This window comes from Leguminivora glycinivorella, chromosome 8 (assembly GCF_023078275.1).
Source record: "Leguminivora glycinivorella isolate SPB_JAAS2020 chromosome 8, LegGlyc_1.1, whole genome shotgun sequence".
Taxonomy (NCBI): domain Eukaryota; kingdom Metazoa; phylum Arthropoda; class Insecta; order Lepidoptera; family Tortricidae; genus Leguminivora; species Leguminivora glycinivorella.
This window is the reverse complement of record NC_062978.1, coordinates 5,410,671-5,482,759: the sequence shown is the minus strand read 5'-3', so window position 1 is coordinate 5,482,759 and position 72,089 is coordinate 5,410,671. Positions and strand designations below refer to the sequence as shown.

The 72,089-nt window shown below is 39.6% G+C and overlaps 4 protein-coding genes across 8 annotated transcripts; 2 read left to right on the top strand and 2 right to left on the bottom strand.

The window, feature by feature from the left end:
• Nucleotides 1-18,783: 18,783 nt before the first annotated feature.
• Nucleotides 18,784-30,925, bottom strand: LOC125228670 (DNA repair protein complementing XP-C cells homolog). Its single transcript, XM_048133324.1, has 11 exons — nt 30,505-30,925; nt 29,592-29,704; nt 29,206-29,470; nt 28,630-28,813; nt 26,231-26,391; nt 25,736-25,983; nt 25,373-25,614; nt 24,458-24,683; nt 23,022-23,193; nt 22,322-22,476; nt 18,784-20,348 (listed from the first exon to the last, which is right to left on the bottom strand). The coding sequence occupies exons 1-11, from the start codon at nt 30,866-30,868 to the stop codon at nt 20,157-20,159; spliced, it is 2,322 nt and encodes a 773-aa protein (XP_047989281.1). The 5' UTR covers nt 30,869-30,925; the 3' UTR covers nt 18,784-20,156.
• Nucleotides 30,926-33,093: 2,168 nt separating this feature from the next.
• On the top strand, nt 33,094-48,453 carry LOC125229050 (DNA repair protein complementing XP-C cells homolog). Its single transcript, XM_048133824.1, has 10 exons — nt 33,094-33,590; nt 36,326-36,438; nt 37,336-37,603; nt 39,614-41,182; nt 41,736-41,983; nt 42,519-42,760; nt 43,539-43,764; nt 43,934-44,102; nt 46,180-46,334; nt 46,901-48,453. Exons 1-10 carry the CDS (start codon nt 33,221-33,223, stop codon nt 47,090-47,092), a joined length of 3,552 nt encoding a protein of 1,183 aa, XP_047989781.1. The 5' UTR covers nt 33,094-33,220; the 3' UTR covers nt 47,093-48,453.
• An 806-nt stretch (nt 48,454-49,259) lies between these two features.
• On the bottom strand, nt 49,260-61,215 carry LOC125228595 (muscle LIM protein 1). Of its 5 annotated transcripts, XM_048133227.1 has the most exons (12): nt 61,059-61,215; nt 60,346-60,479; nt 59,920-60,079; nt 58,792-58,921; nt 58,072-58,168; nt 57,715-57,799; nt 57,492-57,560; nt 56,089-56,385; nt 53,465-53,597; nt 52,547-52,734; nt 51,327-51,480; nt 49,260-50,211 (listed from the first exon to the last, which is right to left on the bottom strand). In XM_048133227.1, the coding sequence occupies exons 2-12, from the start codon at nt 60,458-60,460 to the stop codon at nt 50,089-50,091; spliced, it is 1,551 nt and encodes a 516-aa protein (XP_047989184.1). In that variant the 5' UTR covers nt 60,461-60,479; nt 61,059-61,215; the 3' UTR covers nt 49,260-50,088. The 5 variants fall into 5 exon arrangements, with proteins under 5 accessions (XP_047989184.1, XP_047989180.1, XP_047989182.1 ...); XM_048133223.1 differs by lacking the exons at nt 57,715-57,799; nt 58,072-58,168 and adding an exon at nt 58,289-58,385 and having other exon boundaries at nt 57,492-57,588; XM_048133225.1 differs by lacking the exon at nt 57,492-57,560.
• On the top strand, nt 50,224-51,009 carry LOC125228596 (selenoprotein F). Its single transcript, XM_048133228.1, has one exon. It carries the CDS (start codon nt 50,475-50,477, stop codon nt 50,979-50,981), a length of 507 nt encoding a protein of 168 aa, XP_047989185.1. The 5' UTR covers nt 50,224-50,474; the 3' UTR covers nt 50,982-51,009.
• Nucleotides 61,216-72,089: the final 10,874 nt, after the last annotated feature.

The following is a 72,089-nucleotide window of genomic DNA, read 5'->3' as shown; positions in this document are numbered from 1 at the left end:
AGCTATGCTGTTTTGGAAATGTTTTATGTACAGAACTGCATGAATAATTATAGTGCGTAAGACTAGTATACATCTTGTATATAGTTAGTTAAGTTTTGTTAGTTCATAAGTAAACAATATTTGTACGCCTGTCGGGGCAAAACAAGAATCGTGCTGTGGATATTTTTCTGAACACCTATGTATATACGCTTGTTTTATGCAAATAAAATAATCATTCATTCATTCATTCATTCATTCATTCATTCATTCATTCATTGTGTTATTAAAGTGGCTGGTTAAGTGCCTATCGCCTACATAGTCGACTTACCTACTACACCACAGTTGACGTAGTATCAAAGACATATGTAACTCCGTACAGACGGAAGAAAATACCTCAAAGCCCTAGAGAAAAAGGTAAGGTGGCCTAGATGGCGTTATACGTTTGGGGATCGCTCGGCTAGATGGCGCTAATATTAATATTTGATTAAGACCCCTTACTCCTTAGAGCGCTCATCAATTTCACGAAACGGCCATCGATAGATGGCGTTGGCGCTCGGTACGCGAGCACCGGCAACTCAACGCGCGTTTCAACGCAGACACGAATAATCTTGATAGTTTTGAATTAAATTGCTAATAACATAATTTTCAATTTTATATGGGGACTCTTTATTTAATTTCATATTCATGGTATGGTAGTAGTAAATAAGGTATATGAATGTAGTAAAAGTATAGTATTAGTCTACATGTACATATATAAATTCAGGTTTCCTAATTGATTGATTCAACAACCAACACCGCTGAGCCGAAACTACGAAAGCTAGAAAGTCGAAATTTGTATAGATTGCATTAACAAAATTTCGAAGAGATAAGAATCGATTATGAAAATTTACACCCCTAGTAGAGGGAAAAAGGGGGTGAAAGTTTGTAGCGGGATCAATTTGTTTTTTTTTTTATTAGGAAAATTTTAGTTAGGAACTTGAAATTAGAGAATAGTTTAATAGTGATTTCTGTTTTTTAGGGTTCCGTAGTCAACTAGGAACTCTTATAGTTTCGCCATGTCTGTCTGTCCATCCGTCCGTCCGTCCGTCCGTCCGTCCGTCCGTCCGTCCGCGGATAATCTCAGTAACCGTAAGCACTAGAAAGCTGAAATTTAGTAACAATATGTATATCAATCACGTCAACAAAGTGCAAAAATGAAAAATGGAAAAAAATGTTTTATTAGTGTAAAGTGTAAAGTGGGGGCTGATTTTTTTTTTCATTCCAACCCCAACGTGTGATATATTTTTGGATAGGTATTTAAAAATGAATAAGGGTTTACTAAGATCGTTTTTTGATAATATTAATATTTTCGGAAATTATCACAGTTATACTGACTTTCATATTTTTATAAGAACAGCATGCACTTACGTCCAGAACAGTGACATTTGGTGCATTGGAACTGCTCATGATGTGTCACTTTTTAACCGTCGCCTCAAATCTGAGAGATTTGAGGCGAGGTTCTCAATTCGTCTGTATGTTTATTTATTTTTTTCATTTTTTTATGTTTGTTCCTCGATATCTCCGTTGTTACTGGACCGATTAAAAAAAAATATTGAATGTATATGAATACAGATTGGTCCCATTTTTCTCAGAACCCAGTTCTGATGATGGGATCCTGGAGTAATCGAGGGAACTCCTCGAATCTGAAAGGCATACGTATGGTGATTTTTGTGTTTTTAAAGGAACAGCATGCATTTAGGTACGGAACAGTGACATTTGGTGCAGTGGAACTGCTGATGATGGCCAGAACGGAACTTCTCAAATCTGAACGGCACGCTTATAGTGACTTTGGTATTTTTATAAGAACAGCATGCACTTTCGTCCAGAACAGTGACATTTGGTGCAGTGGAACTGCTGATGATGGTCAGATCAGAACCGATCTTCTCAAATCTGAACGGAACACTTATAGTGACTTTGGTATTCTTATAAGAACATCATGCACTTACGTCCAGTCCAGAACAGTGATATTTGGTGCAGTGGAACTGCTGATGATGGTCAGAACACTCAGAACCAAACTCTTCAAATCTGAACGGCACGCTTATAGTGACTTTGGTATTTTTATAAGAACAGCATGCACTTACGTCCGGAACAGTGACATTTGGTGCAGTGGAACTGCTGATGATGGTCAGAACCGAACTCCTCAAATCTGAACGGCACACTCATAGTGACTTTGGTATTTTTGTAAGAAAAGCATGCATTTAAGTTCAGAACAGTGACATTTATTTAGTTATGTTTGTTAAGCATAATTATTGAGTTTTCAAGTCAAAGTTTGTCAAGCTTCGATTTCTTATAATCGGATTCATGAGGAATTGAGAAACTCCTCAAACCTTAGCGTTATACGTATATTGATTTGTGTTGCCATCAAATAATTAAAGCATTAAAAGCAGTTTTAAAAAATACCTACACATTTCTACATAATCCAACATTCGCAAGTAGCTTTCACCACAACCCGAAAGGCGGCGGTTTTTTTTTCTTAAAAAATATTAAACGTTTTTTTATGGGATAGGAGGCAAACGAGCAGATAGGCTGCCTGATGGTAAGCGATCACTGCCGCCCATGGACACCAGAAGCACCAGAAGTGTTGGAGGTGCGTTGCCGGCCTTTAAGATGGATGTACGCTCTTTTCTTGAAGGTTTGATGGTCGCATTGGTCCGGAAATACCGCTGGCGACAATTCATTCCACAGTTTAACTGTGCATGACGTGACCAAATTTGCAAAACGTTGCGTCTTAGAAACATTTTAAAGGGTGAAAATCAAAATATGTACACCGTGTCCAATAAGTTTGAATACAGCACAAATAGCCAATAAAACAAAATGAACAAATAGTTACTACATTATTATTATATTTTATGAATGGCACTCTTATTTACTACATTCACAACAAATGTTTTGGAATAACTCCAGCATTAACTTGTTTACCAGCCTCAAACGCTTCTCAAACGGATCACACGCGGCACGCACCGTTTTCTTCACATTTCATCCCAAATACTCTCAATAATCTTTTTGAAATGATCTAGGTTTATGATTTTATAAAAATTTAGTCTTCAAAGCATGTATGACCATACAAAGTAGTCTAATACGCCTAAACCTGGAGGCCTGGGTGGCCACTCATGTTTCGGATAAAAAACTGCCAAATTAGTCTGAAACTACGCTAGAATACCATTTGCCGAATGTGCTGGAGGTGCGTCTTGTTGGGACACATGATACTCATTCCCAAGCATCCTTTTTAACTTTAAGGCATTTTTTTCTCCAAAACCTTGGTTTTAAAGAAAAAAACGTTGATTTTAACGCTTTTATCTGTAAGTACTGAAGGTAGTTTACCTCGCTTACATACTGCATCCCACACCTGGGCCGATGGTGAGCTCTGGAACCTAGGCACATTTTTCTAGTTGCCCGGAACGTTATCTATCCTCGGTACCCATAATAGTTTATTTTGGACACGTGGCGTCTGTTTTATCACATACAGATTCTGCTTATAAAAAATAACTCGTCACCTGCGTGCCGAGCAAGTATTTTGTTGGCACTTTACCTCTTTGTTTTTCTTAGACACTTCGGAAATTTCATGAACTTTGTGCTTGTATTTTATTAAAAGGAATATACTCTTCAGTTTAAATAAGAATTTGATGGCCTGTGATCCCTATATCTTTAGAACTGAGGTAAAATGTGAGTATTCGGACTTATTGGACACGGTGTACATGTTCGTTCTAAAAGTAGCTGATCAAGCATCGTCGGTTTGGAAAGCCTGCGGTAAAATTTTTGCTCATTACTATACATATTCGATTTAAAGGGTTTTGAGATTTAGGAAATAAAACAACGCTTCATTAGATTTAATTTAATAGCATTATGTAATTATAATCTCAATGTAAGTGCAAGCAGTCTTATTTACAATAAACTTAAAAGCGGAAACAAATATATGCAGAAAGAAAAAAAGAAGCTGTCAATACTGAATCCCCTAGGGTGGCTATGTATGAATAGCACAGAAAAGTATTAAAATAAAATAAAAACCGGCCAAAAGCGTGTCGGGCCACGCTCAGTGTAGGGTTCCGTAGTTTTCCGTATTTTTCTCAAAAACTAACCTATAAAGTTCAAAACAAATTTTCAAAGAAAGTCTTTGTAAAGTTCTACTTTTGTGATTTTTTTCATATTTTTAAACATATGGTTCAAAAGTTATAGCGATTATTTCCGAAAATATGAAAATTATCAAAAATCGATCTTAGTAAAACCTAATTCATTTTTAAATACCTATCTAACAATATATCACACGTTGGGGTTGAAATAAAAAAAATATCTGCCCCCTCTTTACATGTAGGGGTACCCTAATAAAACATTTATTATTATTAACGACCTTCCACATATTTATAATGAGCCCAAACATGATGGGGTTATGATGAGGAGAATAGCAGTTCTGTTGACCACCTCCTGACTCCATCATGAGAACTTGGACCTCGTCTAGTTCGATGGTGCTCGTCAGCCCAAATCTAATGAGCCCGAACATGATGATGGGATTATGATGAGGAGAATAGCAGTTCTGTTGGCCACCTCCTGACTCCATCATGAGACCCTGGACCTAATCTAGTTCGATGGTGCTCGTCAGCCCAAATCTAATGAGCCCAAACATGATGGGGTTATGATGAGGAGAATAGCAGTTCTGTTGACCACCTCCTGACTCCATCATGAGACCTTGGACCTCATCTAGTTCGATGGTGCTCGTCAGCCCAAATCTAATGAGCCCGAACATGATGGGGTTATGATGAGGAGAATAGCAGTTCTGTTGGCCACCTCCTGACCCCGTCATAAGACCTTGGACCTCATCTAGTTCGGTGGTGCTCGTCAGCCCAAATCTAATGAGCCCAAACATGATGGGGTTATGATGAGGAGAATAGCAGTTCTGTTGGCCACCTCCTGACCCATCATGAGACCTTGGACCTCATCTAGTTCGATGGTGCTCGTCAGCCCAAATCTAATGAGCCCAAACATGATGGGGTTATGATGAGGAGAATAGCAGTTCTGTTGACCACCTCCTGACTCCATCATGAGACCCTGGACCTCATCTAGTTCGATGGTGCTCGTCAGCCCAAATCTAATGAGCCCAAACATGATGGGGTTATGATGAGGAGAATAGCAGTTCTGTTGACCACCTCCTGACTCCATCATGAGACCTTGGACCTCATCTAGTTCGATGGTGCTCGTCAGCCCAAATCTAATGAGCCCGAACATGATGGGGTTATGATGAGGAGAATAGCAGTTCTGTTGGCCACCTCCTGACCCCGTCATGAGACCTTGGACCTCATCTAGTTCGATGGTGCTCGTCAGCCCAAATCTAATGAGCCCAAACATGATGGGGTTATGATGAGGAGAATAGCAGTTCTGTTGACCACCTCCTGACTCCATCATGAGACCTTGGACCTCATCTAGATCGATGGTGCTCATCAGCCCAAATCTAATGAGCCCAAACATGGTGGAGTTATGATAAGTAGAATAGCAGTTCTGTTGACATCTCCTGCCTGACTCCATCATCATGAGAACCAGAACCTCATCCTGGTCCCAAAATATAATAATAATTCAAACTCTCAACAAACTTCACGTATAACTTAAAATCCAAAATCATATGAAAAGCATGTCGAATGCTAAAATTGCATAAGGTGTAAAAAGGATCAAGATTTGTTTAGTCGCAGTTTACGGCACTTCTCGGAACTATCGAGCTGCTTACGAAAGCTAGGTGCGCCGGACGATCAAACGCAGGTCCGTTGTCTTCGAGCGCTCGGCGCAGACTGAGCGGGCTCGCGTTAGCACAGTGTCTTTTATTCGAATTTTAGGTGTTTTAAAAACATATCTATCGACAGAAAGGTATGTCTTATATGTATGATTTTTTTCTTATAGGTCAATAAGAAGTTCTAGTTTAGGATAATATTATTTAAGAGTTACAAAAAATGCAGGAATCGCAGGAAAAATACATAATGTAAACCTCTTTTTATCGAAAAAATGGGGAGGATACGGAAGGTTATTTATCCACCATTTCAAGTAAATCTTAAAATGTCAAAGTATTAGCTAACTCGTACAGGATATAACAAATAGGATTGTGATCATTTATTACCCCAAATAACATTTTTAACAGCACAATCACGATTCTAAACGAGCTATCCCACTATGAAAATTGAAAACGTCTTCCGAAAAAACTGATTTTTCGGAAGTATAAAAAGACATATTTTAAAGTAGTACCAATTGACTTTCTAGCTTAAGATATGTACTTTTAGGAACATTATCATTTTTTTAATAATCATTTATAGTTTCTTTATAATTTTGAATGAAAAAGGTTCTATTTTGCAAAAAACGCTCGTCTTTAGGAATAAGGCCTCTTAATTTGGCAAAGTATAGTTATCACTTTATCATAAAATCCATCTACCTATTCAATCGAGACTTTGTGCTGAGAAGTATTAGCATAGATTTTCTCTGGTATTAGGTAGGTACTCTAGGTACCTACTTACGTAGATTTTCATGAATTAGCTATTAACTTTCCGTGTTCGTCTTAAATGACCAAAAGTATGAGAATAATCACTTCATAGCTGGGCATTAACTCGTTAATCCGTTAATCGTTAATTAACGAAGTTGACATTTCGATTAACGGATTAACTTTTAAGTTAACTTTAAAAAATGTTAACGGACTTGTTAACTTCCGTTAAATTCCTCAGAGTCCGTTAATCGTTAATCCAACACGCCACGCTCCAATTGCGCCGCAAAAAAAATACGTCATGAACGCTATTATAAAAGCCCGAAGTACGGCAAATTCTAAGATTTACCGGTAAATCCTAGATATTAGCGATTCCGATCGCTAAAAGCGCGAAATATTACTCAAATAAATATTGTTAACGACGCTTCGCTTTCACCAACGTCGATTCGGTGAGTCCTAGGTTTTATCATGGCGACTGTACTACTGTCAGAGCAGCAAATTAGAGCCCAATTTACGGCCACATTCACTTCCCTAGAACTTCCTCACCGCCCCGGTACCACCAACATCGCGCTTTCGCCTGCTGTGATCTTTCAGCTCTCCTGACACAGATCTCGGCAGTAGCTCAGGTCACAGCACAGCCTTCCATATATGCAGCCAAGAATTCTCTCTAGACACGCAGGAGCTGTGTATGATGATCGGGTAGCTTTTTGGCAACCCCAACAGGAAGTGACCATAACAGGGAATACCCTACAGTAAAATTCTTTTTACGCGTTAACGGATTATCGATTAACTTTAACTTACGTTAAATTTGTTGAAATGTATCGCTTTAACGATTAACGAAGTTAACTTTTTTAGTAACGGATTAACGATTATCGAAGTTAACTATTTGATTAACGGTGCCCAGCTGTGACAGAGTGTAACAAAAATGGTGGTGATCCGTTTAAGGGCGTACTCAGTATCGTATTCTTATCAGGAAAAAGTAAAGAAAATTTTTATTTTGCTAAAAAAATTTTCACTTTTGTATGAGCCGGGCCGCGCGAATCGGTCGAATCTCCATACAAAGATAAAAAAATTGTTTGCGAAAAAAAATTTTCATCCTACTTTTTCCTGATGAGAATACGATACTGAATACGCCCTTAAACGGATCACCACCATTTTTGTTACACCCTGTAGATACTTACCTAACAATAGTGTTTAGGAAACGGATGAGCTATAAATAGGTACCAACTTATATGATATTCTTATGATCATATTATTTGATACCGTCAACCTGGTATGGGTGATTTAAGGAAATTTTGGGGTTACTTTGTACTGGTCTTTGAACGGCTTTAAAATTAACATTATTCATTATTTACTGAAACTGTTCATATAACTAGTTAGATCAATAAATATTCTTGTAAATGTACCATAGAAAATCCCGAATTTACTTACAGTATGACTTTAAAACTAAATTTTCAAAGTAGCCCCTGCGTTTAAAGTCACCCCAGTTAACCGTACTTTACTTATATTATTGATGAATTACTTACGTAATTTCATGTGTGTATTAGGTATGTATGCTGTTTATGGGTTCATTATCTTTATATATTATCTTAATATAATAATCATGTTTCTATAAAAAAATGTTAAGTATCATGTAAATGTTAATAGAGTATTCTTCAAAATACATACAATCTGAATTTCAACTCAAACCACAATCACATTATAGGTCCTAGACTAGAAGAACATCTAGGAAAAGAAAAATGATATTACGTAAGAATAGTGTTTTCAGTACATTAGAAAGCTTTCTCGTTCTATCTATTATTCTTTATTTAATGTTTTGAGCGGAAATCTTCTGAGTGGGCCTTAAGCGAATGTAAAAGCCGACAACAGATTTAAAACTGCACTTCGGAAACTTTTACAGGGGCACTTTCGCGAAAAAAGATTCTTAACTCTTTTTTTCAAAATAAGCAGATTTAATGGTTTTCCTACTCATAATCACGAGCCCTTTCGAACCGGTCTAACGCCGTGGCTTGCGTGGGCGACGGTCGCGCGATGGTCGCGCGACGGCGATGCGACGCATACGAAATCAAACCTTATCGATATGGAAGCATGAGACGCGACGGCGACGGTCGCGCGACCGTCACCCACGCAAGACATGGCGTAATAGGTAAAAAGAGTGTCCTAATTTTAATTTTTACACTTCGTTACCATTTTGAAAATACTTTGTACAGCGGTTATAAAGTGAAAAGTATGCAAAACAATAGAACATTTTGGGACCACTTTATTGTCGTCGACGCCGCGAACGCGAGTGTGTAAGTATTCGATATCTACGCAGAGAGTTCCACACTCGCGTTCGCGGAGTCGCGCCGCCGCAATACGCGCGCGAGTGTGAAGGGCGCTATAGGCAATGTTACAAGGGTTACAAGGTCGACTCCAGTCGACTCACAGGAGTTGACACGAATGGAACGAATGAATGAATGGAAATATGAATGTGTGTTACAGATTAACCAACAATAACCTAGAACCTAACCACAAAATTAAAATTTTGAAAAAACCCCCGACCGCGACCTAGTGGACCGATTTTCATGAAACATGGCTAAGAACACTCCCGACTAACTCAGCTTTCAGACAAAAAAAACTAAATCAAAATCGGTTCATCCGTTCGAGAGCTACGATGCCACAGACAGACACACACACAGACAGACAGACAGATAGACAGACACGTCATACTTATAACACCGTCGTTTTTGAGTCGGTAGGTACTGTAGGTAGGTTATATTACTTAATATTATACCGGGTGTCTCATATAATCAAAGTTTTGTTCATTCCATTCATTCCAGCTTTCGTGATTCGACCTTTACAGAAGGCAAAAAGCGATAAACCGACTTTCACTTTGCCAAATTCACTTCGGGAAATGAGGCATGTCACGTTTTCAAAACTGTAAATAATGTGTTAACACCAGTCGTAATTTTTAAGAACCTGACCCACTTTAAAATGGAATAACAGATTACATACATTTATTACCCGTTTTATCCTTTTCAATCTTTATTTTTATTACATTGTCGAGTCAGTGAATAAAGTTATTTTCTCAGGCCAATAGTAGTTTATCCACAAAAGCCTTTGGCTGGATTTCTACTATTTCAGTACGTATTTCTAACGGCACTATACGAAATTGGATTGGATGAATATAGTGTCGCTGTGTAATAACTCGGGGTAGGTCAGCTATGTGCAGTAAATGCGAGCTTGCGTGATTGACAGTTTTGTTTTTAACTACAGGAGCGAAAATGCTAAAATGGTATGTAGCCCCTTTCAATTTGGCAATTTTAGTTAAATATACTACTTAGTGTTATTAACTAGATTTATCGAAAAAAAATTGTCCATTAAGAACAACTCGGTTAAAAGCAAATCTTAAAATCGAGGTTCCGCTTCGACTGTTTCCTCCTTCAAAAATTTGTGTCGGACTGATTAATTTTTTTTTTGCTAATTGTTACCAATCTTTGAGTATCACACCTTTTTTTGCACCATAATGAAAAAGGCCGTATTTGGAAATTTTTGATGGGCTCTAGCGTCTTTAAAAATAAGAATATCAAAAAATTTAAACGGTCCGACACAGATAAAAATAATAATAATCTGTGTTGAAAAAAATCATTGCTCTATCATTAAAAACCAGGGAGGAAATAGTCGAGAGCATTTGTAAGCAGAATTGACCCCTCCTGTATCGTCTTAAAGCTAATTTTCTAATGATTTTAATGAGCTCTTAACGTTAGCTTAAACGTTAGGTATATGTAGCGAGAGATACCGCAAATGGGGGTGAATAGGCCTGACAGAGGTGGATAGGATCGTAACTTAAAATAAGATTTAGGTAGGTACTTGACAATTTTATTTCTTACAGATATTGTATTATTCTATTAAATGTAATGATACATTTTGTACGATACTTTTGGAGTATCGGTGACTATGGGCATTAAAGGCACCTGCGCTTTGCTGACGGCATATAGTCATCTTCTCCCATACGTCATCACATTTGCAACAAATGCTGCAAGATCTTAGCACGGCAAGCCTTGAGGTAGGACTTTCAATTTTTGATGACCAATCAAGCTGAGGATAGAATAGTGGTAGATGGGCAGGATATACAATACGTCAAGGAGTATGTTTACTTGGGCCAGATAGCATCCGTCAAACAGGCAGCAGTCGAAATCGATACACGTATCAAGAATGCCTGAAAGAGCTTCTGGTCCATGAAAGCGCTAATGAAGGGTGACCTTCCTCTGTGTCTTAAAGCGCAAACTCCTTGACATGTGCATCCATCGTGACTTACGGTGCACAAACTTGGTCATTAACTGAGGCTCTAAAGTTGAAATTCAAGGTTTGCCAGCGAGCGATGGAGCGTAGTATATTAGGTGTTCGTAGAACTGTCCGCATCAGAAACACGGAAATACGCTCCAGATCTGGAGTTGTAGATTTGAGCGTCAAGACCGCTAAGCTAAAGTGGGACTGTAGGCCTAGCACATGATGGCCGCGAGAGTATGTCGCCGCGAGATAGATGACACGTCTTCTTCTAACTGTATAAATGACATAAGGACGGGTAGTCTATCTCGCGGCGACATACTCTTGCGGCAATCATGTGCTAACCCTGCAGGGCTGGACATGTCTATCGCATGCACCCGGAAAGGTGGGCCAAAATGATTGGGACCCGCAAAACACCATAGACGGGGCGGGGCAGGCCGGGGTTCAGGCAGACCAAAAAGGAGATGGCGGGACGACCTGGACGCATTCTAAGTACCCAAATTAAATGGTGGGAAAATACCGACAACAGGGTCGAGTGGAGAAAGCGAGGGGAGGCCTTTGCCCAGCAGTGGGACACAAAAGAGGCTAATTAAAAAACAACTTTTCAAGTACGTAGGCAGGGCCGGATTAAGGGTAGAGCGAGTGGAGCGGCCGCTCTAGGCGCCACATGGTAAGGGGGCGCCAAAATAGAGAATGTGGAAAAATCCATACAAAAAAATTATACATTGCGTGGGCGCGCACATATCACAAAATGGCGAGAGGAGTCGGGAATTAATCCAACTATTGAAAATCTAGATTTGTAATTTAGATTAAGTGTAAGGTTGCACCATATTGCCAACATATATACCAACAATCATAAGGGCGCTGTTGCTAGGGCGCCGTAAAAGGAGGATTCTAGCCCTTGACGAACTACATTGTTGTGCGGCCCAACGACAAAGTTTACGTCGTTATCCAAATGCAAAAATATGAGTATATCCGATAGTCCAAAGCGGAGTTCCTCATATTAAAGCCAAAGGCGCAAAACGTTTCAGAGGAGGCGCAATTTTGTAAGTCACAGGAGATGATGAGCGAACTTCAAAGGACTAAGATCCCGAAGGGCACTTAGTGGCAAAATACCGAAATAGGCATCCCGACGGTGACGATCGAGTTCGCAGTTAATATCTTAATTATAACGCTTAGTATTATAAAAATAATAGTGATGGCGAAATATAAGGCCTAAAAGTCTGGAACATAGGCGCCCTATGAAGTCAAAATACCCCTCTGCGGTTGATCAACGCTAGCGGGTTGAGTCTTAATAAATTGCGTCAAAAGGAAAAAAAATCGCGCTCGCTTCGCTCGCGCTTACTATTTATGTCAGTTCTCTTTTAGAACGTTACTTAGGAAAAATTCCACACTCGCAGCGCTCGCGTTTTCATTTAAAATCTGCTTTCCTGACTTGGCCACTATAGTACGATAGTACTCTTTATTATATGTACTGTGCTATAGTACTCCATTTTGTTAGGGTTCCGTAGTCAACTAGGAACCCTTATAGTTTCGCCATGTCTGTCTGTCCGTCTGTCCGTCCGTCCGTCCGTCCGTCCGTCCGTCCGTCCGTCCGTCCGTCCGTCCGTCCGTCCGTCCGTCCGCGGATAATCTCAGTAACCGTAAGCACTAGAAAGCTGAAATTTGGTACCGATATGTATATCAATCACGCCAACAAAGTGCAAAAATAAAAAATAGAAAAAAATGTTTTATTAGGGTACCCCCCCTACATGCAAAGTGGGGGCTGATATTTTTTTTCATTCCAACCCCAACGTGTGATATATTGTTGGATAGGTATTTCAAAATTAATAAGGGTTTACTAAGATCGTTTTTTAATAATATTAATATTTTCGGAAATAATCGCTCCTAAAGGAAAAAAAAGTGCGTCCCCCCCCTCTAACTTTTGAACCATATGTTTAAAAAATATGAAAAAAATCACGAAAGTAGAACTTTATAAAGACTTTCTAGGAAAATTGTTTTGAACTTGATAGGTTCAGTAGTTGACACTGAGCGTGGCCCGACACGCTCTTGGCCGGTTTTTTGTTATTTTGATATCCACGTTCAGCCCCACGTAACTATACTAGGGTGCGACTGAGAAAGTTCAACCCTTGTCCCTTTCGTACTCTGTGTGATGAAATCTATAAATTCTGCATGTATAGCGTTCATCTTCAAATTACTACATTACTATGAAAAAAATTTCGCGCTCGCTGCGCTCGCGGTTTTTTATTCCACGTCGTGAAACTTCTTCTCAAGGGCGCCAAATCTCAAACTCGCTCTACCCAGATCGAGTGCACGGGCCGGCGCTGTACGTAAGTAATTACTTAGAAACTGCCTGGTAAAACACACTATCAACTTTGTTTCTATTCACCCCAGCCATTCCTATTCACCACATCCAACCTAGATATTTAATTACCTATTCAGTGTCAGTGACGTCAGTCCCCTTCTTAAAGATCGACAACGGACATGCAACCCCTATAAAGCTCATCACTAGGGATGTACCGACTATTGATTTGGCCGACTAGGCCGACTACCGACTAGTCGGCGCTGGGGTGGCCGATTAGTCGGCTAGTCGGCCAAAACAGTTTTTTTCAACTAAGTTCACATTTTAAATGTCGTTTTTGGTCCTTTGTTTGCGCCTTTCAATGTCTATGAGAATTATTTAGATAAATTTTCCATTTTTAACAACCGGTTTGGCATAGTAGATAGTGAATTAGTAATCCAGCCTATGAAATTATTAATCTTAAGTAGGACATTTATTTTTGTGATATCTGATATTTGTTGTTTTGACTAAGAAAGGCATAACCAATAGGTACATAATACAACCACATCAGCTGTTGATTTATTTTTGCACTGTTTTTAGTGTTTTTCTATCATTTATAAAGTGCCGACTAATCGGCCCTTTTTGCCGAGTAGTCGCCGACTAATCGCCGACTACAAAAGTGGCCGGATAGTCGGCTTTCCCGACTAGTCGGTACATCCCTACTCATCACAACTAGATAAGAAAAAAACCGGCCAAAAGCGTGTCGGGCCACGCTCAGTGTAGAGCTCCGTAGTTTCCCGTATTTTTTTCAAAAACTATACAACCTGCTGAGTTCAAAATGATATTTGCCTATAAAATCTTCATAAAGTTATATATACTTTTGGGATTCTTTCCGAAAATATAAACATAATCAAAAAATGACTTTAGTAAACCCCTATTCGTTTTTAAATACCTATCCAACAATATATCACACGTAGGGTTTCTGCTCGAGAGTCTCGAACTCGAGACTTCTTGAGAATTTCGGCTTCATTCGAGACGAGAAAAAAATGACGGTACTCGAGACGTCTCGAGTCCCGAATGTAAAGTACGACCTGAACTGAAATGCAACTTTTTACCTTCTGCCCGGTCTCATCGCAAGGCGGTGGGGACGGTGTCGAACGGCGGCCATAAATTATAACGAGATAAAGCGATCTAACCTCTCATTCCAACGTAAGCTGGCAGCGATTTTGGCTAGTTTTGACAGCCTCGTGTTATTTAAAAGCAATTCGTCATTACGAAAAAGTCAGCGCGTTTATGTGTTTTGGGTCATTGATAACCTGCGAAGAGTGCTATGGCTAACTTCGACAAGATTTGGAAGAACAGAGGAATCCGACGTCAAAATAAAGTGCGATTATTTCGATCTCTTGTCTTCTCGATAATCTCGATATTTATGTATGGTGCCGAAACTTGGACCCTGAAAAGTTTTGGTGTGCCTAAGATTGACGCTATTGAGATGTGGTGCTGGCGAAGACTGCTACGAGTATAACTTGAAAAGCTAGAAGAACTAACAAACATCTCTATTTTTCAAGAACTGAATATCACCACGCGGCTCTCCAAAATATGCCAAAAGCGACCCTCAGATTCTTCGGACACATTACGAGATCACCAATGCATAATATGGCGAATTAATGGTAAACATTCTTGGGGTGGGGCTCGTAAGAGATGGTCTGACTGTGTGAAGAAATCGTATGGCGGTCATGTGGACTGCACAGCGTATACTGTGCAGTCCACATGGCTTATGACCGCGTTCAATGGAGACACGCTACTTGTGGTCGCGATCCTCGGCAATGAGGAAACGAGAAAGAAGAATAAGTCATTTTAAACGTTTAATTTCAATGACATTATGATTTAATATAGGACATTTTAATTTAGTTAACCCGTGCACAGGCGGGGAAGTTAAAGGATTAGGTATTATTTTCAAGACTATAATTGTGGTTTTCTTGTTAAAATTTGATTTATCTTTATTTCAAAGAAGATTTTTATTGCTCTTACGCATTTTTTATAATAGTGTGGTGCAATAAAAACTACTAATCATATTGTTGTTTACTATTTTATCAAAATTTTACCATTTATAAAAAAAGACTCGAGACTCGAGAAGACTCGAGACTTTGGGCTCGAGATTTCTCGAAACTCGAGACTTCTAATAGGTCGAGAAATCAGAAACCCTAATCACACGTTAGAATTGAAATGAAAAAAAATCACTCCCCACTTTACGTATAGGGGACCCCCACAGATGTCATATATAGGTACCATAGATCAAGCAAACGTATCTACTTAACGTGTCAAATGAACTCAGTGAAATCCACTGAGTTGTCCGTCTTTACTCGCAGCTTGCAGCTTTCGGGCGTCAATTTTTGTAAATTGAAGTCAACCAAAACATAAAAAATGCCTCGTTACGTGATATTCAATTGCAACAACACAAAAATTATGAACAATCAAGAGCCTGAGACATATTTAAAATTACAGGCAAGAATCAACTTCAGTACAAAATTTTACACGCTCGGCCCCTATACAAATATATGAATTTGTTTCTTCTATCTAAATTAAGTTCTGTGGGGACCCCGAATAAAACATTTTTCCATTTTTTATTTTACCAATTTGTTGGCGTGAATGATATATTGGTACCAAATTTCAGCTTTCTAGTTCTTACCGAGATTATCCACGGTCGGACGGACAGACACGGCGAAACTATAAGGGTTCCTAGTTGACTACGGAACCCTAAAAACCTACGTTAGGATAGGACAGTGCCTATAAGTAAACTAACCGTAAAAACGGCATAGCGATCGACACTCTAAAAGCTTTCATCACGAAGAGCGGGCTACGTCACCGAACTGATAATAGTCGCAGTTCGATCCAGGGTCGCCGAATGCACAAACGCTTACGATAATATCGTTATCGTAGCTATCTTTCTCGCTCTTCCGTATTGGCGAGACAGAGACAGACAGCGTTTCGATCGGCGTCTAGCGTCAATGATTGACATTTCGGCTAGGCCGGTGCTAAGTGGGTTTCTAGATTAAGGGACTCACGGACGAGTTGTTTCTTTTCTTTTCAGTGAACCTGAATATCTTTAGGGCGCTGTCACGTTTGTCGAGTTGAAATCACATTTGGAGACTTCGCCGCGAGTGTGCAGTGCACTCGCTAAATATGTTAGTGCCCTAAGGTCGCCTTAGTCCGTTTTCACATTATCCGATCCGATATCGGATGTCGGAAGGATTTTAAATTTCAATGGAAAAAATCCAAGATGGCGCCTATAATGTATGGGACATCCGATATCGGATCGGATAATGTGAAAACACACTTAAGATGGTGCGTTCAATCAAATGACTGCGCAATCCCATGACCCATGCAATCCAATCAATCAAAATATTCTTTAAGTATTTAAATAGGCTTACAATAAGCACTTTTTCCCCTCACTAGCTCGGAAACACGTGTTTTGTCCTTTAATACCCGCAGGTAAAAACACATTTTATCCACTAGTGGGTAAAGTAATTTGGCCTTAAATAAAGTCAAAATAACTGCTTTAAAATTGATAAAAGTAGGTGAATCTAGTAATAAAGATGATTTACCACCTGCGGAACTACTGGAAGCAGTGATATACGCATTTTTTGCGTTGTAGTTTCCTCGCTATAGTGAGAGGAAAAGTTTTGAGTTACACTCGGGTGCAAATGTATTTTACTTCTCGTGTGTTAAGTACAACTTTGCCCCCTTGTATAACAAATAACTATTAAATGGTCGACAATGTACAATTTTCATCTTAGTCTAAATATCAGAGCAATTTATTGTGCAATAAACAATATTGTTTCAAAACTACATTGAATTTATTAAATTATGTCAATCTAAATTGTATAAAAAATACTAGGCTAAAAACTTTTAGAATAAATTCCAAATTTAAAAAAAAACTGCACGAGGCTGTGCACTTGGCGAGGAACAGACGCCTATAGAGTGACCTAGTCTTCAACAGAATGACATAATGAATGTCACGATCCTTAGCATTGAGGGAACGACTGAAGAAGGTCGCCTTACCAAATTGATTACATACTAAAATGCGCGAAGTCCAAAAATTATATGTGAGCGTCAGGACCCCTGGACCACTACAGATATTTGATGTTTAGTACATACTAAAATTTAGTACCTATTTGACATTCTGACGTCAGGATGTCTGGACCATTTTTGGTTTACATAGTTCTAGACAACACTACTAATTGATATCTTAGTCAATATTTACTACCTATTTGGTACCTGTCAACATATTTTTTTCAAATTTTTTTGGCGTACCAGAAAAAAGTTATGACGGAATTTAAAGTTGTGAGCCCGGCCGTGCCGTTGAAGTATGTAGCGCCTGTCAAAAGTATAGAGGCAAATCCGCCTGCCCTCCTGCGCGCGTCAACCTAAATAGGAATTTAGTTTAGGAAAACTAGTGTAATTACACTAATTACTTTTATATTTCGACTATATTAATGCCACTAGTCAGTAGAGATGATGTGCGAGTGCCTAAAAATAAATTCCTATTTGACGCGCAGGAAGGCAGGCGGATTTGCCTCTATTCTTTTGACAGGCGCTACATACTTCAACGCCACGGCTGGGCTCACAACTTTAAATTCCATCATAACTTTTTTCTGGTACGCCAAAAAAATTTGAAAAAAATATATTGACAGGTACCAAATAGGTAGTAAATATTGACTAAGATATCAATTAGTAGTGTTGTCTAGAACTATGTAAACCAAAAATGGTCCAGACATCCTGACGTCAGAATGTCTGGCCACTTTATTCGCTCGATTTTTCGATATCAGTGGAGGTACCAAATATATGTACTCAGGTACCAAATAGTATCAAATAGGTACTAAATTTTAGTATGTACTAAACATCAAATATCTGTAGTAGTCCAGGGGTCCTGACGCTCACAATTATATGGGAATGAAACTTTCACCCTACACTTCATCAATTTTTAAGTTGTATGACTCGTTGATGATTCTTCCAACATTAAGGTTTCGGAAGGCTCGCATTTTATGAAGACAATTGGCAGGTATGCCCTACATTTTTCGAATTTGACGCCTTTTTTAGTACCTCTTCTTCAACCTAGCGTTTCCCCGGCCTCGCGCCAGGGTCCGCTTTCCTGCTCAGCCTTCTCCACTTTGCCCGGTCTTCGGCATCCTGAGGTGAGAGATTGTTCTCTTCTATGTCCGCTGTCACGACGTCCAGCCAGGGCTTCTTAGGCCTACCGCGGCCGCGTGACCTAGGGCCTTGGACGGTGAGGTTGAGGCATCTGTTTCCGACGTAGTCTATCGCGTCATTCCAGTTACTAACTAGCATAATTATGAGATGAGGAATGTTTTTTTTTAAATGTTAGGGGAAATTCTAACATTTATTTACACTTACCTAATAGGCTGTGCAATCTTGCAGCTAAATCATCAATCTCAGTACTTGCAAGCTTGGAGAAGTCTAATTTTGCAAGATCTCGGTATTTGCGAGATCTCGCAAATCAATATCTACGCTTTTAGCCTTCTACTGTATAAATTGTGTCACTTAATTTCCAACTTGGGTAAATCCATTCTCCTTTAAGGTTGATTATATGAAAAATATAATATTGATCTGAAAGATAATCAACCTTATACCAGAGTGGATTAACACAAGTTTGAAGTTAAGCGACACAATTGAAGTTCAGTTCGAAATATTTGAATTATATCTAGATGCTGGTGTTTATGGTTACCAAGATAAACCAACCATGTAAAATTGAAACTTTTAATTGAAATTGATAATAATTATTACATTTAAAAAAACATGCAAACAAACAATACAAGCTTAAATTGCAACATTTACATATCAGGTACGAATCTTAACCTCATAGGTCTTGCATTCTACTTATGCGTACTTGTACAAGTACAAAATATATTCGAGTTTTGAACTCTTATACAAATAAAACTAGGTTTCAAATTCAAAATCTGAAAAATTGCCCATGGCCTTACGATACATAACACAAATTCGCAAGAAGTAAACATTATTTTACACTAGCACTACTAAAAATCAATACCCGTAGAAATAATTAAAACTAAAGGCTTATTTCTAACTAAAGTAAGTTTAACAATCTCAAAAGATAGTACATAATTGAAGTGTATAGGCGGTAATGTTTCATTGGTAAATTGATAATTTTAGAATTACATTCAATATTTATCACAGCTGGGAAGACGGTTACTTATTACAATATTAATAGTAGTCAAAAAATCAGTACTAATAGTGCTTGTAGGAGGTAGGACATAGCTAATGATATTGATGTGTGGTAGGCTGGTAGGGCACAGCACAGCGGATATCATCTCGCTTGAATGGCTCGCTAGAGCAGGCGCAACTGGGGAAGTACCTCCGCCTTACAGAAGACCGCAGCCAAATAGCACTAGACCCTACTCATAGCGTTGTGTTCCTGACAGTTCCTGCTGTAAGGCTGCCAGAGCTCAATGAGGAGTGTGCTGGCGACGGAAGGACCTATGGAACTAATTTGTAATTGTCCTTTGAGTCGTCGGCAATGCGACGCGACCCCTCCTTGGAACTTGTACACTGTAGTTTCTAATGGGTTGACAACGCGCATGTGACACTTCTTGAGTTGCAGGCGTCCATAGGTTACAGTTAGTTATTTCGGTCACATCTCATGTCGCCCGCCACATACCCTGGAGAATAATTATGACGGGCAAAGTTGAACTCCCCCTCCCCCTACTAATGTGTGTTCAAATTACTGCACCCATGCAATTAAAACTGCACGAGGTCATGCGATGGGCGAGGAACAGATGATTATGGAGGGACCTAGTGTTCAACAGACATGACTTGACATGATGTCACGATCCTCAGCATTGAGGGAACGGCTGAAGAAGGTTCTCCGCTTTCCGACATGGTCGGCTTCGAACTTTCGAGTAGTACTCAAGATAATGACACCATCAGCATCTTACCTCTAAACTTATATATATATAAATATTATACATATATCTAAAAACTATGAGGTGCGTAGCTTGATAAGTGTATGGGAGCCTCGTCTGCCAACAAACCACGAAGTGGTTTGGCAGAAGATATGTAACAGGGTTAAGCTTTACGTTCTGAATAAACGTTTTTTTTTTTACCTTATCACTTTTTCTTCTTCGTCACAAACCTAGATCCTTTAGGGCCCTTGGCTTTGTCCGAGGTGCTAGGTTCCTCGAACCCGTACTTCAGTTTGAGCCTCTCCGTGATCATGAGACCCTTGATCAGCCGCTTCCAGTTGCCGAACACTCTTGCTTCGGTTTTTTCTTTCTCGCGTCTTTCCATTTTTTCTTGATCCTGTAAATCAATGAATGAACTAGTGGAACGGTGCCTAGATAGTTACATTCATGAATGTAACTGGATCGCGGAACGGCAAACAGGGCGGGGCGTGCAGCTGATAACGTTTCAAAATTGTCAATTTCCCTAAATCGAAAACCATTTCGAGATATACGCTTGTAGATAACATAAATAATTTTTTTAATTTTTTTTTTCCGTATTTTTAGTATAAAAAATCTTAAAAATAGTTTAAAGGGGAAGTGACGTCAAATAGCTGATTTAGAGCTGCCACTATAACAAAAAAATCTTCCAGTTGGGATGTCACTTGAGTTTGACAGTGACACTTATCACAGTTCGTAGCAAAGATATTAAAAATGTCATGGCTTGTCTATGGTTCGTAGTCATTCACTATTGGTTGACAGTGACACTTGACAGTCAGACATACCGGACTGTTTAAGCTGACTGTTAAAATTTTTTTTTCGAAATGATTTTGTCATTTTCTTAGGTTATGAAACAACTAGGCTTGTGTCGTTCACGAACTATGAACTGTTAGGAATAAAATCCCATCAATGACCGAAATGAACTGAATCTTTCCGCCGACCGAGAGCGAGAGCTACTTAGCAGAGCACCAAAAAAAGTCAAGTTTTCATATTAAACTTCGGTTACTTACACCCTTACAACCTTTCGGCCCGGAATCTGTTGACTATTCATATCATTTTGACACTATTTGGTCCCATTCGTTCTGATCTTTCCGACCGCAGTGGTCACTGGTCTGTCTGAACTAAATAAGCAAAAGACCTAAAAGAGCGAACTAGTTCGTGGGAGCGATTGAACGAGATCGGAGCGCTCCGATCAACGAACGAAACGGCACAAGCCTAGAAACAACACATGTGACGTCATAAAGCTGTGTCTTGACGTTTGTAACTTACGCTCTTTCTGCTCGAAGTAGTAATAAGAAGGGATTTTCTCATTAAAATAGCAGTTTTTGGAAAAATAAAAAAATACGTATATTTTTTAGTATCGAGTTCTTTCAAACCAAACAATAAAAAGTAGTACTCAAAAATATGAAATGTTGTCAATTGATGCTCATACAAGTATCCTGAGTTCACGCTGCATCGTCTTGTTCGTCTCTGGAGTGCGTTTCCTGAATGCACACTATGTCAATTTTTTGCTCCATCAGGATTCTATGCAAGTAGTCACATTTTGAACGGCTAATGCCTTCGATGTTTAGTTGGCAGATGCGGACTGAAGGTCCAACATCCCTAGTCTGCTTACTTTGTAATTGACATGTATTCTTGTTTTGTAGCATACTGGTGGCATTCGAAATAGGTATAGGTGGAAAATGATTGTCTACAATCGTCTACGCTGCATGGAATAGAATAGGATAGAATAACATTAATTCGTGAACAGTCAAGACTTACTACACATTACAACACAAACAGAAACATAACGTGCATGCCCTGCCGACCCAAACGCTCCGAGTTTCCACTCAGACCATGCATAGGCTGGTTTTCTGGACAACTTCATACAAACTAGTCGTGCGGATTGCTCCGCGCGACACTAAAACCAGCCTTAGGCCGTTTTCACATTATCCGATCCGATATCGAATGTCGGACCGACATCCTTCCTCCGATAAACAATTGCGATAGTGTCGGATGTCGGTCCGATAAAACGCATTGTTCCAAATCAATGAAGTATGATTTTGTATCAAACAATAACAACTGGCGGGGGGTCCGGCATGCCAAAAAATTTCGGAAGCGTCCTGCCAATATCGGCAGTTCGATGGTGCCTCGGACAAAAACTGTTGTAGGAAAGTGCCATCCGCAATTTTTGCGTTTTATATCGTTTTTTAGTAATAGTGATCTATTAAATACATAAATTAAGACCTGGAAGCGCATAAATCTTACATTTTACATCCTTCCCACATCCGATATCGGATCGGATAATGTGAAAACGGCCTTACACTCATAAACTGTAGAATGGTTCATTCCTACCTCGAGCCAGGCCTGCGTGATGATTTCCTCAAACTCCTGGCAGACGACGAAGCCGTCGTACAGCGGGCGCGGCCAGCCGCGGTTGCCGTCGAAACCCGTGAGCGCCGGCGCGCAGTCTATGTTCAACTTGTTGGCCACTTTGTTTAAACCAGGCACTGTAAATAATAAATAAATATTGTAGGACATTCATACACAGATTGAAGAGTCCCACGGTAAGCTCAAGGGCTTGTGTTGTGGTTTCTCAGATCAAATACATGGAAATCATCAATGACTCAAGGACAAATATCCTTTAGGCAACATGCAGGCCTTGAACAGCTCGACGTTGCCGTAAGCGTTGCGAGGCACGACGCCGTTCTCGGCTGCCAGTTACTCTTCTACTTACGCTTGATATGCACGGTGCCTTTAGGCAACATGCAGGCCTTGAACGTCGCCGTAAGTCTCACTATCTATAGGACCTTTTACTGATATACTTACGCTTGATATGCACGGTGCCTTTAGGCAACATGCAGGCCTTGAACAGCTCGACGTTGCCGTAAGCGTTGCGAGGCACGACGCCGTTCTCGGCTGCCAGTTACTCTTCTACTTACGCTTGATATGCACGGTGCCTTTAGGCAACATGGAGGGCTTGAACAGCTCGACGTTGCCGTACGCGTTGTGAGGCACGACGCCGTTCTCGGCTGCCAGTTACTCTTCTACTTACGCTTGATATGCACGGTGCCTTTAGGCAACATGCAGGCCTTGAACAGCTCGACATTGCCGTACGCGTTGCGAGGCACGACTCCGTTCTCGGCTGCCGGCGGCTCGAAGTCTTCCACTTGCCACGACCCGAATGTTTCTAGCGGCTCATCAACGCTTATCACCTTGCGGGCTACCTGCAAACGAATAAAGAATCACAAAATTAAAATTTAGAAAAAACCCGACCGCTACATAAAGGACCGATTTTGATGAAGCATGGCTAAGAACACTCCCAACTAATTCAGCTTTCAAACTTTCATCCGTTCGGGACCATACGATGCCACAGACACAAACAGAGAGACAGACATACAGACACGTCAAACTTATAACACCCCGTCGTTTTCGCGTCGAGGATTAAAAATAAGATGAATAGGTAACTTTAACTGTTAGATAGCAACATTTATTATTTATTTATCTACAAAAAAGTAACACAGAATTACAGTTAACACCAAGGCGCTAAACTCCAAAATAAACAGGATACAAAAAGAAGATACAAACCAAAGAGGATCGAGTATTATAGAGTTACTGTCAAAGTAAAATGTGTATTCACAGCGTGTGACGTCACGGTAAATTCATTTACTTTATATCTTTCTCTTTGACTTATTAAATGGAAATTATGTTTAAACATCACTACTGTCCCTGTTTTTCTTATAATTATGTGGTGCTTTATTTGTGCAGTGTGCACTGCATAAAATATTTTAACTAAGTATAGGAAACTAGCCTATTTGTGGGCGTCGTATAGGTACGCAACGGGCATACAGGGCTCTAATGTCCAGTTTTGGGCATCCGTTTTGGGTTTTGATTGAGCTGCCTCGTTTCTGTAGCGCATCGGGGATATTCGCAGCGGCGCGCGTAGACTATTTCTATACTACCATGCGTGTGCGCCAGCCCCAACCCAACAGCATCCTACAAATGATAGCGGACAGGGGTTGACTGTCCTTATTTAGCGAACTGCGAGGGATTGCATTCCCCAATGAGTGTTGACTGTTGTATTGTTTTAAATTTAAGGTTATGCACTAACCCCTTCGTTTGTAAGTCCTACCACGGAATATATAATAGTACAGTACAGAAGGCTCACTCCTTTGATGTTCACAAAATGCCGCCATTCTAAATTCTTATCTACATTAACAAACGGACCGCACGCGAGCAGCCGACATTGAATTTTATTGCGCCGCGCGAAGGTCGTCACCACAGAATGGACCGCGAACTCGCGGCCCCCGACATGTACTTGTAGCGCGGCGATAGAATCGCGGAGTGAGCCGCCCCTGGTCCTACTAATATTCATTTTTTTTAATTATAAATGGGCTTACTCTTGGACACAGACTAGCCAAAGACGTGGCCTATGATGGAGTGAGCTCGCCCAGAAGATGCCTGTTCACTCTTGATTTCATTGTAACCCACCTTATCCCACCTAGGGTTCGCTTTGACGATCTTGTACGGCTGCTCCCCTTGCCGCACCACTTTGGCCAGCTTGTACCACGTGTGCCTGGAGTGGCAGACGCACACGCTGTCACGTGGGTACACCGCCTCCCCGCGTACGAACCCGAGCGTGGCCGTGTTGGGCGGGTACAGAGCCTCGTACTTCAATAGGTGACGCTTCAACACGTAGAGAGGGTGATTTTTATACCTGAGAACGAATAAAAAATATTAGTTCCCAGAAGCTCGGCGAATTACCACAACCTCCTCTTCTTATCGTGTCCCGCGCCGTGCGGGGCCCCTTCCACAGTGAGATACCCGTGTCCCACCATAAGAAGCCCTTCAACTCAAGGGTAAACACGCATCTTCTGGACGAGCTCACTCCAACGTAGGCCACATCCTTTGGCTAGTCTGTGGCCAAGATTAAGACCACAGAACTTAATTTAGATAGAAGAAACAAATTCATATATTTGTATTGTATAGGGGCCGAGCGTGTCAAATTTTGTACAGAAGTTGATTCTTGCCTGTAATTTTAAATATGTCTCAGGCTCTTGATTGTTCATAATTTTTGTGTTGTTGCAATTGAATATCACGTAACGAGGCATTTTTTATGTTTTGGTTGACTTCAACTTACAAAAATTGACGCCCGAAAGCTGCAAGCTGCGAGTAAAGACGGACAACTCAGTGGATTTCACTGAGTTCATTTGACACGCTAAGTAGATACGTTTGCTTGATCTATGGTATATATGACATCTGTGATTAAGACCATTTATAATAATAAAAAAACACGCTCAGCTTTCTGCGTGTGACACCGTACAGTGACGAAAGTAATGTGGTAATTGAGGCAGTTGTTATTTCAACATCAACTAAAACTAGTATGTAATAATAAACCTAACTCACTCAGCGATACTCGTAGGCAGCGGGGCATCCAACTGCATCCTATCCAGAGCCTCATCTTCTTCTCTATCCCGTGGCGTTCTTGGTCCCTTCCAAGGCGATATAGCCGTGTCCCACCAGACGGGTTCGGCTCGTTGTTTGCTGGTGACGGTGTTCCAGTGAGGCACGTAGCGACGCGTCAGGTCTTTGAGGTAGTTGTTGTTGTCCCAACCGACTACGTAGCACACGGGGTGAGTTGCTCGGCTCTGTAAACATTTTACGATAAGAAACAAGCAGAATCACATGACAAGCCTGCCATCTGGATAATATTTCAGCCGGCCAACAGACAAGATAAACATCTAAGAAGTAAAACTTGGCAACACTCACATAAATCTCATTAGTGCAGTGAACCTGCCCCTTCACCACATCGACAGCTATCCACTGCTCCAACTCCTCGACAAACACTTCGCACCAGACGTCCGTCTTGTCTCTAGGCGCTTCATCGTCTGTGGATAACACGCGCCGATCGATCTTCCGACTGTCACTTGGCTTCGGACTGATCTTGCTCGGTTTGAAATCGTCGTCACTTAAGGCTTCGGGTTCGTAATCGCTATCGCTTTTGGTTTTTGATTTTCCTGTTAAAATAAAGATTCAATTTCACATTTCAAGTTGCAACCAATTTTACTCTGGCACTCACAAATTTTCTCTATGAAAGAAGTTCAGCATATTTTAATTGACCGCTGTTTTCTACTCAGGCGCGAGTAATCAAGTATAAAATTTTAGTATGGTGCATTAATTGAGTCTCTGGCAACCACTTCCCCAAAACTCTAATTTCAAAAACATTTGTATTTAACTCTAATTTAAAAAACATTTAAAACAAACCTTTTACAGATTTCTTCTTTACCGCTTTATTCTTTAGTGACTCTTCCATCCTCACAGCATTCTTAGGAGATATCTTTGTTTTTCTTCCTCTCAGCTCATCGTCCATGTCTTTAAGTGTTTTCTTAGTTTTTTTAGGATCAGTCTTGGTTGGTGTTTTTTCACTGTCATTTAAATACTTACTAGTTTCAGAAGTGCCTGCACTTTTTGATCTACTCTTTGTGTTGTTATTAATAGAGTCTTTAGCATTTAGCACGTTTTTTACGTCGGCAGTTTTAGATCGGCTCCTTGTTGTAAATTTGCTCTGTGCAGTATTGCTATTACTTGCAACTAACGTGCTACCAGTTTCAGAAATTTCAGCATTTTTTGATCTAGTCTTTGTGTTTGTATCACGAGAATCTTTAGCATTTTGCACATTATTTACATCTGCAGTTTTAGATCTGCTCCTTGTAGCAGATTTGTTCTGTGCAGTATTACTTTCAAATATTGTGCTACTAGAGTCAGAAGTGCCAGCACTCTTTGATCTAGTCTTAGTATTTTTATTAACAGGATCTTTAGCATTTTGAATGTTACTTACGTCTGCAGTTTTAGATCTGCTCCTTGTAGTAGATTTGTTCTTTGCAGTATTACTTTTAAATATTGTGCTACTAGAGTCAGAAGTGCCAGCACTCTTTGATCTAGTCTTAGTATTTTTATTAACAGGATCTTTAGCATTTTGAATGTTTATTACGTCTGCAGTTTTAGATCTGCTCCTTGTAGTAGATTTGTTCTTTGCAGTATTACTTTCAAATATTGTGCCACAAGAGTCAGAAGTGCCAGCACTCTTTGATCTAGTCTTAGTATTTTTATTAACAGGATCTTTAGCATTTTGAATGTTTCTTACGTTTGCAGTTTTAGATCTGCTCCTTGTAGTAGATTTGTTCTTTGCAGTATTACTTTCAAATATTGTGCTACTAGAGTCAGAAGTGCCAGCACTCTTTGATCTAGTCTTAGTAATTTTATTAACATGATCTTTAGCAATTTGAACGGTTCTTAAGTTTGCAGTTTTAGATCGGCTCCTTGTAGCAGATTTGCTCTGTGCAGTATTACTTTCAATGAAGGTGGTACCAGTTTCAGTAGTGTCAGCATTTTTTGATCTAGTCTTTGTATTTGTATCAACAAAAGCTTTAACATTTTGCACGTTCTTTACGTCTACAGGTTTAGATCGGCTCCTTGTAGCTGATTTGTTCTGTGCAGTATTACTTTTAACGAATGTGCTACTAGAGTCAGAAGTGCCAGCACTTTTGATCTAGTCTTAGTGTTATTATTAATAGAATCTTTAGCGTTTTGCATGTTTTTTACGTCTGCATTTTTAGATCTGCTCCTTGTAGTACATTTGCTCAGTTCAGCACTGCTATTACTTTCGAAGACTGCCTTGTTTTTTTCGTTAGTGACAATAATTTTTGGAGGATCAGATTGTTCTGGAGCTGTTTTCTTTTTATTTGGACTTTCTTGTGAAGAACTTGAAATTTCATGTTTGCTTTCCTTAGGTTCATTTTCTTTATTAGCTTTGCAATGTCTTTTGAAGAAAGCTTCTTAAAAACTGATGAAGCTTTATTACTAGGCTCGACTTTGACCGGTTTTGTGTCCTCAAATTTAGATTTAACTTCACTGACTTTTCTGTTACTCGTCTTTGGTGAAGTTTTATTTTCAGATACAATGTTCAATGGTTCAGAGTTTGAGGGATTGGCGGCACTCCGTCTTGTTCTTTTAGGTGGTGAAACATCCTCATCCATTTCTGTTTGTTCCGTGGCTCTAGGTGCTTGACTTCGTCTAGTTTTACGACTTTTAGCTTCAATATTACCGTCGTCATTGCCATCAACTTGCATAATGTTCGTATCACTAAAATAGCTATCATCCACATCCATGTCACTATCATAATTTCCATCAACTTGTGGTATACTTTCTTTTGACTTTTTCTTCAATGTGCATGTTTTTTTCTGAGCAGATTTATTTGTATCTTCTTTTTTAGGCTCCGCATTTTGCTTTTCATTTTTTTGTTTGGTAGATAAAGAACAGAGTTCAGAACTAGGCGGCCTAATTGGCAATGTTACAAAGTTGAACATGACTCGACACTGTAGACCGAGAGCCCTTAACATGCTGACAAAAATGAAGATCATAAACTTCTTAGTTGAAACTGTTTTGTTCTTAATCTCTTTCAACAAGATATCCTTAAGAGGGGGCGATTTAGGTTTGAATTTGTTCTCATGCTTATCTTGTACTAAAGTCATTTTGTTCTTAAACCATTTAGTGATCTGTTCAACATATTTCACATCAACTCTTTCACCCGGGTAGCATTCTTTCGATGGGACTAGTGTTAATACTGCACTCATTATTTCCTGGTCATTTAAAACTGAGCTTACATAGTTCCGTGGCCCAGCCAGCACAAGACGTGGACCTTATGCATGTACACTTGGTACTCTTTTTTAACCCTGTTCATTTTCCTCCTCATCATCATCTCAACATCTATCTTTTTAGATTTCCTGCGGACAGTATCGGGGAAGTCAACAACCACCTGCAGACCGGATGCTGGAAGTGATTTTGACTCTGAAAATGTTAAAAAGTTACTTTATTTTATGATTACTTTACAAGAAGATATATCACCCGTAACTTTTGGTGGTGCAAGGGAAATTTGAGAGCAAAATACCTATCTTGTGGGCGTTCTCCCACACGACGGACAGATCTTATTGCATATGTGATGCACTTCAGCGTAAACCACAACTCTCACTCTTCTAAAAATAGAGTTGCATGGCACCGCATCAAGAGAGAAACAGTGGCGCAAGACTCGACCAACGCATCACCACGACCCATCTGACAAGAGGGCATGACTGAGAAGAACTTCTCTCAGAGAGCCAGATGGTAGTGCATGTTCATTTCAATGCTTACAATATTTGTTTCTATATTACTACTTTTTTTATCCTAAATAAATAGAAAATTACCTTTTACCTCCTCCCAATCCTCCATTTCGGAGTCACTGACATATTGTTTCTTTTTTCTTTTAGTATTCTTGATTTCTGCAGGCTCTGGAAGTAATTCCTCTCCTTGAGCTAAAAGATCCCTGACATCAAAAGCTCGAGAAGATACAGCTTTGTAGTTAAGAATTGAAGCTTTTGTCTGTTCGACTTTTGTTTTGTGAATTTCCAATTCTTTGAAAGTTTTTTGTGCAATCTCATCACTTTTGTCAGGTATGTTTTCAGACCACACCTAAAAAAATTGTCATCAATTAGGAAGACAATGGATAACTATATGTCTTGGATTGTATTGCTTTACATAGACCAACATTATGGCAAGTATTCAGTTTATATATTTAATGTAAAATGCTTACGTCTTGATACTCCATTTTAGTTTCATGGTCGCTGTCTGTATCATCAAATGACGGGAAAGTAGTGTTGGCAGGTACACTTGGTGGTTTTCTGGGAGATTCATCTTCACTGCTGTCTGCAAGATTCGAAATTATCAAGATAATTATGTTTTGTGGTATTATCCGAAAATTATCATGTGTGTAAGAAATTCAATTGTCACATTTTTATAAAAATGAAAACTATGTATGTAAGTACATTTAATAACTAATTCATCAAATTCTAACACAATAAATAAAATTATATTTTATGGAATTTAATACCCAACAAAAATAACAACATTAATTACGTATAAATTGAGCAAACCTCAGTTTCCGTCAGACATTTTCATAATTTAAATTAAGTTGATGAAAGTTTTTGTGGTGTGACTTGAACCATTGATAGATGTTTCCGAGAATACCTATTAAAGTTATGAAATAAAAAAAAAGTCTTAATAATTCCATCTTATAAAAATTGTCAGTTTCCTTGGGGATGTTACCAGTAACATTGGGAACTTACTGGTAACATTTCCAAACGGCATTAAACGTAGCTTGCACACGCTGACTGAGCAGCTCATTGACGGCCACTATCAAGCATGCATGAGCTTTGCAAGCAAAAGTGCATGCATCAGCATGGATGTTTTCTGCAAGAGGAAACTGATCACGACGTTGTCACCAGAGGCAACTGATCAACTTTACAATACTTTGGGCCAGTTGCATCAACCACATTTGACAGACACATCATCGTCACGCAGTAGACGTCTATGGAACTTCCCATACAGTAAAATTTAACCAACGCTTTAACAGTGACAGACGGTTTGATGCAGAGCCAATAAGGACCAATTATTATTTTATTATCAAAAGGAGAAAGTGGAGAAACCCTCAAAATATGTCAACTAACCACTCTCTGAAAGATTGAGGAAAGAAGGCAACAGTTTATCAGCATCAGTTAAATCCTTCACTGAGAAAGCTTTTGTGGAAGAATTTTCACCCAAATCTTCCTGGGATTCATCGAGAATCTTTTGAATAAAGTTTTTCGCGAATTGCGGCCTTCTTCGCGGTGCTGATTTTGTGGCTTTACTGCTTTTCGATTCTTTGTCTTCAAATTCTTCTCCCGAAGAGACGGCTTGTTCCTCGTCTTCGGAGCTGGAGACGTCGGATATTTTGGCATCGGACCCCGAGTCGCTAAAATCCCCGGATTCCTCAGGCTCGCTATCGTTTTCATCTTTATAAACGGTTTTGATTACTTTTTTGCGAGTTTGCATATTTTTTAACAAAACACAGTAAACACTAACACTATACGAAGTTACACTTAAAGACCAATCAATCCAATCATTCAACAAAAAATAACCATTTATAGTATTCCGGCAAGTCGCAACATGCTTGTTTGTTTGACCTTGATGGTGATGAACATGATATAATAGAGCCAATGAAATGAAATAGGAAAATAGAGCGCGCGATTATTTTGAAGCCGCTGTCAAATATGACATTTGATGTTCCTACATAGATTGCTAGTGTAAATAAACAATTTAATACAAGTTCTTGCACACTACGCTAATAACTTGCGCAAGCGCAAGTTGTGACACGTTCTTTGTTTTCATAAACTGAGTAGCTAATGGACGCAGTTTCATAAAGGCTAGCGTCCACTAGGCTGGTCAAGCCGAGTTGAGTTGAATCCCAATAACGTCGTAACTTGAGCTGAATGTAAGCACTGTAGATGTGCAAGAGCCATCATTAAATAAGATTGTCTATTTACAATAAACCCTACAAATATGGTCAAAGACAATTACTAGTGATTGGAAGTGTCGATAAAATGATGTATTAACGATAATTTCGCTGCTGATGTCATCAGAGGATTTTCAATTTTACGTCACACAATATCTATGTTAAAACCAAAATTTAATTCGTTTTCGTCACATTGCAAATGTCAAAAAACAATCCTGTGAAAAAGGCTAGTTCAGTATTTATTTTATAGTACCTAGCATTAACATTAATACAACAACAAATATCAAAATATAGGTACTGATAGTTAAATATTTATTGTAAAGGAAGCATAAAGGAAGGGTAGAAAATAAAACGTTTTAACACACTTTTATTGGTCGACCTGTATGTAACTATGTAATGGAATGAAATGGAATGGAGGCAACTAATTCAACCATCTTCCAAGGATCGTAGGGTAATGAAAAATGGCAGCTGAATGTAGTTCTGATGACAATACAACAATATGGTACTGTCGAACTAATCTGATGATAAAGCCGGAAGATATGAGCTTCAGGGCCACTCTTGGCAAATAAGGGGTTAAAAGAAAACGAAACTGTGGCATTGAAGTGACAGGTTGCCAGCCTCTCGCCCACACCACAATTTAACCCATATCCCATAGTCGCCTTCTACGACCCCCACGGGAAGAAAGGGGGTGGTGAAATTCTTAACCCGTCACCACACAGGCAATATAACTAAATAAATGTTACTGTTCTGAACTTAAATGCATGCTGTTCTTATAAAAATACCAAAGTCAGTATAAGTGTGCCATTCAGATTTGAGGAGTTTGGTTCTGACCATCATCTGCAGTTCCACTGCACCAAATGTCACTATTCTGGACGTAAGTGCATGCTGTTCTTATAAAAATACCAAAGTCACTATAAGCGTGCCGTTCAGATTTGAGGAGTTCCGTTCTGACCATCATCAGCAGTCTGCTGCACAAAATGTCACTGTTCCGTACGTAAATACATGCTGTTCCTTAAAAAACACAAAAATTACCATATGTGTGCCTTTCAGATTTGAGGAGTTCCTTCGATTTCTCCAGGATTCCATCATCAGAACTGGGTCCTGAGAAAAATGGGACCAATCTGTATGCATATATATACATTCAATCAAAAAAAAAATTTCAAAATCGGTCCAGTAACGACGAAGATATCGTGGAACAAACATAAAAAAAAAACAGACGAATTGAGAACCGTCGTTCCTTGAGAGATTTGAGGCGGCGGTTAATTACAATTACTGATGAAAATCGTTTTAGAAATGATATGTTTCTGTGGTTTTTTGATTGATTTCAACACTTTGTGAGTTTATTTAAGTGTATAATAACATTTTAGTGATGGTTAATGTGTAATTCCAGAGAAAAGTGAGATAATGTTTTCCAGCACGGGAAGCATGGTCGTGCGATAGACGATAAAATATCAGGCCGTCCCTATCGCACTTACAAATAGTGCGATAGGGACGGCCTGCTACTTTATCGTCTATCGCGCGACCATGCTTCCCGTGCAGCAGTGTTTGTTTACTATATTGGACAAGTAAGCCTGTATAGGGTATAGCAATGTATGCACAAACACCCACCAACACGTGCCCACCAAACACCAAATGTCTAGAGCTCCTGGTCGTGAAATGTCAAATATGACAGCACCATGACAGCACTGACACTGACAGCGTCAAAATAATTGCGCGCTTGCTTCATTCACTATGCACTATTCACTAGGGATCCCGAGATTTCATAATATTTTTTGATTTTTTGTCACAGAACAGAATCGTGCTTTGTGCGATCTGCCGGGTACTTTAGAAATAATTGCAGTTCATGGTATTGGTATTTAAGTGTAATTTCGTATAGTATTTAGTTATAAAACATGCCAACGACTCGCAAAAAAGTAATCAAAACCGTTTACAAAGATGAAAACGATAGCGAGCCCGAGGAGTCCGGAGATTTTAGCGACTCGGGTTCCGACGCCAAAATAACTGACGTCTCCAGCTCCGAAGACGAGGAGCAAGCCGTGTCCTCAGGAGAAGAATTTGAAGACGAAGATTCAAAAAGCAGTAAACCCAAAAAAGCAGCACCGAGAAGAAGGCCGCAATTTGCGAAAAACTTCATTAAAAAGATTCGCGATGAACCTCCGGATGATTTGGGTGAAAATTCTGCTGCCACAAAAGCATTCTCGGTGAAGGATTTAACCGATGCTGATAAACTGTTGCCTTCTTTTCTCAACCTATCAGAAAGTGGTAAGTGGACTTAGTTTAAGAGTTTCCCCTTTATTTTATAACTGGGCCTTCACTGGCTCTGTAGTTATTGCCAACCGATATTACCATTAAATTAAGCCGTTAACTTTAACCTAAATAGTCTCAGAAAATACAACATTAGTTTTAGACTTGATTTATAAATCACAATCATATCAAAACAGAAAAAAAAATTGTTAGGTGTTAAAAATATACACTTTCAATTAATGTCCTGTATCTGCGGAGCCCTTCTTAGAAAGAAAGAAGGAAAATGGAGTAAAGAGATCACTAACTGGTACCCCAGAGGATGCAGCCGTAAGAAAGGCCCACAGCTCTGTAGATGGGAAGATGAAATAAAACTAACAGCGGGACCATTCTGGAGAAGAGCAACCATGGACAGGACACACTGGAGGGATTTAGAGGAGGCCTTTGCCAGGAGGCAAACTGAGCTACGAGACTTAATTTAAAAACTAAAGAACAGATATAAAACTAAAAACAAAATACGAAACTTAACTTTAATGCCAACAATGATAATTCAAACTTAATTTAAAACTCAGTAAGAAAGGCTATTTTAATTTTAATTTTAATTAATTTTAATCTGCGGAGCCCAAACACCTAGCTTGCAGAATGTTAATCTGGCCCTATGGATAGAATAGACAAAGATATATCACTGGGAATAGTGTAGCAAGGAATTAGAACCTTACTTTGCTGTATTTATTATACAATACTTACATACAAAGGACATAGATAAACACATCTGTATTCCCTAATGGGTCAGTTTGGTAAAGTACATGAAACTGCTCAAGTTTCACTGCCACTCTTGGCAGTATCTAGTAAAAAAAAACGAAATTGTGATATTTGGGCCATTTTTTTTTTTCAAAGTTGTCCACCCCACTTTTATTGTAACATGGGTATTTTTTATGTGATACATACTCTGAATCGCAAGGTCTTTCGATCCTGATGGGAGAAAAAAATGTCCCAAGATTTCCATACATTCTTCAAACCTTCCATTCCGTTACCGCCATACAAAATGTATGAAAAAATATGTAACGGAATGGGAAAACCTTCAAGACACTTTTTTTCCCTATTAGGATTGAAAGAGAACGCGATTCTGAGTGGAAACCACATAAAGAATTCCAAATACATAAAACGAGGTGGACAACTTTAAAAACAATGGCCCATGTATTAGTTATGTGGTATAATATCAAAGTTTGGTGAGAAACATAAATGTGAAGAATATAATGTACTTATCACTACATAGTATAAAACAAAGTCACTTTTTCTGTCCCTATGTCCCTATGTCCCTTTGTATGCTTAAATCTTTGAAACTACGCAACGGATTTTGATGCTGTTTTTTTTAATAGATAGAGTGATTCAAGAGAAAGGTTTATATGTATAATAACATCCATTAAATAGTGGAGAAGTACTGTTATTTTTGAGGTTTCTAATGTGATGTCGTAAATAATTACATGCGGGTAGATTATATTTATTTGTCTACCCCGAACATTTATATAAATTAATATCGGGTAGTTTTGTGTTGTTTACATCTCCGGTGACATTTCGCTGGGACGTCAGTCTTCGCGACCACGGCCAGTGCAACCTGGCCGAAACGTTGGGAAAAAAGGTAAAAATAATGTTAATTAATCGCATTCGACCTGTATGTGACTTTAAATATGTGTACAAAGCGCGAGAACTTAGTGTTATCTTGATAAGAGATAGGGATAGCGATAGGGATAGCGATATCACTACATAGTATAAAACAAAGTCGCTTTCTATGTCCCTATGTCCCTTTGTATGCTTAAATCTTTGAAACTACGCAACGGATTTTGATGCGGTTTTTTTTTTAATAGATAGAGTGATTCAAGAGGAAGGTTTATATGTATAATAACATCCATTAAATAGTGGAGAAGTACTGTTATTTTTGAGGTTTCTAATGGGATGTCGTAAATAATTACATGCGGGTAGATTATATTTATTTGTCTACCCCGAACATTTATATAAATTAATATCGGGTAGTTTTGTGTTGTTTACATCTCCGGTGACATTTTACTGGGACGTCAGTCTTCCGCGACCACGGCCAGTGCAACCTGGCCGAAACGTTGGGAAAAAAGGTAAAAATAATGTTAATTAATCGCTTTCGACCTGTATGTGACTTTAAATATGTGTACAAAGCGCGAGAACTTAGTATTATCTTGATAAGGGATAGGGATAGCGATAGGGATAGCGATAGGGATAGCGATAGCGATAGGGATAGTGATAGGGATACGGATACGGATACGGAAACGGATACGGATACGGATAATATGGGTATCGTTAGAGGGATACGGATAATCGGTCGGCGGTCTCTTACAATCAAAGTGCTCTAAGACGATCGTTGTTTGCTTGCTTGAAGATTACGTTTGCGATAAGTATAAGCAAAATGTAAAAAATTGTAAGGGATAATAGAAAAAAGTACTTTTTACCCACCGATCATATAGTGTCGAAATACGGGCTATGTGGGATGTTTATAAAGGTTTCCCCAGCGTATATAGAATTACCTACGCTGTGGTCGATGTGTAATATTTCTACAATCATTGCAAGCAAAAGTATTATGTGCAATCGAAATAATCGCAGATAAATATACCAGAGAAACCTAAGGATCCAAATGAAAATCTTAATGAATACTTTTATTACGCGGGCGAAGCCGCGGGTAAAAGCTAGTTTGATAAATAAATTAAAAAAAAAAATGTCTAAACTTACAGACAGCAGTGATGATGAATCTCCCAGAAAACCACCGAGTATACCTACCAACACCACCTTCTCATCCGCCAATGATGCAGACAGCGACCATGAAACTAAAATGGAGTATCAAGATGTGAGCATCAATTTTTTTTTTTATAATGGGCTTTCTCATGGCCACAGACTAGCAGAGGCGAAGATGTGGCCTGCAATGGAGCCAACTTGCCCAGAAGGTGCCTGTTCACCCTTAATTTGAAGTTTGCTGGGTCACATCATGGGTCAGACTAGACAAGTGGCTTTTGAATAATAATACTAACTAACATGACTTTGCTAACTATAAATCATGAGACACTGTGTGACATACGCTCATCAGCTGAATAGCTGCTTATCTATAATTGAATAATAATAATAATTGCCTTTAGATTAAAGAGTCTAAAAGGGCCTCTGTGCTATTGGCTTTTGGCCCCACACATGCCTCCCAAAGGTCGGGACCCCATGGTTCCGAGATATGGTAAGACATACAAATAATACTCGTAATAATAAGTTCCAGCTTTTAAAAGTGTAGTTTACTCAATTCTTCAAATAAAAAAAATTGGTGAATACTCCTTAAAACAGTTTTTTACTTAAAAAAATTTCTTTAGAATTATGAGAGTGAAAGCATCACACATTAATTAGACAATTCATCATTTTATAATAATCCATACTAATATTATAAATGGGAAAGTGTGTGTGTCTGTTTGTTTGTCCGTCTTTCACGGCAAAACGGAGCGATGAATTGACGTGACTTTTTAAGTGGAAATAGTTGAAGGGATGGAGAGTGACATAGGCTACTTTTCGTCTCTTTCTAACGAGAGCGAACCCGCGGGTAAAAGCTAGTTAAATTATATTTATTTAGTGTAGCTTTGTAGAAAGATTTTTTTTACTCATGGAAGTCATGGAGAAGAGGAGTCCTAACTCTCTTCATTGCTACTACTTCCCTTACTTTACTAGTTACCTGTTACAGTAGTTACTAATCAATGTCAATTTGTTCTAGGTATGGTCTAAAAACATACCCGACAACAGTGACGAGATTGCCCAAAAGACTTTCAAGGAATTGGAAATCCACAAAACCAAAATCGAAGAGACAAAAGCCTCAATCCTCAATTACACGGCCAAGAATTCATCCCAGGCCTTTGATGTCAAGGATCTGTTAGCTCAGGGAGAGGAAGTGTTGCCAGAACCCCCTGAAGTTAAGAAAACTAAGAAAAAGAAGAAACAAAATGACAGTGATTCTGAAATGGAGGATTGGGAGGAGGTGAAAGGTAATAATAATAAAATTAATGGATACCGTTTTATTAGGCAGGCGTCCGGTTTTTTATCCATAGCCCAGTATTTAGTCCATCACTTTCATCAAAATTGACCCGTTCATTTTAGATTCCATTAATTCTCAAATAGTCCTTACACCCTGGCGGGTGTTGCCTCTGCGTGTGTCCCATGACACGGGCAAGGGCAACATCCGCTCGGTGTACCCCTTACATTTCATTAAAGTGTCGAAAGGGCCTCTACGCGTTGGCTTCGGCCCCGTGCACGCCTTCCAAAGGTCCGGAATACCATTGTTCCGTGATGGGAAAGACATACAAATTAATGGAGTCGTTAGGGCTACATGCCCCAGGGGTGGAAGTGAAAATTTGCGTAAGACGCGAGTTGGTACAGTGGCTTAACAGCCACTGGGCAGAAAGCGGAGTACACCTCTCGACACCCTCGAGTTCTCACACCGGTGTTGCCCTTGAGCCATCTTGGTTGTCGCTTTTTGTGGGGGCCCATCTTGTGGGGACGAGTCACCGTCTGCCGGAAGTAAAATTGGATACCGTTTTATTAGGCAGGCGTCCGGTTTTTTATCCATAGCCATTATAGTCCATCACTTTCATCAAAATAGACCAGTTCATTTTAGATTCCATTAACTCTCAAATAATCCTTACACCCTGGCGGGTGTTGCCTCTGCGTGTGTCCAATGATATGGGCAAGGGCGACATCCGCTCGATGTACCCCTTACATTTCATTTAAAGTGTCGAAAGGGCGTTGGCTTCGGCCCCGCGCACGCCTCCCAAAGGTCCGGAATACCATACATACAAATTAATCACTTATTAGGCAATTTTTTGATGATCACTGTAATTTTTTACGATCATGATGAGAAGATAAACATAATTTTGACATGTAGCAAATTTATAGTGTAATTTGTACTTGTACCATGAAATAAAAAAATCTAATGTAAATTTTGTAATTTATATTTATTATTTCTTCACACATTGTAAATTTCGTTCTGTATCTGTCATTTGTCATTTAGTTTGTGTAGCGACCGTTGGCGCTAGTAACATGCGAACGCTTATTGTCAAACCACCCTGTGTCCGACCGGACTATTGCAGGTTCGATTGGCACATCTATTATTATTATTGTCAATGTTTTATTTTATAACTTTTGTGTGCTGTATGTTTCCTTATTTTTGTATTTTGTTCTTTATGCCTTGTGTTTCTTTAGTTTTGTCTGTTGCCTTCCGTGATTTTTCTCACTTAATGGTCTCACCGGAAGACCAGCGCTGGAAGTCGCCAGCAATATGCTGAGGTGAGGCCGTTTCGTGCCACTTTATTCTCCTATGTCATTCATAAATATTGTTTATTGTCTGTGTGTGTTTACGAATAAAACTTTTCTATTCTATTCTATTCTATAATGTAATCTAAGAATGTTATGATTGAAATGAATATGCAATAATGCTCTCTGAGAGAAGTATATTTTACATGTTGGTATTATAAATAGATCATAGAAAGATTTTTCTCTAAAATAATCAATCAAAGAGCACTTAGTGTTGTCTGCAGCACGGCAGAGGCATACCAATATTTAAAAAAATGTTATTGCCATATATAATATAAATACATTTGTGAGTGTGCACGGGAAAACGTCACACTTTGTCGATTGCTATAAAGCCGCTTTGTCAGTTTATTCATATAAAGATGCAAGCAAATCTTGTCTTAATGGTAACCGACAAAGTGGGACGTTTTACTAAACACACTCACATTTAACAATTTTACATGTAATTACAACAATACATAATAGTCTTATCTCTCTCTTCTTCTTCCTCGGTTCCTCATGGCTGAGGGTCGCGACCACATGAGGTCGTTATTTTTCGCACCAAAGTTCTCCACTCCGCACGGTCTTCTACAGTCCTCATAATAGGCGCCCGTGTTAATCCCTGGCCTTCTTAACGCTGTCCACCCAGCGGGTCTTATAAATAGTCTTATAATGAAGCAACTTTTAAACTATCTATTTAACATTTTCAGAGTCAAAACCACTTCCAGCTTCCGGATTGCAGGTGGTAGTTGACTTCCCCGATGCTGTCCACAGGAAATCTAAAAAGCTAGATGTTGAGATGATGATGAGGAGGAAAATGAACAGGGTTAAAAAAGAGTACCAAGTGTACATGCATAAGGTCCACGTCTTGTGCTGGCTGGGCCACGGAAACTATGTAAGCTCCGTTTTAAATGACCAGGAAATAATGAGTGCAGTATTAACGCTAGTCCCATCGAAAGAATGCTACCCGGGTGAAAGAGTTGATGTAAAATATGTTGAACAGATCACTAAATGGTTAAAGAATAAAATGACTTTAGTACAAGATAAGCACGAGAACAAATTCAAGCCTAAATCGCCCCCTCTTAAGGATATCTTGTTGAAAGAGATCAAGAACAAAACAGTTTCAACTAAGAAGTTTATGTTTTTCATTTTTGTTAGCATGTTAAGAGCTCTCGGTCTACAGTGTCGAGTCATGTTCAATTTTGTAACATTGCCAATTAGGCCGCCTAGTTCCGAACTCTGTTCTCTATCTACCAAGGAAAAAGAAGAAAAGCAAAATGCGGAACCTAAAAAAGAAGATACAAAAAAATCTGCTCAGAAAAAATCATGCAAATCGAAGAAAAAATCAAAACAGATACCACAAGTTGATGGAAACTATGATAGTGACATGGATGTGGATGATATATATTTTAGTGATACAAACATAATGCAAGTTGATGGCAATGATGATGGTAATATTGTAGCTAAAAGTCGTAAAACTAGACGAAGTAAAGCATCTATAGCTATAGAACCCACAGAAAAAGATGAGGATGTTTCACCACCTAAAAGGGCAAGAAGTGCTGCCAATCCCTTAAATTCTGAACCTTCGAAAAGTGTATCCCAAGATAAAATTCTACCAAAGAAGAGAAACAGAAAAGCCAGTGAAGAGAAATCTAAAGCTCAAGAAACAAAACCGGTCAAAGTAGATAAAAATAAAGCTTCACCAGCTTCTAAGACACTTTCTTTAAATAGACGTGGCAAAACTATTAAAGAAACTGAACCAAAAGAAAGCAAAAATGATATTTCAACTACTTTACAAGAAAATTCAAGTAAAAAGGATACAACTGCAAAACAGACTGATCCTCCAAAAATTATTGTAACTAACGAAAATAACAAGGCAGTTAGTAGTAAATTCTTTGAAAGTAATAGCAGTGCTGAATCTAGCAAATCTGCTACACGGAGCCGATCTAAAACTGCAGACGTAAAAAACGTACGAAATGCTAAAGATTCTGTAAATAAAAATACTAAGTCTAGGTCAAAGAGTGCTGGCACTTCGGAAACTAGTAAATATTTCAACGACAGTGCAAAGACACCAACTAAAATCGTTCCTAAAAGAACTAAGAAGACAGTTAGAGATCCTGATGATGAACTTAGAGTGAGTCACCGAGATCTTGCGCCGAAAATAAAGACATCTCCTAAGAATGATGTGGCTTCTACACTGATTGCAATCATGAAAGACAGAATGGAAGAGTCGATGAATAATGTGAAAGCGATAAAGAAGAAAACGAAAACTGTAAAAGGTTGGTATTCTGCTGTTTTTTGAAATTACGCATTACTGAGTTAAATATTTTGTTTTAGAGTTAATAAGTCAAAAGGAAGGCAAAAGACCGGCACACGTGGAAGCTGCTCCACCTACAAGAGTACAACTCTTAAATGATTGATGATGATGATGATCCACACTAATATTATAAATGGGAAAGTGTGTGTGTCTGTTTGTTTGTCCGTCATTCACGGCAAAACGGAGCGACAAATTGACTTGACTTTTTATGTGGAGGTAGTTGATGGGATCGAGAGTGACATAGGCTACTTTTTGTCTGTTTAATGCGAGCGAAGCCGCGGGCATAAACTAGTAATGAATAATTCTTTTGAAAATTTATTTTTCATGGTTGGTTTCGGGCGGGCAGGGTCAGAGAATGTGTTATGCTGGAGATGTTTTCTCTAAAAAATTTGGATTTTAGGCCTTTTTGTAGCGAAAAATTGGATTCACCAGAGTATATGGTTGTTAGCGTATGTTGTATAATTGTCGAAATCCTGTTCATCTTTAAATGTATAATTTCATCATTATTTAAGCAGGAAAATCAAAGACCAAAGGCGACAGTGATTACGAACCTGAAGCAGCGAGTGACGACGATTTCAAACCGACCAAAATCAGTCCGAAGCCAAGTGGCAGTCGGAAGATCGACCGGCGCGTGTTGTCCACTGATGACGAGGCGCCTAGAGACAAGACGGATGTCTGGTGCGAAGTGTTTGTTGAGGAGTTGGAGCAGTGGATAGCTGTCGATGTGGTGAAGGGGCAGGTTCACTGCACTAATGAGATTTATGTAAGTGTTGCCGAGTTTCATCATCATCATATCAGGCTTTTATTGTCCACTGCTAAACATGGGCCTCTCTTCTAGTACGCCACTTCTCCCTGACCTGAGCTAGTCTCATCCAGTTGTGTCGCAATTTTCCGGATGTCATCCACTCAACAAGCCAATGGATGCCAAGCGCTTCTTACATCTGTAAGCGGCCACCATTCCGTTAACATTTCAGTCCATCTGCCATCACTCTGCCTAGCAACATGTCCCAAGTCCCAACCAACTCCATTTTAGTTTGGTTTTGCCGAGTTTCACGTCTTCTTAGTTGTTTCTTTTTGATAATGCGGTTAGTGCCATCATAGCCCGTAATACACCCTTATTTTTTTTTAATACTACGTCGGTGGCAAACAAGCATACGGCCCGCCTGATGTAAAGCGATCACCGTAACCTATGGACGCCTGCAACTCAAACAGTGTCACATGCGCGTTGCCACCCCATTAGAAACTTGTACATTCCCTTGTGATTCGTTTGCTAGTTTCTTATCGTAAAATGTTTACAGAGCCGAGCGACCCACCCCGTCTGCTACGTAGTCGGTTGGGACAACAACAACTACCTCAAAGACCTGACGCGTCGCTACGTGCCTCACTGGAACACCGTCACCCGCAAGCAACGAGCCGAACCCGTCTGGTGGGACACGGCTATATCGCCTTGGAAAGGACCAAGAACGCCACGGGACAGAGAAGAGGATGAGGCTCTGGATAGAATGCAGTTAGATGCCCCCTTGCCTAAGAGCATAGCTGAGTAAGTTATATTTATTATTAGTAATATTACTTGATGATGAAATGACATTTCCTGAAAAGCCTCTCGCTACGTGCCTCAATAAAAAGAGGAAGTCAAAGCTTTGAATAAGATAAGAGTATTGCTGAGTGAGTGATGTTTATTATACTATATACTTGATGTTGAAATGACAACAACTGCCTCAAAGACGTCACATGCCTTACTGCGGTGTCCTACTATGTTTGTGTGGTGGGTGTGGGACATAGCTATCTCACTGTGGAAAGGGCCCAAGACTGCCTGAGATACGGGAGGAAAAAAAGCGTTAGAAATGATGCATTTGGATGCTCTCTCAGTATTGCTGAGTACTCAAACCTAAAGCTTGGGTTTGCCTAGGTGCTGTCATATAGCTGCGGCAGTCTCTATACTTCGTAGCTCATTGAGCATGCAGTTGTAGTTGTGTACAGTGAAGTGCAAAAATACGTATCGAAATAATCGTCTCATAATTATATGGTACTACGCTCTTATTACACCGGACTAAGATGCTATAGAACATATTTTTGAGTAAGATGTGTAATTGTGTACACCCATATTTTTACACTTGACTGTACATGCGTGATGACAGAACTCGCTGGTCGTTTGCACGTACTCAGACATAGAAATGATGCGCGTGTATTGCCCGACAGGAGCGTCCATTTGACGAACTTGCGACAGGCGTATTCAATACAAATCGCCTGGCAGGCCCGATCTCCTTCCTTCCTATATCTGTGAGTATAACTTACAGTAATCATTTCAATGTTTACAGATACAAGAACCACCCTCTCTACGCGTTGAAGCGTCACCTATTGAAATACGAGGCGCTGTACCCGCCCGACGCGGCGACGCTCGGGTTCGTACGCGGCGAGGCGGTGTACGCTCGCGACTGCGTCTACATCTGCCGCTCCAGAGACACCTGGCTCAAGGAGGCGAAGGTAGTGCGGCTGGGGGAAAAACCGTACAAGGTCGTCAAAGCGAGACCCAAGTGGGATAAGGTGGGTATCAATATTAAAATAAAAATTTGGGGATACATACGGTCCGTTCCACGTCTTACGCCTTACGTCGCTTGTGTGAATTTCATGCCTAACGTTTCACAATTCAAATTTTCTTTATAACAATTCAAATTATCTATCTATTCATACTATTTTATCTCATCCTTTTCAGCTATCCAACAAGCTAATAACCGATAAACCGCTGGAAATATTCGGTCCATGGCAAGTCCAAGACTACGAGCCGCCGGTCGCCGAGAACGGAGTCGTGCCTCGCAACGCGTATGGCAATGTCGAGCTGTTCAAGGCCTGCATGTTGCCTAAAGGCACCGTGCATATCAAGCGTAAGTATATCAGTAAAAGGTCCTATAGAGTCCTAAGTGAGGCTTACGGCGACGTTCAAGGCCTGCATGTTGCCTAAAGGCACCGTGCATATCGAGTGTAAGTATATCAGTAAAAGGTCCTATAGATAGTGAGGCTTACGGCGACGTTCAAGGCCTGCATGTTGCCGAAAGGCACCGTGCATATCAAGTGTAAGTAGAAGAGTAACTGGAGTAGCGAATATTCGGTCCGTGTCAAGTCCAAGTACATGTCGGCGGCCGCGAGTTCGCAGCCCATTCAGTGGTGACGACCTTCGCGCGGGGCAATAAAATTCAATGTCGGCTGCTCGCATGGGACCGTTTGTTAATGAAGGTAAGAATTTAGAATGGCGGCATTTTGTGAACATCAAAAGAGTGAGCCTTCTGTACTTGTACTATTATATATTCTGTGGCATAGTAGCGAATATTCGGTAACTGTTCAAGGCCTGCATGTTGCCTAAAGGCACCGTGCATATCAAGTGTAGGTACGTATAAGGGCCGGTGGCACTAAGGGCCAGTTGCATCAACCACATTTGACATACACATCATCGTCACGCGGCAGAGGTCTATGGAACTTCTCATACAATAAAATTTAGCTAACGTCAAAACGTGACAAAAACGTCAAACGGTGACAGACAGTTTGGTGCAACCGACCCTTAACCGTCTGTCGTCAAAGCGTTCCTTAAATTTTATTGTACGGGAAGTTCCATAGACCTCTGCTGCGTGACGAATTGACGATGATGTGTATGTCAAATGTGGTTGATGCAACGGGTCCTAAGAGTAACCATATGTGGTCCTAAGAGTAACTATATGTAGTAGCGAATATTCGGGCCGTGGCAAGTGGAAGACTACGAGCGGCCGGTGGCCGCGAGAACGGTTACATCGAGTTGTTCCAGGTCTGCATGTTGCCTAAAGGCACCGTAGTATAACGGCTCAGCCACGACAATGGTCTAAGCGCGACAGCGGTGAGCGGCGTCCATACATTAGAGCGAGACACAGCGATGGGACTTTTCATTCGCACGTATGGCTGCCGCTCACCGCTGTCGCGCTTAGACCAATGTCGTGGCTGGGCCGTAAGAGTGTCCTGAGTGCTCGCACTAGTGCACGCTATGCAGCGTCGAATTGAACTTCAATTGTTTGACATGCACGCCACACGCCCAGCCCGTCTGCACCGCCAATATGAGCGTTCACTCAGGCCTTAGTGCGTTTTCACATTATCCGATCCGATATCGGATGTAGGACCGATATCCCATACATTACAGGCGCCATCTTGGATTTTTCCCATTGAAATCCTTCCGACATCCGATATCGGATCGGATAATGTGAAAACGGACTTACACTAAGAGGAACCAGTATAAATAAATAATAAATAAATAAATATTGGGGACACCTTACACAGATCAACTTAGCCCCAAACTAAGCAAAGCTTGTACTATGGGTGCTAAGCGACGATATACATACTTAAATAGATAAATATATACTTATATACATAGAAAACATCCATGACTCATGAACAAATATCTGTGCTCATCACACAAATAAATGCCCTTACCGGGATTCGAATCCAGGACCGCGGCTCAGCAGGCAGGGTCACTACCGACTGAGCCAGACCGGTCGTCAAAAGTATAAGTATTCGTATGGCTCGTACTACCTGCTACATTGCCCAAAGGCACCGTGCGTATCAAGTGTCTAATTAAAACTAATCTAATTGGCTAGTCTGTGGCCAAGAGTAAGCCCATTTACAATTTTAAAAAAATCTGAGCTATTTACTTTTATACATTGGGAAACATCTTACACAGATCGACCAGGGGCCCGTTTCTCGAAAGGTACAAGTCTTGTATTACAAGTGCGCGAACTGTCAAATCGTATGGGTTGTCATGGAAACACACTTGTAATACAAGGCTTGTATCTTTCGAGAAACGGGCCCCTGGGGCCCATTTCTCAAAACTGTTACAAGCTGAAGTCTCAACCACGTCTAAACCAACTAACCACGTTGTAACTTGTAGCTTCGAGAAATGGGCCCCTGATTACATAGATATTTGATGACTTGTTGTGATTACAGTGCCCGGCCTAAACAAAGTGGCCAAGAAGTTGAACATAGACTGCGCGCCAGCTATGACAGGCTTCGACTTCAACGGCGGCTGGTCGCACCCCGTGTACGACGGCTTCGTCGTCTGCCAAGAGTTTGAGGAGGTCATCACGCAAGCCTGGCTCGAGGTAAGGCGCTACCAAAGACAGTATAAGACAGATAAAGAATGAATGATAATGTATCTCGTTTAGATGTCGCCTTTGGTTGATACTAGGTTATATATTTAACAATGTAACAAGGGTATGGGTCAAATAGACTGAGGTTCTAAGTATTCTTTCTAACCCTGTGTCGAGATATGGTTGGCTAGTCTGTGGTCAAGAGCAAGCCCATTCATAATAATAAAAAATAAATATGGCAGTCAATGCAACATGACTTCAAATTTGACAAAAATCTTCTGTAGGTATCCATTCTGTTTGCTGCAATCGAATGTCAGATTTAATTTTTAATCCACGGAAATAACGGAAGAGCAAAACCGATAAAAAGGGGAATGTGTGAGAAATTACATGAAACGAAACGACAAACGCTTACGATAATATTGTTTTCGTAGCTAGCTATTTTAATCGCTCTTATCCAATACGGATTGGCGGGACAGAGCCAGACTGCGTTTCGCTCGGCGTCTAGCGTCAATTATTGTCATTTCGTCTAGGCCGGTTGCTACCACCCAACTGTCTAACATTCAAAACTTAATTTACAGGACCAAGAAGAAATGGAAAGGCGCGAGAAAGAAAAAACCGAAGCAAGAGTGTACGGCAACTGGAAGCGGCTGATCAAGGGTCTCATGATCAAGGAGAGGCTCAAACTGAAGTACGGGTTCGAGGAACCTAGCACCTCGGACAAAGCCAAGGGCTCTAAAGGACCTAGGTTTGTGACGAAGAAGAAAAAGTGAGGTGAAAATGTAAGAAAAGAGACGTGAGATTACTGCAGATGGTGTCACTTTACACACAGTCAACACCAATAGTAGCGGATAATAACGCGCCAAATGTATATGATATCTTATATTTGGCGGCCAGAAAGGTACGACAAATTTCTTTCGACAGAAATTGCCAGCTTTCGTGAAACATATCTTAAATCCTGTTGAATTATGGTTTTATACAAAAAAACGTGCGTATGTGGTCGAGAGCTCTAATAGGGCTACATTTAAATTGTTTTTACCTCTCTGATGAAAAACATGCGCGTCCACATATGGAGTGTGCACGAGAAAACGTCCCACTTTGTCGATTGCTATAAAGCCGCTTTTTCAGTATAAAAATACAAGTAAATCTCGCCTTAATGGTAACTGACAAAGTGGGACGTTTTACTAAACACACTCACAAATTATTATGTAGAGCAAGGCACGTCACGAGGCAAGGTTCTCGCGCGTCAATTTCCAAAGGCGACTTGCCTCGGTTGTCAAAACTCGCAGGCAAGTCTCGGCCCCCTTCTGAGGCACGTCTACGTTAAACATTTAGAATAGAATAGAATAAACATTTATTCGTGAACACAGGCAAGACAAAATACACATAATAACAACAAGACAGAAAATAATGAAGTGCCACGAAATGGCCTCATCTCAGCGTGTTGCTGGTGACTTCCAGCGCATTTGCATCACGAATACATTGCCTTGCACTGTGTGGATCCGCCTAATGATATAAACCGTCTCCCACTCCCACCAGTGATATAGTAAAATGCGCAATATGAATTATGAAGCATTGCCAGTGAACTATTACCGCCTATACACGTTAATTATGTATTAACTTTTGAGGTTGTTAAACTTACTTTAATAATTAGAATTAAGTCACCCTTTTGTTTTTGTTATTTGTTTTAATTATTTCTACGGGTATTGATTGAAAAGTATAGTAAGTGTAATGCTTTAATTTTTGCGGATTTTTGTTGAGATTCGTCAGTTATCATGTAAATGTTGAAATGCTCGTTTTAATTATGTTATGCATGATTTTTTTTTAATTGAGTAATGTAATTACAATTATTTCTTTTAATTAAAAGTTATAATTTTACATACTTTGTTTATTTTAGTAAGTATGACGCCAAAATCTACATATACAGGCTGCTCCTATTACGTTTGGCTATACTCTGAGGGTAAAAGGGGGTTGGGGATATTTCGGTGAATCACATGTATTTTTTTTTGGAATAGCATTTTTTTATAATTTCAAGTTTGGCCCCTTAGTAAAAGTTAAATCATTAGTATAGGTGAAAAACTTAAGAAAGTCACCTGTTGTATGTGTGAGTGACGTGTTCGAATAGGCGTTTGTTTTGTTTGTGTTACTAATTTTAAATATGTGTTCTCCACAGAACTTAATTTAGATAGAAGAAACAAATTCATATATTTGTATAGGGGCCGAGCGTGTCAAATTTTGTACTGAAGTTGACTGTAATTTTAAATATGTCTCAGGCTCTTGATTGTTCATAATTTTTGTGTTGTTGCAATTGAATATCACGTAACGAGGCATTTTTTATGTTTTGTTGACTTCAACTTACAAAAATTGACGCCCGAAAGCTGCAAATACGGACAACTGTTTTCACTGATTCTAAGTAGATACACTTGATCTATGGTATATATGACATCTGTGGTGTTCTCTATTCGAACACGTCACTCACACTTATACAACAGGTGACTTTCTTAAGTTTTTCACCTATATCATTACAAATTCACCCCTCGAGAGTATGGTCAAACATTATTAGGTACATTTATATTATTTGATAAAAATTGTAGTCTGAAACATGAAACAAACCAAAATCCTTGATTGTGAAACTTTCCTTTTTTGTTACCGAAAATGTATAGAAATCTGGTAACAAAAAAGGAAGGTTTCATACAAACTCTAGGACATTTTAATAATCTTGCTAGCATCTGCCTACCAATTTTTATCAAAATTTCCAAATGTACAAACTTAACGGGAATTGCTCATTAGGTATATTATGTGGTCAAACAAAACAAACCATTCTTGGTATTATTTCCCCTTTTTTTCACGTTGTATTGGGTTTAAACTCTCTAATAAAATAGACTGTTTTTTATTGATATTGGTAGCACTGTTGTGTCAAGGTGTAAGTAAAACAATTCGCCTTTTTCATTTTATTTTATTTAAAAAATGATAACCTAGACAATGCTCTGTCAAAAATGGTCATATAAATATAATGCAATAAGCTGTCTTATTTTAAATCTTGTCAAATTTTGTGTGCAAGTTATACAGCAGAAGCCTAAAAGCGTAAGTGTAAATAAATGTTAGAATTTCCCCTAGCACAGCTTATTGTTACTTGATATATTATATAAAAATTATGGCTATTACAAATACGTATGTACAAAAATCTTTGGTGTATAAGAAATTAAGAATACCTAGGTGAATGACGCTTCAGATCTTTACTAAAACTAAGATCTGGTCGGTCGAAACGATTACATTTATTTGTAATCTTTTCTTGCGTTTACAGGATAGTCCCTCACCGTCACACCGGCGTGACAGTTTTGAGGCGTATTAATCACAATGCCGTTGTTCCTTTTTTTTTTGCTTTTTAAAACTTTTTTTTTAATAATCCATATTTTTTTCTTCCTTACAGCTACAATTAGATCTATGCGTTTTACTAAATAAGAGTTACAATATTTTATGACAAATTTATAAACGTAAGGGCCCAGACACATTCATCACACACTTTGTACATAATATGAAAGGAATGTAACCTTTAATTTATACCTTTCTATCATAAAATATATGCACTTAATAATGCGTTTAAAAATATATCATTATTCACTTAATTAGTCTCATTGGATAGATCAACCATTATTAAAGCCAGTTTAATGAAAGGTATGATCGAGGGTAGCACTAGGTAGATTAGATTCCTTTCATGCTACCATTCGCACAATTAAATGATCCTATAAAGTCCAGCTCTATAGTTCAACTAAGCCATGGTTAATGTGCCTGCGCCCATACCGAAACCTACACCTTTAGGTCCGTAGTTACGGCCGTAGCAGCCGCGGCAGTAAATCTCACCGTTGGGGCCGTCATTCAAATTGGTGGAATCCTGGAATAAACAGAGCTCATTATAATCGAACAATAAACAAAAGACTGGCTAGCTTAAAAGCGATAAGTTCCCCTCAGTTCGGTTCAAGATATATTTTTTGGTTCATTTAGGTACTGCCATAATAATCAGTTATTCAACGTGTATAAAAGTGACTCAAAGATAACGACACGTCAGGTTGACGTCAACTGTCAGTGTCAAATAAATGTCATGGCGGCGTAGCAACGAAAAGATAGAAATTAGCAAAGAGTTATATTAAATTAATCATGTTTACTCTAGGTTTTTCGCCTGTAGTAATTGTACTGGCACTCTTTGCCATTCACGAAAGTTATGCAGAATTTTCTACGGAAGATTGTGCGTCTCTCGGCTTTGTAAAAGCCAATCTACTGTGTTCTTCCTGTGATCAGCTGAAGGACTTTAATTTGGAGCCTCTAATCGAGCATTGTAAGGAATGCTGTCACGCCGACGAGTCAGCTCCTAAGGAGAAAAAGTACGCGCGTGCCGTGCTAGAAGTTTGTACGTGTAAATTCCCCGCGTACCCTCAAATTCAAGCGTTCTGCAAAGGAGATAAGCCCGCCAAGTTCCCGAACTTGCAAATCAAGTATGTGCGCGGTTTGGACCCGATCATCAAGTTGTTCGACAAGGACGGGATCGTGAAGGAGACGGTGGCGATAGAGAAGTGGGACACGGACACTGTGGAGGAGTTCTTGCGCGGACATCTCATCAGAGACGATGAAGAAGACAAGTCCTATTTGAAAACTAATCAAATCTAAGCTTTAATAAAGTAAGTGATTCTTATAATTACGTTTTTTTAATAGAAAATCCTATGGTATTATAGTAATAATCATTTTAGAGCCATGTTTTCTGGAACTGCTAACATCTTGTGGAGGAATGGTAAGGTAAGTTCTACAATAACAAGGGTTAACATTAGTATAGTGAGTTGTCTAAAGAACTCATCATATCAATACCACTAGTTAACTAAGTCAGCTCATGTGATCAATCAGTTTTTGTCAATATAGACAATATAGTACACTGTGTTGCATCCCATGCCTAAGGGGTATTTATGATATATTTTCTAAAAGCAACACAGTAGAAATGTAAAATAAAGTGGTACTTACAAGAGATCTGTGGCAGTCCGCACATGAGAAGCACCTCTTGTGCCATGTGCCATTCTTGGAGTGCATCTGCTCTGCCGCATACACGGGGAAGCCGCATCGTGGACAACCTTGGCCTTTAGCTGCCTTTTGTCCGGTAAAGGGGAGCTGTTCTGTGCTGTAAAGATAGTTAAAATCGTTAGTCACAATAGTCATATGATTAATCCTGACTTTGCACAATGATAGAAAAAGAATATGAATAGGTCAAAACAGCATTAAAACTTTTTTATAAATTACGGCACTTGATGCTTCATGGATCTCAGGGATTGTTTTCGTATTATTGAACCAACAAACATGGCACCTCAACTCAAAAATAATCTTGGCCTTTAAATCAAGAACACGCCATTTTTCTCGATTTTTATGCACTTACGTTCAGTAAGGGTAAAAGACAAGCACAAACTCACAAGCCATAAGACATTCACTGTATTGTAAGAGATCTAGTCCCAGTAATCCATACTAATATTATAAATGGGAAAGTGTGTGTCTGTTTGTTTGTCCGTCTTTCACTGCATAACGGAGCGACTAATTGACGTGATTTTTTAAGTGGAGATAGTTGAAGGGATGGAGAGCGACATTGGCTACTTATTGTCTCTTTGTAAACCCCCACTTCCCTAAAATGGGGACTCGAAGTTTGTATGGAGTAGAGATGGGCCGAATATGGACTTTGCCGAATACGAATATTCGGCCGAACATTCGGTTCAGCTCTTACCGAACTGAACATTCGGCCGAATATTCGGTTACGCCATATTTAGAAAGCTGATGTTAAAAAAAAAACTATTAAATGATTTATAATGGTTACATATGTTACTAGAACTACATATGTTATTACGATTAAGTGAATTTAACTAAAACTTAGTTAAAACAACTCTAAACTCTTCTCAACTCTTAAACTACGGTTTTTCCAACTTTGTGTTTGTATTTTGACGCATAGGCAATTATCTCTTTTTAGTAGTTCCTTAGAAAGCTACTAAAATAGGAGCTTATTATCCAAAGGAATACATAAGATCTTCATTATTTTTTTACTTTGTTTATTCGGCAATCGGCCGAATACGAACATTGAAAAACTTGCCGAATATGCCGAATACCGAATATTTACCGAATATTCGGCCCATCTCTAGTATGGAGCGTTCCGCAAGCTTCGAATTTCAAGGCAAAAGCTAGTAGCATATATAACTGTAACTTACTAAGTGACGGCGGGCTCAGCGTCGCAGGAAACGAGGGTGGGGGTGTGGCCATAACCGAATCCCTTGGGCCCGAAGAGCTTAGCGTAGCAGGAGCGGCAGTGGATCTCCTTGTCGGGGCCGTCGCAGGCCAGCATGGAGTCCAGGGGCCGGTGGCACTCTGCGCAGTTGAAGCACTTCTTGTGCCACATCTGGAATTGCGGTGGGACATTATTATTTTACTTTCGTGTGCCGTTAGTATTACTCTTTAATAAGTCACAAGTTTCCCCCTACTTGAGCAATGAGCATACATCAATGAATTCGTATCTAGACATATGTTATCTTTGACTAGCAAGTAAACAAAGCTCAATGGCTTGCTTAGCAACTAAATGTCAATGAAGACATTTAAAGGCGACCTTGTATGATGACAGTTCTTGATTTTGAGATGATCCTTGTAATTTTTGGCTTCAAAATAATAGGGGGAAGGTAGTTAGTTTTTTCATTCTCAATATTAAAATTAAGCGATCATAGGCCGTCAAATTTTTGCAGTCTTTCTATCCCAAACAAACTACGGTTTTATAGAAGTGTCTTCTCTGTACATTAGGACATTATTAATTCTGTAACTGTACATTATATGAATTCATTGTAATAAGGACGAATTTCGAGCAAAGTCTGTCTTCCGATCCCAAACAAACTAAAGTTTTATAACAAGTGTATTTTCTGTATAGCCGGCCGAGCCGAAATGAAAGTCGTTGACGCCAGACGCCGATCGAAACGCAGTCTGGCTCTGTCGCGCCAATATGGAAGAGCGATAGAGATAGCTAGCTACGATAACGATATCATCGTAAGCGTTTACGCATTTGGCTTTGTAGCCAGTAGTACAATAATTATTCTGTAACACTACATTCTAAGGATCCATTGTAATAATGACAAAATACGCACCGTTCCCTTAGCGAGCTGCTGTTCAGCCGCAAACACCATGCCGCCGCAGCGGGGGCAGCCCTGCCCCTTCGGGGCCAAGATCGACGTTGTGTCCGGGTTGTAGAACGGGCGACTGTTGGAGATCTGCTCCTCACTGGAATAAGATAAAACGCTGTCAAGTTGACTAATAGGACCGGCGAGAAGAAGGGCGGATACAGCTTCGTACTCAGGGCAAGGTCACGTGGTCAATGTGTATAGCCCACCCGGGCTCCAGGGGTCATGACCCTCGTATGCGCGCATGGGTGGGAAAGCGTCTGTCAACATCGTCAGCTATTCGACGGTGAAGTACCATGAACTCCCAACTAGAGATGGGCGGCGGGAAAATACCCGGGGTAGATATCGGGTATTTACCGGGTATTTACCCAATCTACCCGATATTTACCTTTTCTACCCTAATAGGTGGGTATAAATAAATATTGTAATAAAATGGGTCATAAATTGAATTTAATCGTGAAAAAATGTTTTCTTGGTATTGTATAATATATTTATATTTTATTAATATAGTTCTATAAACATATATCGAAGTATTTGTATTGAATAAGGAATTTGTTAAATATCATTGACATGCTTGTGTGTTTGTTACCTCCTCCTCCTAAACGGCTGAACCGATGGGGATGAAATTTTGTGTGCTTATTATAGTTCCTCTCAAGTAACAATTTCTGGTCCTATAGTGGTCGAGGACACCAAATTAAATCACACTAAATGGTCCTATAAATAGTCTATATTGGTACTGTAGAGCCGATTTGGCGCAATTATGCAGCCATTTAGTGATATAATAGGCCTATAGCAGTATCATCCGTGACGTTTAAGGTCTATAATGGTGATGTAATGATGACTATTGTGCTAATTTGTTGACATAGAGGACACAGTAACGCTATTATAGTATCAATGTATGCTATAGTAGCATTTGAGATTCCGTTATACAGGTTATTTTGTTCTATAATAGCAGTTGCCGTCCCTTTTAATGCGAAATTTCTAAAATAATTTAATGTGTGTAATATTTAACAAAAACTGTTCTAAACGAGGAACTTAACGAAAAGTGGCGTGTGAACTTGTGAAGTTTAGTGTCAATTAACATAATTTGATTTCATATACTTCCATCATTACTGCAAAAAGGTATGCGATGGAAATTTTACCGTTAAAAGAATATTAGTTTAATGAGTATTTTAAATGCGCCCTCGATTTATACATGTTTTGAATAAAATAAATAAATATAATTTAATACAATAAAATTATTGTCACCAAAGTTTCTACTATGGATCCAAGAAGTAAAACATACGCTTTTATAGTTCGACTATATCACTTATCATACGCATTCACTGCCATAAGCCTGCCATTGTGGATTCAATTAGGGTTGCATGAGAATTTAACTATGATCCAGTTTAACTTATAAGTTCTTTATATAGAAAACAATACTTGTTTTCAATGTTTTACTATAGAAAGTAAACAGTATTAATAAATGTTGTTTTCTTTTTAGTATGACAAATCTAAACTACAATTGGTCGCTATGTTACCTATTTTTAAAGTTAATTTCTAGAAAAACACTGTACGGAACTAGATACCGCATCTTTGGCCTGATTTCATAATTACGATGTATAAACACCATAAAGCAGCCTTTTAAGGTCAAAATTGTCATTTAAAAGTAATCGTTTTCTACTCTTATATATCTGATTTGGTTTATAAAACATATAGTAAACTCAGCTATAACGCTATTGTGTTTTAAAAGAGATACCGAAATCATTATTCAACAGGTCTGTGATATTTAAAGAGTCATTGTGGCGTATACGGCGATGAGATATAAAAGGCATTAGAAAACGACTATAACCTTTTCAAAGCTATATAAACGTATCCTGAAAACTTCATTATAAAAAGATGGTATTCATATCACTACTATACAGTGTTAAATACTATAGCAGTGTTTTCCAAAGCCACTATATCCCAAAATAGTGGTATAGTTAGGTTTTAAATCTGTTAAAACACAACTACTAAAAATACTATAAGCGGCTTGTTGGTAACCTTAATAGCGCAAATTGATTGCATAACAGTGATTTCTAACACCATTATACAGTAATATTGTTCTATAATAGTCATATTTGATCCTGTTATAGACCAGGCCTATAGCGGCTCTATAAAATGGTGATATAAACGTTTACATCACTTCCTAATAACACTTTTAGCTGTATAACGCAACAACTATAGCGGCTTGTCGGGAACCTTAGTAGCGCAAATTGCTTGCATAGCAGTGATTCCTAACACTATTGTACAATAATATAGACCAAGTCTCACCCAAGGCAGACATTTTCCACTTTTAAATTTATTCTAAGCCTAACGGCATCGATTGCAAACGTTTCTGCTAATCAGAAGTTAAAATATATCTCAATGATTGAGCAGATTATGGTAAGAGTATATCGACTCAATGCTAAAATACGTCCAGTAGGTAGTTTAACTCAGTGAGTGGAAGATGTACAATTGTGCATTGACGATGCGAACACTCAAATAACTTTGCATCTTTGGATGCTTCGTTAATCTTCTTGCTCATGTTTTGGGGTTGAAATATAAAAGTATAAAGTAGCATTGGTACTTACGATAGGCCATCAGTTTGAAGGAAGCCGTATCCGCAAGCGAATCCATAACCGTGGGGTCCCCACTTCTTGCCATAGCAGGTCTTGCAGTACACCTCGCCATCCGGGCCATCGCAGGCGATGATGGAGTCCAGGGTCTTGGTGCAGTCGCGGCACTTGAAGCACTTGCGATGCCACTCGCGGCCCTTGGCCAGGACTTGCTCGGCGGCGAATACTACGCCACCGCAGCGGGGGCAACCCTTGCCGGGAGGCGCCATGATGGATGTGGTGTCGATCAGCGTGGTCTTGGGTGCTTGATCGCTGGTACACAAATAGTTTATTAGGAAAGCAGGTTTAGAAGGAATGCAGGTGTAGACGTTAATGTGAAAGCTTTATATTTTGAAAGCGTTTAAGGTTGAGGGAATAGTTTTCGTATGTTCGTACAGGGACAGAATCTCCTTTTGAAAACTGATGGAAGCTTGTGATGTGATAAGTTCAGGATAAGCAGGTACGTCTGGATTGTAAGAATTCCCAGACGGAGGAAAATACCTTCTGAAGATTATAGGGACCATTATTTTATCAGCGTTAATTTAAAAGTTAAAGAAAAGTTTCGAGAATCCACAAAAATCTTTCTCCCCGACGTAATTAAGATAACCGATCTCTTCAAAATGTACTAAATCGCTTCAGAATCCTGTACCCATAACCCAAAACTGGTTTTTGAGTTGTTTTACGGATACTTCAATTAAATCGGAGCGTTTTATATCTTTCATTCTAAATATATTACAGGAAACCACTATCCTAAATAACATAAATGTGAATTAGGAAACAAGCCAGAATGAGAACATGAAAGGAAAGTCATCAACATGCAGGGAGAGAGTTACGCAACTTAGATAAGTCAGCCTTGCGCGGGAGTGCGGATGCTCCCGACGTCCCATTAAGATGGAATTTATGTAAGGGATCTGCAGTAGATTACGTGTTGGTTCAAAACCGCGGCGTCTCGCCGATATGAAACGTGTAAAATTAGTTCGTTCGAGAGCGCGCGTTCTATTTTCACATTGGCACGCTGCCATCTCTTGTTTGTATTATAAGCTGATTTTATGAAAGTGACTATGCGATGGAAATAACTCCAACCTGTAGGTATTGTAATATGAGAAGTTTAACATAACATGTTGCTAAGTGTATGAAGGGGTTCGTGTGGTTAATCTCAGGTAAATTAAAATGATATGTAGGTAAAATATGAGGGCACAACAGGCCCCAGAAACGCTAAACTACTTGTTATTTAACTAGTGGGAAAACATTTGCTAAAGCATCTATAAGCAAATATAGGTAGTGTTAGATTTCAGAGTTATTTATCTTGGTGAACTCAAAGACTTGCAGTCCTATAGACTACGTCCATTTAGGGTCCCGGTAACACACTATAAATGTACCTTTGCCACTCCATGTCCTTTATATCACACATGAGACCGAGGGTTGACATTCCCCCGTGGCCAATACCTCTAGGACCAAATCTTTGTGCGTAGCATCCTACAGCGAAAGCAAAAAATTAATACATGTCATTTAATGAGACCACAGCACATTGACTCTAGACTACGTTTATACCAAAACAGCTGTGACCTCGCCAAATGACTCGCGTAGTTTTCTGATTCTTACCCATTGGCAAAACAGTCGCTCTGCAAAACACCGGCTCCCTTTCCGTACCCATATCCCTTAGGACCAAACTTCTTCCCATAACATACTATAGAAAAAAACATTGAATTAGAAACGACAAATCACAAATTGCGTGCTATGATCATGTAAAATCAGATGCAGTTCAAAATGTGTAACTTTAGTAGGTAATATTTGAAATATGTAAAACAAAAATTTGAAATGGTTTAAGAAAGCTAAACCGATGTACACTTGCATCTAGCTAGCCTTCGGCTGTGTCCTTACTCCAGCTAGCTATGCCAGGATGCAAGAGTACATTAATCAGCTATTGGAGAGTTAATAGAAAGTGCTGGAAGGACGAACCTTTGCAGTAAATGTCTTTGTCTGGGCCCTCGCAACAGTTAACAGAGTCCAGCCGTTTAGAGCAGTCGCCGCATTTGAAACACTCCCTGTGCCACGCCTGGACATACAGCGAACATGTGAAGATCACAGATCATGCAGGGCTCACTGTACAGGTGCAAGCTATTATCAAAAATGTGGTGTGGGGTTATCGCACGGGGCTCGTGGAACAATCTGATACCTCGACAGTATATTTCTCTATCCGGGCCATCACAATGCATGGTTGAGTCAAGTGTTCTGTTGCAACTTATGCACTTGAAGCACCGTCTGTGATAACCCTACGGTATAACAAGTATTTCATTTATTTATTCACTTGAAATAGAAAAACAACCATCGTCAACTGGTCTGTCAGTCAGTTTTTGTTAAAATTCGGGGATAATTTAGTTGACAACTAATAATTTACTTAACTGATAAATTTCGTTTTCTTTCAACCCCCTTATTTGCCAAGAGGGGCACTGAAGCTGTAGTAGTTTCATGTGTTCTGCCTACCCCTTTATGGGATACAGGCGTGATTGTATGTATGTATGTATGATAAAATTAAGCATATTGCTTTTAGTTCTTATTAAGTTAAAGTTGTGGAGGATAATTTGATAAATAATTATAGTCATATTTCAGCAATTTAAAGCTTATGTGAAAGGCTAGTTTACAGCTGACGGGTGATTGAGTCCAGCAGGTACAACTGACCTTTCCGCGAGCGAGCATCTGCTCCGCGGCGTAGACGTAGCCGCCGCAGCGCGGGCAGCCCTCGCCGGGCGGCGCCTTGGCGATGACGCGCGGCTCCAGGCACGCGCCGTTGGTCCTCACACCCTCCTCACTGTGCATACACACGATACGTTATTCTCTGCCTCACAATATATTGCGTGCAACAAACGCTGACAGAAGAGTTGTTAAAAGCTTGCCGCCAGAGCCAAAATCGGTCCAGCTTCCGCTACACTAATATCGTCCACACCGCGGCGAAGCAGTTGATACCGACGGCGCACCTCCGCCGTAATGGGAGAAGGTAAGGGCTCCCGGCCGCCCGCTCCGCGCTGGCCCGAGTACAGCCTCACTACAGCACTATACACATCAACAAAGAGGGCGCTTTCCTTATCCCATCACATATAGCAGCTTAAGTTAGAGCCGAGAAGAAGCATTAAGTGAAGGTTAGAGAGAGTGTCAGTGGCGGGGAAAATTATAAGACAAGAGGGTTGTTAGCAGTAGGCGCAGCATGCATTCTATTGTGCGTCTGGAGCATTGCGAAGCCGTGCTGAGGCAGAACAGATTGGTTTCTCACCGTTGCTCCGCAGTTTGGTCGCCCGATCGGAAGGGGGGAAAGGATCTAAGGTAGGAGCGCGCTCGAGCTCGCGCCGTGTTCTGCCGCGCGAGGCTCGACCGCGCTCCGGTGTCAACTCAACTAAGTCATGTTTGATGGTCGACTCTTTTATTGTTGTTTTATATAAATAGTAAATAATAGACCGATAAACAAAATAATTTAAGCGATAGCGATAAATAACCTAACTATAGTAATTTAAAGAACTGATCGGCGTGCGGCCGTGAGTCTGCTGGGCGGCCGGGGTGTGCTGGCGACTCGCTAGCGCTGCATCAGGGCGACGGCTGCGCTCATTCCCTGTTTCGACATAAAGACTGGTCATGCACGTGTCAGGCGCGTAATGTACAGCCGAGCGCGCGTTTTCTACTTGTATGAGCTTTATTATATACACGCTGTTAATATTGTTACGCACGGGCCCAAAGGCCGGTCATCAATGCGACCTTAGATAAGGAAAGACCCTCAGTGGCGCGGGCGGCGGGAGTGACAAGTGGCGGGCTACTTACTGCGCCTTGAACTGGTCGCCGCTGTCCATCGATAGGCATCCAGCGCCACCGCCGAAGCCGTAGCCCTTGGGTCCGTATTTGCGGCCGTGGCAGTTTTTGCAGTACAGTTCTGACTCATGCTCTGCGCAGTTGGTGGAGTCCAACATCTTGTTGCACATACCTGAGTGAAAAACATTGATTACTTGATTACTGCTGCTGCATAGAAACAGCATAACGTAAACACTAACGTAGGTATATTGTACTATGGCCCTTAGAGGAAATAGACAATCCTAGGTATTTTTGGGGTTGAAAGGTCTTTTAATCTTAATCCTGAAGTGAGACCAAAAGTTTTGTAGATCCAAGGGTGAATGTAATAAGTATAGGCAGTATGTTTCCACAACTTTACTTTAGATTGGTATGTTGTGGTGTAGGGTTTGGGAATCTTACCGCATTTGAAGCAGGATTTATGGAATTTGTATCCGCCGGCGACGCGCTCTTCCGCCGCGTAGACGGACTTGCCGCACTTCGGGCATTTCGGGTTCTCTGCAGGTTTGAAAGGCATTGTGCTCGCTTAACTTATCCTGAAACAAAATGCAGTCAAGTTCAGACCGGGCCCTCCCCGAGCTCGGACGGCGGTCGTTGCGGGTAGGCGACTTAAATTAGGCGCGACTAAGCGTCTTCTAGTCGCATTAAACTCCAGCTTAGAATAGCAGACATCCTTTCACAAAGCTAATCAAGATTTTTGTCACTTGTATTATTTTTAAGCACAACCACTACCACTGAAAATGAATTATCAAATCAAATTCGTTAGTAGAATTTGCTCTAGATAATGCATAGTTCTTTGGCCGTAATCCAAGTCGCCTGCACCACATCAACCGCATCCAAACTGTCACTTATTGCTCAACAAACACAAGTACCAAAGGAGGGTTAACTATGCGGCTTCCACCAAAATGCGGGCGCGATTCGCGGAAAGAACGTCCGGCAGAACGAAGGCGGGCCCGACCGGCCGCGCGCCTAATTTGGGCGCTTCAGGTAAAGTTACGCTGGAGCACGGTTTGCATCTCTAATAATAGTTGCACTGGTAGAAGCCGCGTAAACACTCGCGCGCGGTTGCGTTATGTTATGACAGCGGGTTCGTTGTCACTTTCACTGTTACGGACCTGTTCGTCGATTCGCTACGAGAGTCTAGCTCCCGAACGCGTGTACAGTTCAGGGCGGTGTTGCCGAGACTGGTGCGCGGAGGTCGAATGATGCGCGAGGGCAGCGCGCCACCGTAGTCTATGCGCGGCTTGCACACGGCCCCAGTGGTGGGGCGGGCGCCCTCGCGTGGCCAGCGCCACCGCTATGCCACCACCCCCAGCCGCCCGACTCCTCGTCCTTCCACACGTGCTCCGCCACAATATCACTCGATCATTCATTATCCTATCAATTGAAAACAACTTCAATCTGCCCACGCACCTGGCTGATCATTAACGTTGCCAAGTTTGAAACCTATAAGTATTGGTAGAATATTGACCCCGTCCAACCCTACTGTTATATGTAACAATAACAAGGAAGTTAATAAATGCATTGGCGCGAAACAATTTGGGTTCACGAACGAATGCGAATTGAATGCCGAAGCTCGAAGCTGAAGGCGAGTTCCTAATGGTTTACCTTTGAATCGCCGACAGACACTTGTTCGAATATTATTTCAAAGACAACGTTTCAAATAATTTCATTTCATCGACAGTTCATATCGTAGAACCGTAGACTTTTACTTCGTAGATAAGTTATTCCGAGTATACTTTATATCGTGGTATTTCATTTCGTGTTTTTTCATTTCATTTTGTTTTACATTGAATACAATTCATTACGCATAATATTATTTCAATTATGATTTCTTCTAAAATTTTACAATTTATAAACTGTTTGTTTGGTCACAGTTCTAATCTAACCTAAACCTACTTTAAAAAAGATTCGTAGTTATGTATGGTCGCAGTCTAACCTAACCTAAACCTACTCTATAAGCCGTTTGTTTTTGTGTGATCACAGTTCTAACCTAACCTAAACCTACATACTCTGTAAGCTGTTCGTTTTTGTGTGTGGTCACAGTTCTAACCTAACCTAAACCTAATTTAAAAGCTATTCGTTGTCGTATAGGTCGCAGTTCTAACCTAACCTAAACCTACTCTGTAAGCTGGTCGTTTTTGTGTGTGGTCACAGTTCTAACCTAACCTAAACCTACTTTAAACCCCGTTCATCGTTTTGTAGCATCGCAGTTCTAACCTAACCTAAACCTACTGGTACTCTAATATAGGATTTAAGCCAATGGTTATAGCTTAATTATGGACGTATGTGATGTGCCACGATAAAATCGACAATTTGAAGTTTCCTAGAATAAAACATCTATAAATGTGTAGTACGACAAATGAGAAAGTTTTGTAATAATACCCTTCAACTCATCATCATCTGAGGCATTACAGCCGCGGGTGGGCCTTAGCCTGGTCAAGCAGGTCTCTCCAGTCCGATCTATTTGTGGCCTTCCTTCTCCAACTTTTCACTCCTAGGGTCCTGATGTCCTGGTATACGCCGTCTAACCATCTGAGCTTGGGCTTGCCTCTACCTCTGCTGCCCTCCGGTCGGCCATCTAAAAGGCGTTTGGGTACTCTGGCCTCGTCCACTCTAATCACGTGTCCTGCCCATCGCAGGCGTCCGATTTTTATGGTCTTAATGACGTTAGGCTCATTGTACATTTGATATAGCTCATGATTATAACGCGTTCTCCATCTCTCATCCTCCATCACAGCTCCGAAAATGCGAAGATCTATCTCTATCGCTCTTGCGTATTGGCGCGACAGAGCCAGACTACATTTCTGCGGCGTTTCGGTGGCGTTTCGCGTCGCAGAAATGCCATTCGGGTACAGGGCCTAGATGCGTAGGCAAAGTAGCCGATCTGTCACGTTCCGTTTCCGTAGCGTATTATTGTCATCTCTGTCTGTGTCTACGAAGCTACGGAGCGTGACTGTTTGGCTACTTGTTTACACCCTAACTGTAGCGTGGTTTTATGAGAAGCTAACAATAAGTATAGCAGATACATATTTGAGCCGATTTTGAAATACATTTGCATTGTGGATTGATGACATCCAATTCAGTCGGCAATTTGTGTTTTTTAAAGACGACGTCTGTCGCTGATTTATGGTTCTAGGTATGTACGTACAGTGCAACAATTTGAATCCTAGGCCACTGTAAAACCCTTTCACAGTAAAGGCCGAAGTGACTTCAATGACAAATACAGCATGCTGTCAATAAGACAGGGTTCTAGAGTGGCCTAGGATTCAAATTGGTTGACAGTACCTCATTCAAACATCAATAGTAAATATAATAATTTTCATTAAATATTTCTTAAATCCTTGTCAGTTCAAATGCCACGTTTTAATGACTAATAAAACTTGCATACGAGATCTCATACCGTCTAAATCAGCCCTTAGTGCGTTTTTTTGACATTATCCGATCCGATATCGGATGTCGGAAGGATTTCAAAGGCAAAAATCAAAGATGGCGGTTTCAATGTATGGGATATCGGTCCTACATCCGATATCGGATAGGATAATGTGAAAGCGCACTTAGCCGGGATTTCTAAACATCGCATACAAGAACTTCGAGCATCTCAACTGTCAACGCGCCACTGGCCTTGCAATTTTTAAACGCAGGTAACTTTGTCTCACCTGTGATTCACACTATCAATAATAACACACATCTGAAAACGAATGTCACAACCTAAAATAAATAAACTTGCGGGCAGTTGCCATATGAGGTTACATTCCAAAATCAGTACAACAACAAAAATAAACAAGGAACTTTGAGTCATTAATTTGGCAAGCAAGTGTTGTCCATACGAATGGAGCTAAAATGACAAACGGTGTGACGTCTGAACTATAGGTGGCGACAGATGGGCCAGTCTCCTAGTCTGCTATGCGGTCAGCGGCGTAAGTCACCCGGCCAGGAATAAACAACAAAATTATTCTTTATTATGTTGACAATTAGACCACGGTTTCATATCACTACATGCGCTGCCAGCGAACACCTGTCGGCTTATTAATATTTTTTCTAAAAATAGGTGCACCGATATGTTTTATAGGTAGGTAGGTACCTATATTTATTCTCGTACTCAATCTACATTGTGCTTAAAATTTGACGTTCCGAATATCTGTACAATATTAGAGCTTAACTATGTAATTTATTCAACTTTATTGTAAAGTTAAAATTGTATAGAGGTGAACTTACTGCCAGAAGCCATTCTTCAGAAATTTTGGACCACACACTCATTCGTACTCGTAGCATGTCGATATTGTCGATCTTGTTTACGAAAATGAGAATCCTGACGGCATAACCAAGGTGACAATAGTTTACGGCATGTTTATTTTTTCGTCTTTTATTTACAATCTAGGTCAAATCTTTGGGTTGGGCTGTCCCATACTAAACATTCATTAAAATTTTATTAATTATATGTGTGTATCTAGTAGGTAGATTGTTATTTTTAGATAAGATGGAGCGCATCGCCAACAAACTGTTTTACAGTTTGGCGAAACTTTAATAATATGCTTGTGTACATTGTCTTTTTTGTTAAATAAAAAAAACCGGCCAAGAGCGTGTCGGGCCACGCTCAGTGTAGGGTTCCGTAGTTTTCCGTATTTTTCTCAAAAACTATCAAGTTCAAAACAATTTTCCTAGAAAGTCTTTATAAAGTTCTACTTTTGTGATTTTTTTCATATTTTTTAAACATAATTATGGTTCAAAAGTTAGAGGGGGGGGACGCACTTTTTTTTCCTTTAGAAGCGATTATTTCCGAAAATATTAATATTATCAAAAAACGATCTTAGTAAACCCTTATTTATTTTTAAATACCTATCCAACAATATATCACACGTTGGGGTTGGCATGAAAAAAAATATCAGCCCCCACTTTACATGTAGGGGGGGTTTTTTTTTTATACTACGTCGGTGGCAAACAAGCATACGGTCCGCCTGATGGAAAGCGGTCACCGTAACCTATGGGGGTACATGCCGTTAATAAAACATTCCCTTTTGCTGTGTTTTTTTCCATTTTTTATTTTTGAACTTTGTTGGCGTGATTGATATACATATTGGTACCAAATTTCAGATTTCTAGTGCTAATGGTTACTGAGATTATCCGCGGACGGACGGACGGACGGACGGACGGACGGACGGACGGACGGACGGACGGACAGACAGACATGGCGAAACTATAAGGGTTCCTAGTTGACTACGGAACCCTAAAAACAATGTGGCTTTGAGAAGGCAATAAGATCACAAGGTCATTACTGTCAGGTAGGTATCTTCGTAACATAACAACTGATTAGTATCGTATCGTATGTGCGTAAAAAATGACGTGTAAAATATCTTTTTTTTTTTTCAAAACAAATTACACAGTATTACAGTGAGACACTAAGGCACTGTGCAATGCATAAAACATCATACTATATTGTTAATACTTAGTGTAATAACGTTAACATAATAAACTTAATAACTAACTGAAGACACCCGATCATCCATCGCTTCGCATAACCTCAGACATTCATCACATAAGACCTTCCATCTACTGGCAAAAACGTCACAGTCAGGTGCTGATTTGAGAAGCGCATTAAGGTACTTTAAAACGCGAACTAAGTGTGAGTTCCTGTACGCTACAGTGCGCGCTTTGGGAACTGCTAGCAAGTCACGAGTACGCGGCCTATTTTATCTACGGTCATTTTATGGATCATATTTTATCAATAAAAAATCTGAATCTGTAGGACTGTTTTCGAATCGTCTAGCATAGGAACGGAATCAACTGTCTCGATATCTTGTTTACCTATATTTAAAATGTCTTAAGAAGTAGGCACGTAAGTTATAAAACTCAATAAGATAAAGGTCTTAGTACCTATAAATAGTTTTTATGTTACTAATAAATCTATGGGATCACACCATCAATAAACTTTTTTAATTTCATTCATCTCATTTCATAAAAGTACCTATACGTATACATATAACATAGTCGGTCCCGAGAGAAGTGACATTACTAAGCCTCAATAAACCTCAAAAGGTAAGACTGCTCTCCTTATAAGGCTCTAAAATCTCTGTACACCCTTTTATGGGCCCTTAGATCATCGTAAACATTGGCACCATATGTTGCACCTGATTTCGATTTTGTATGGTGCAATCTGAACAACTAGCTTCGAATGACAAACAATGACTTCATTTGAAGGTAGAAAGGCCTTGTGTGTCCATTACTGGAACTCCAGCATTCAATAATCAAAACACGATTTATTATGGGTAAAACAAGCGTAACATTTTAGAAAAGTATTTTGTTAATTGGTTTATTATTGCTATTATATTAGGTACTATGTACAATACAATATTGCTCTAAAGAAACTTCTTTGATTTTTTTATGGGGTATTTGAGCCTTATTTTATTACACGTAAAAAATACGCCAAGTTTCGTAATTTTTTTACAAAGTCAATAATGAATAAGTAACCCTTTTGAAAATTTTGATGTTGTATGAAACCCAAAAAATAATTACGTGGGTCTTAGGTACTTTCCTAAGACAACCGTCGAATGAGTAGGTCTTAGATAGGTATATGTACAATCTGAAATAATAATTGATTAAAGGTTTATAAAATATTGATACTCTAATGAAATTTAAAGAGATTTAATATCCTGTTCACATAATGCTCATTTAATAAGTTGATAGCGAAGTTAACATTTTCAATAAAAAACTTATTTCGGCCGACATCACTCTTCCCGCAGGAGTATACTAACCAACGCAACTCTTGAGAGCATCGCTATTTCTGTACCGAACTTTATAACACAACATTAATTTTATGGCAGTGAAACGCTCTCCGAAAAACGTCTTTCTTTCTTACATTTTCCCTGGCACCCTTTCAAACTAGTCCATATCTTGATCTCGTTTCTTTGTAACCACCTGTTCGGAGAGACAGTCACCTACAGTCATAATGATAATTAAACACATACGTTATACTTTCGTTGTTTTGTAAAAATATAGCTGGTAACGGGCGAAAAACAAACTAATTAACCGGAAAATTGGTGTGGTTGAGAACTCAAGAAGTTTTAATGATTTCAACAACTTTTGGGATTGTGTTGTGTGTCATTGGTTCTACACAGAGCGTTAATACTTAGCGTAAAATCCCGTCTCTTCGACTAGATTACCCACCGATTTTCGACCGGCTAAAGTCTATATTACAGCCTAGTTTTTAGCGCAGGTTCTGAAAAATTTACTAAATTTAAAATTATAATTAGTATGTTTTGGCGGAACCTGCACTAAAAGTTAGTACCTAGTTCGAAAGCCAGGCGAAGATAGATATCCTAGGCAAAGAGATGGGGTTTTACAGTAGGTGTTAGTGCGTTTTCACACTATCCGATCCGATATCGGATGTCGGAAGTATTTCAAAGGCAAAAATTAAAGATGGTGACTTAAATGTATGGGATATCGGTCCTACATCCGATATCGGATCGGATAATGTGAAAACGCGCTATCTTCGTTTCTTTTGAGATTAGAATTATCTGTCAAACGGGTAAACAAAGAAGCAGTGGTCGTAGAACTTCCTTCTTCGATTTCGGCCGATACCACTGATTTCTTGGAACTTATGTACATAGTATTATAAGTTATAAGTTCCAAGAAATCAGTGGATGTGAATGTGATCTTAAATTATTGTTCTTATGAAATGTTAGCAAATATGAATGTCCTCATTTACTTATGATTCTAAATATTATAAATAACGTGAAATTTGTTCGAACTGTGGATAAATGTAGTTTATCAATTCTGCGTCGACTTGCTTTGTAATATAAAACTAGACACGTGTTAAGATTGGGTTACACCGGAAATTTTGGCGTTCAAAAATTTGATCAAATACTTATGAGTTGCTTCCCTAGGACGTTATGATAACAATCGATTGGCATTTTATAACAAAAATCTGTTCGGTATTGAATAACATTCAGGTGTTTACGAGTCTGGCCGCAGGTGTGGTAGCTCTTCATGGATACGCGTGGGCCGGGGCTAAAATAACATGAAAACGCGACGGGTTAGTCAGCGGTCTCTCTGGCCGGCATTACTCACTCGCCGCCGTGGGTAGTCTCACTCCCACGCCATATCAAAATTTCATACACCGCTTTTAGATGTACGCACCTAGTGGAAAGTCTGTTGTCAATTCTTTACAATGAATGTAGTTGTAGGTACCTACATTGTGTATGGATGGGAGAATTGTAACTTTGTGACCAACCTGCGGTATCACATCACAATCGCGTGATGTAGCGGTACTCTGTGGTCACATCATCGAACATCTACTAAATATTGAATTTTGTTATTTGATTAAAAACAAAATTCTATATTACCTATCGCTATAAACATTCTAAATTATGTATGTGATCGATTTGTGTTGAATTTTCACAGAACATGTCGCCTTTTTCTACTGATATAACCACAAAATTAAAATTTAAAAAATCCCCCGACCGCGACATCGTAAGACTGATTTTCATGAAACATGGCTAAGAACACTCCCGATTAACTCACTCTAAAAAAAAACTAAACCTAAATCGGTTCATCCGCTCGGGAGCTACGATACCACAGAGAGACACACACACAGACAGACAGACGAACAGACAGACAGACAGGCCGTCGTTTTTGCGCCGGGGGTTAGAAATGGGTGTGTCTGAGCATGTTTGTATATATTCCATCAAAAATACATAAACATTAAAATACATAATGTGAAATTTTAGCTAACTTCAGTATAAATATAAGTAGGTATACGTAGTTGTTTACTTCGTCGACAAAAAATGAGATCATGAGTGCCAATTTCTGTGGAGGAAATAGTTTTTACAGTGTTTTTTTTTTAACAATCAGGTAATTAAAGTTCGAGCTTTGATGTGTTCGTTCTTACGTACAAGTTTTAATATTGTATGATTTGTAATTTAATAAAAGTATAATTGAGTTGACAAAAGATTCTTTAATAAAAAAGTAGCAAATTCAAATAATTGTGATGACAATTGGATGACAACGACGCATATGACATATTTACTTAATATTGAACTTGGCTCTCATTTATGATTTATCTTTGTGATGGGAGATTATTAATTTATATTATACTTAAATATAAGGCCGATGAAAATACATTTGTTTATAATTATTGCAGTGTTAACGTCGTAAGGCTGTGATGTCCATCTTTTTTTCCATAGATTTCAAAATCTGCCTAAGAGGTATAATTTATGAGGAGGAGCTAGGTTAAATCAATCTCGATCAATTTTATTTCAAAGACATTGTTTTGCTACCTATCCGAAGTATAGTGTAAATAATAGATATATATAATAACCTAACCACAAAATTAAAATTTTGAAAAAACCCCCGACTGCGACATAGTAGACCGATTTTCATGAAACATGGCTAACACTCCCGACTAACTCAGCTTTCAGACAAAAAAACGAAATCTAAATCGGTTCATCCGTTCGGGAGCTACGATGCCACAGACAGACACACACACACAGACAGACAGACAAACAGACAGACAGATAGACGGACAGACAGACAGACAGGTCAAACTTATAACTAGGCTTGGGACTTTTGGATGCTCGCTATGGTTCTGGCATCCGCAGAGTCGCCATTATGTTAAAAAAAATTTTTCGAAGTCAAAGTCAAAGCCTGGAAATAAAATATCTAACAACAATATCTCTATCCAATCTAACAACAAGCTATATTCACCACAGTTTTTTTGATGGGATACACTTTTAATATGGTTAGCAATAAATACTTTTTTTCCGGCTTTGAAATGAACATCACATAAAGAGCAAAATATACTAGACTTTTCTTCATCATATTTTAATTCCTGATACGGCTCTAACCAGGATTTAATTTCGCAAGTCGTAAAATTATTCATTTTAAAATTTTGTTACAAATTGCGTAAACGATATTTCATCTGAACCGACAATTTATTTTTCCCCTCACTAGCTCGGAAACACGTGTTTTGTCCTTTAATACCAGCGGGTAAAAACGCATTTTATCCACTAGTGGGTAAAGTAATTTGACCTTGAATAAAGTCAAATTAACTGCTTTAAAATTGATAAAAGTAGGTGAATCTAGTAATAAAGATGATTTACCACCTGTGGAACTACTGGAAGCAGTGATAAACGCATTTTTTGCGTTGTAGTTTCCTCGCTATAGTGAGGGGAAAAGTTTTGTGTTACACTCGGGTACAAATGTAAATACAACTTTGGCCCCTTGTATAACAAATAACTATTACTCAAGTGTTTTTATTTTTATTTGAAATAGATGTCAGTAGTCTGTCAAACAAAACACAAGTATCAAAGAGGATGCATAGTAAAGTAAATCGTAGGTACGTATATAGTATTATATTATGCATATCGCGTCAACTGTGAACTTCGACACGTGTGTGTAATAGATTTGTGATGAAATTAATTGCATATTGTTATAGGTATACGTATAGATCATGACATCTAACATGTTTTATTTCCAGGCTTTGACTTTGACTTCGAAAAAAATGTTTTAACATAATGGCGACTCTGCGGATGCCAGAACCATAGCGAGCATCCAAAAGTCCCAAGCCTACTTATAACACCCCGTCGTTTTTGCGTCGGGGGTTAAAAATAACCAATCACGAGGACAACTGCCGTAAAAACATACGATCTTGACGCTGGAGCGAACCGCGACGTATCATTTTCATAGGTAAATTTATTGGGTGATCTCCATATTTTCAGAATAAACGATCGCTGAGATGTTGGCACAGGCATACTAAACGCGGCGCGTAGACAAATGGCCAGTCGCTAATGCGTGGCGAACGATAAGCCACTGCCGGCGTAGCCGAATGGCAATCGCCGACGGCAGACGCCGACAGAAATGCAATCTGGCTCTGTCGCGCCAATATGCAAGAGCGATAGAGATAGATAGCTACGAAACAGATATGTAGTAGTAGTAGTAGTAATCACTTTATTGTGTACAACAAATTTATATACCTACAGTTTACAGAAACAGAGGTATTATTACGAGGTATTATTAGGATATTATCGTGAGCGTTTGTGCATTTGGCTACGTACACTGTTTGTGTCGCACTAATATGAAAGAGCGATAGAGAGAGAGTTGTGTGTCGTTCGCCACAAAGAGTGAGCGACTTGTAACTCCCAAGGTGCATCTGCATAGACAAGTTACAAAACGATCTCGTGTAACGCATAGGTGTGCACCAAATCGTCTGTTACCGAATTTAGCGTTCGTTAAATTATTTGTATGGTAATTTCCAGGGAGCGTACTTTTCGTGCCGATGACATCAATTTGACGTCACGCTCCATATAGCGTGATCACAAATTGTTTTATTGTAAATTATTAATCATTGACTTATGAATTTCTTTGTATGGTAATGAATGCAAGAAGGATGGTGTGCTTTACGTTAGAGAGAAATTCTCTATTCTACGTATTTATTGTAATGTGTTGTTAATAAATACTATTTAATTAAATTTATGTATAAAAACAAATCAAATAAAAAAAAATAAAAAAATAATAATAACAAAGGTTTACTGGAAGAGATCCCATTAAGGGATAAGTCCGCCTACATTGTATATTACTGACTCTGTAACTGTGTCTCTTTTGTTTCCTTTATGTACAATAAAGCTTATACATACATACATACAAATAATTTTATTCACGTTTCACATTTCAAGTAGGTATTATTTATGCCACATGTAAATGGACTACTGTATTTGAAGTAATTTGTACACGATTAAAATGATTGACGACTAATGATTAATAATTTACAATAAAACTATTTGGGATCACCCTATACGGAGCGTGACGTCAGATTAATGTCATCGGCATGAAAAGTACGCTCCCTGGAATTTCTATATAGACTTCTGCTACGTGACGTTGACGTGTCTGTTAACTGTGGTTGACGGCAACTGGCCCTTAGTGATCCCTCTCCATCTCTCTTCCCCATTGGCGCGACAGAGCGAGTTGCGTATGTGGTATCGTTCGCCACTTGGCTAGAGGCCCTCTGGTGCCGTAGCCGAATGGCATTTCTCCGACGCGAATCGAGCGTTTGTGCCATTCGGCTACGTACCCTGTACGGAAACTAGGGGGGGGAGGGGGATTGTAATTGATCAATTTTTTCCATTATTACACTATGATGTTTGAGATCTACG

What these genes read in the sequence shown, in the direction of transcription:
- LOC125229050 (XM_048133824.1), top strand. Translation starts at nt 33,221, where the DNA reads ATGCCAACGACTCGCAAAAAAGTAATCAAAACCGTTTACAAAGATGAA. An exon ending in CTAAAATGGAGTATCAAGAT is followed by an intron (nt 36,439 to 37,335) that starts GTGAGCATCAAT and finishes AATTTGTTCTAG; the next exon opens with GTATGGTCTAAAAACATACC. An exon ending in GGATTGGGAGGAGGTGAAAG is followed by an intron (nt 37,604 to 39,613) that starts GTAATAATAATA and finishes TAACATTTTCAG; the next exon opens with AGTCAAAACCACTTCCAGCT.
- LOC125228596 (XM_048133228.1), top strand. Translation starts at nt 50,475, where the DNA reads ATGTTTACTCTAGGTTTTTCGCCTGTAGTAATTGTACTGGCACTCTTT.
- LOC125228670 (XM_048133324.1), bottom strand. Translation starts at nt 30,868, where the DNA reads ATGCAAACTCGCAAAAAAGTAATCAAAACCGTTTATAAAGATGAAAAC. An exon ending in GGATTGGGAGGAGGTAAAAG is followed by an intron (nt 28,814 to 29,205) that starts GTAATTTTCTAT and finishes TAACATTTTCAG; the next exon opens with AGTCAAAATCACTTCCAGCA. An exon ending in AAAGAAGAAATCTGTAAAAG is followed by an intron (nt 25,984 to 26,230) that starts GTTTGTTTTAAA and finishes TTATTTTAACAG; the next exon opens with GAAAATCAAAAACCAAAAGC.
- LOC125228595 (XM_048133227.1), bottom strand. Translation starts at nt 60,460, where the DNA reads ATGCCTTTCAAACCTGCAGAGAACCCGAAATGCCCGAAGTGCGGCAAG. An exon ending in AGATGCTCGCTCGCGGAAAG is followed by an intron (nt 58,169 to 58,791) that starts GTCAGTTGTACC and finishes CTGTATGTCCAG; the next exon opens with GCGTGGCACAGGGAGTGTTT. An exon ending in GCTGAGCCCGCCGTCACTTA is followed by an intron (nt 51,481 to 52,546) that starts GTAAGTTACAGT and finishes CTATCTTTACAG; the next exon opens with CACAGAACAGCTCCCCTTTA.